Source organism: Triticum dicoccoides, chromosome 1A (genome assembly GCF_002162155.2).
Source record: "Triticum dicoccoides isolate Atlit2015 ecotype Zavitan chromosome 1A, WEW_v2.0, whole genome shotgun sequence".
Classification (NCBI taxonomy): domain Eukaryota; kingdom Viridiplantae; phylum Streptophyta; class Magnoliopsida; order Poales; family Poaceae; genus Triticum; species Triticum dicoccoides.
The window spans coordinates 495,041,218-495,113,306 of NC_041380.1; the positions used below are offsets into that span (position 1 = coordinate 495,041,218).

General features: G+C 45.3%; 1 protein-coding gene across 9 annotated transcripts; it reads left to right on the forward strand.

Annotated features, from left to right (window-relative positions):
• Positions 1-12,930: 12,930 nt before the first annotated feature.
• LOC119282196 (proteasome subunit beta type-8-like) lies at positions 12,931-55,237 on the forward strand. Of its 9 annotated transcripts, XR_005138656.1 has the most exons (8): positions 12,931-13,469; positions 16,985-17,083; positions 17,174-17,276; positions 39,717-39,839; positions 40,451-40,497; positions 54,243-54,375; positions 54,635-54,711; positions 54,801-55,237. XR_005138656.1 is itself a non-coding variant. In XM_037562530.1 (6 exons), the coding sequence occupies exons 1-6, from the start codon at positions 13,423-13,425 to the stop codon at positions 54,636-54,638; spliced, it is 423 nt and encodes a 140-aa protein (XP_037418427.1). In that variant the 5' UTR covers positions 12,931-13,422; the 3' UTR covers positions 54,639-55,237. The 9 variants fall into 9 exon arrangements, 4 of the variants coding, with proteins under 4 accessions (XP_037418427.1, XP_037418410.1, XP_037418421.1 ...); XR_005138659.1 differs by lacking the exon at positions 54,243-54,375; XR_005138654.1 differs by lacking the exon at positions 40,451-40,497.
• The last annotated feature ends 16,852 nt before the right edge of the window (positions 55,238-72,089 follow it).

Below are 72,089 nucleotides of genomic sequence, written 5' to 3' on the forward strand. Positions count from 1 at the left end.
AACATATTATTCAATAGGATTTCAGCTTCATATGGTGTTCTTTCCTTGAAAAGAGAACCAGCACAACTATCCAGGTAATCTATGGAAGCATCGGTTAGTCCATTATAAAAGATATCAAGTATTTCAGGTTTCTTAAGAGGATGATCAGGCAAAGCATTAAGTAACTTGAGAAGCCTCCCCCAAGCTTGTGGGAGACTCTCTTCTTTAATTTGCACGAAGTTGTATATTTCCCTCAAAGCAGCTTGTTTCTTATAAGTAGGGAAATATTTAGCAAAGAAGTAATAAATCATATCCTGGGGACTACGCACACAACCAGGATCAAGAGAATTAAACCATATCTTAGCATCACCCTTTAATGAGAACAGAAATATTTTGAGTATATAAAAGTAACGCGATCTCTCATCATTAGTAAACAGGGCAGCTGTATCATTTAACTTAGTAAGATGTGCCACAACAGTTTCAGATTCATAGCATAAAACGGATCAGATTCAACCAAAGTAATTATATCAGGATCAACAGAGAATTCATAATCCTTATCAGGAACACATATAGGTGAAGTAGCAGGGTCAGGTTTCATTTTATCTCTAAGTGATTCTTTGTTCCATTTAACTAATAACCTCTTAAGCTCATATCTATCTTTGCAAGCTAAAATAGCAGAGAAGATTCCATATCAAAAAGATAGCCCTCAGGAATAACATGCATATTTTCATCATCACTATCGTCATCGTATTCAGATTCAATAATTTCTTTTTCTCTAGCCCTAGCAATTTATTCATCAAGAAATTCACCAAGGGGCACAGTAGTATCAAGCATAGAAGCAGTTTCATCATAAGTATCATGCATAGCAGAAGTGGCATCATCAATAACATGCGACATATCAGAACGAATAGCAGAAGCAGGTGTAGGTGTCGCAAACTTACTCATAACAGAAGGTGAATCAAGTGCAGAGCTAGATGGCAGTTCCTTACCTCCCCTCGTAGCTGAGGGATAGATCTTGGTTTTTGGATCTCTCAAGTTCTTCATAGTGTCCAGCAGATATAAATCCCAAGTGACTCAAAGAATAGAGCTATGCTCCCCGGCAACGGCGCCAGAAATTTGTCTTGATAACCCACAAGTATAGGGGATCGCAACAGCTTTCGAGGGTAGAGTATTCAACCCAAATTTATTGATTCAACACAAGGGGAGCCAAAGAATATTCTCAAGTATTAGCAGCTGAGTTGTCAATTCAACCACACCTGGAAACTTAGTATCTGCAGCAAAGTGTTTAGTAGCAAAGTAATATGATAGTGGTGGTAGCGGCAACAAAAGTAAAGACAACAAAAGTAATGTTTTTGATATTTTGTACTGATTGTAACAGTAGCAGCGGGAAAGTAAATGAGCGTAAACCAGTATATGGAAAACTCGTAGGCACCGGATCAGTGATGGATAATTATGCCGGATGCGGTTCATCATGTAACAGTCATAACATAGGGTGACACAGAACTAGCTCCAATTCATCAATGTAATGTAGGCATGTATTCCGTATATAGTCATACGTGCTTATGGAAAAGAACTTGCATGACATCTTTTGTCCTACCCTCCCGTGGCAGCGGGGTCCTATTGGAAACTAAGGGATATTAAGGCCTCCTTTTAATAGAGAACCGGAACAAAGTGTTGGGGAACGTAGCATAAATTCAAAATTTTCCTACGTGTCACCAAGATCTATCTATGGAGTCATCTAGCAACGAGGGAGGAGTGGATCTACATACCCTTGTAGATCGCGCGCGGAAGCGTTCAAGAGAACGGGGTTGATGGAGTCGTACTCGTCGTGATCCAAATCACCGATGATCCTAGCGCCGAACGGACGGCACCTCCGCGTTCAACACACGTACGGAGCAGCGACGTCTCCTCCTTCTTGATCCAGCAAGGGGGAGGAGAGGTTGATGAAGATCCAACAGCACGACGGCATGGTGGAAGTAGCGGGATTCCAACAGGGCTTCGCCAAGCGCTGCGGGAGGAGGGAGATGTGTCATGGGAGGGAGAGGGAGGCGCCAGGGCTTAGGTATGGTTGCCCTCCCTTCCCCCCACTATATATAGGGCCAAGGGAGAGGGGGAGGGTGCAGCCTTGCCCCTTCCTCCAAGGAAGGGTGCGGCCAAGGGGGGGGGAGGAGTCCATCCTCCCCAAGGCACCTCGGAGGTGCCTTCCCCCTTTAGGACTCTCCCCTCCTCTTGTCCCTTTGGCGCATGGGCCTCTAGGGGCTGGTGCCCTTGGCCATGCAGGCCAAGGCGCACCCCCTACAGCCCATGTGGCCCCCCGGGTCAGGTGGCCCCACCCGGTGGACCCCCGGGACCCTTCCGGTGGTCCCGGTACAATACCGGTGACCCCGAAACTTGTCCCGATGGCCGAAATAGCACTTCCTATATATAATTCTTTACCTCCGGACCATTCCGGAACTCCTCATGACGTCCGGGATCTCACCCGGGACTCCGAACAACTTTCGGGTTACCGCATACTAATATCTCTATAACCCTAGCGTCACCGAACCTTAAGTGTGTAGACCCTACAGGTTCGGGAGACACGTAGACATGACCGAGACGACTCTCCGGCCAATAACCAACAGCGGGATCTAGATACCCATGTTGGCTCCCACATGTTCCACGATGATCTCATCGGATGAACCACGATGTCAAGGACTTAATCAATCCCGTATACAATTCCCTTTGTCTAGCGGTACGATACTTGCCCGAGATTCGATCGTCGGTATCCCGATACCTTGTTCAATCTCGTTACCGGCAAGTCTCTTTACTTGTTCCGTAACACATCATCCCGTGATAAACTCCTTGATCACATTGTGCACATTATGATGATGTCCTGCCGAGTGGGCCCAGAGATACCTCTCCGTTTACACGGAGTGACAAATCCCAGTCTCGATTCGTGCCAACCCAACAGACACTTTCGGAGATACCCGTAGTGTACCTTTATAGCCACCCAGTTACGTTGTGACGTTTGGCACACCCAAAGCACTCCTACGGTATCCGGGAGTTGCACAATCTCATGGTCTAAGGAAATGATACTTGACATTAGAAAAGCTTTAGCATACGAACTACACGATCTAGTGCTATGCTTAGGATTGGGTCTTGTCCATCACATCATTCTCCTAATGATGTGATCCCGTTATCAACAACATCCAATGTCCATGGTCAGGAAACCGTAACCATCTATTGATCAACGAGCTAGTCAACTAGAGGCTTACTAGGGACATGGTGTTGTCTATGTATCCACACATGTATCTGAGTTTCCTATCAATACAATTCTAGCATGGATAATAAACGATTATCATGAACAACGAAATATAATAATAACCAATTTATTATTGCCTCTAGGGCATATTTCCAACAGTCTCCCACTTGCACTAGAGTCAATAATCTAGTTCACATCGATATGTGATTAACACTCAAGGTCACATCCCCATGTGACTAACACCCAAAGAGTTTACTAGAGTCAATAATCTAGTTCACATTTACCATGTGATTAACACTCGATGAGTTCTGGGTTTGATCATGTTATGCTTGTGAGAGAGGTTATAGTCAACGGGTCTGAACCTTTTAGATCCGTATGTACTTCGCAAATTTCTATGTCATCTTGTAGATGCAACTACTATGCTACATTTGGAGCTATTCCAAATAACTGTTCTACTATACGAATCCAGTTTACTACTCAGAATAATCTGGATTAGTGTCAAAGTTTGCATCGGCGTAACCCTTTACGACGAACTCTTTTACCACCTCCATAATCGAGAAAATTCCTTAGTCCACAAGTTACTAAGGATAACTTTGACCGCTGTCCTGTGATCCATTCTTAGATCACTCTTGTACCCCTTGACTGACTCATGGCAAGGCACACATCAGGTGCGGTACTCAGCATGGCATACCGTATAGAGCCTATGACAAAAGCATAGGGGACGACATTCGTCCTTTCTCTTTCTTCTGCCGTGGTCGAGCTTTAAGTCTTAACTTCATACCTTACAACTCAGGCAAGAACTCCTTCTTTGACTGGTCCATCTTGAACACCTTCAAGATTATGTCAAGGTATGTGCTCATTTGAAAGTACCATTAAGCGTTTTGATCTATCCTTATAGATCTTGATGCTCAACGTTCAAGTAGCTTAATCCAGGCTTTCCATTAAAAACACTTTTCAAATAACTCTGCATGCTTTCTAGAAATTCTACATCATTCCCGATCAACAACATGTTAACAACACATACTCATTGGAAATTTTATAGTGCTCCCACTCACTTCTTTGGAAATACAAGTTTCTCATAAACTTTGTATAAACCCAAATTTTTTGATCATCATCAAAGCATACATTCCAACTCCAGATGCTTACTCCAGTCCCTAGAAGGATTGTTGGAGCTTTGCATACTTATTAGCATCTTTCAGGATTGACAAAACCTTCCGGTTTGTATCACATACAACCTTTCCTCAAAACAACGTCGAGGAAACAATGTTTTGACATCCTATCTGCAAGATTTCATAAATAATGCAGTAATCGCTAATATAATTCCAACAGACTCTTAGCATCGCTACGAGTGAGAAAGTCTCACCGTAGTCAACTCCTTGAACTTGTCGGGAAACTTCTTAACGACAAGTCGAGCTTTCTTAATGGTGACACTTACCATCATTGTCCGTCTTCCTTTTAAATCCATCTGTACTCAACAGCCTCATGACCATCAAGTAGTTCTTCCAAAGTCTACACTTTGTTCTCATACATGGATCCTCTCTTGGATTTTATGGCCTCGAGCCATTTATCGGAATCCGGGCCCACCATCGCTTCTCCATAGCTCGTAGGTTCATTGTTGTCTAGCAACATGACTTCCAAGACAGGATTACGTACCACTCTGAAGTAGTATGCATCCTTGTCATCCCATGAGGTTTGGTAGTGACTTGATCTGAAGTTTCATGATCACTATCATAAGCTTCCACTTCAATTGGTGTAGGTGCCACAGGAACAACTCCCTATGCTCTGCCACACACTAGTTGAAGAGACGGTTCAATAACCTCATCAAGTCTCCACCATCCTCCCACTCAATTCTTTCGAGAGAAACTTTTCCTCGAGAAAGGACCCGATTCTAGAAACAATCCCTTATTGCTTTCGAATCTGAGACAGGAGGTATACCCAACTGTTTTTGGTGTCCTATGAAGATGCATTTATCCGCTTTGGTTTCGAGCTTATCAGCCTGAAACTTTTTCACATAAGCGTCGCAGCCCCAAACTTTTAAGAAATGACAGCTTAGGTTTCTCTAAACCATAGTTCATACGGTGTCATCTCATCGGAATTACGTGGTGCCCTATTTAAAGTGAATGTGGTTGTCTCTAATGCCTAACCCATGAACTATCGTGGTAATTCGATAAGAGACATCATGGTATGCATCATATCCAATAGGGTGCAGTTATGATGTACGGACACACCATCACACTATGGTGTTCCAGGCTGTATTAGTTGTGAAACAATTTTCCACAATGTCTTAATTCTGTGCCAAACTCGTAATTCAGATATTCATCTCTATGATCATATCATAGATATTTTATCCTCTTGTCACGACGATCTTTCAACTTCACCCTGAAATTACTTGAACCTTTCAATAATTCAGACTCGTGATTCATCAAGTAAATATACTCAACATCTACTCAAATCATCTGTGAAGTAAGAACATAACGATATCCACTACACGCCTCAGCACTCATTGGACTGCATACATCAAAATGTATTACTTCCAACAAGTTGCTTTCTAGTTCCATTTTACTGAAAACGAGGCTTTCAGTCATCTTGCCCATGTGGTATGATTTGCATGTCTCAAGTGATTCAAAATCAAGTGAGTCCAAATGGTCCATTTGCATGGAGTTTCTTCATGCATATACACCAATAGACATGGTTCGCATGCCTCAAACTTTTCAAAAATGAGTGAGTCCAAAGATCCATCAACATGGAGCTTCTTCATGCGTTTTATACCGATATGACTTACGTGGTAGTGCCACAAGTAGGTGGTACTATCATTACTATCTTATATCTTTTGGCATGAACATGTGTATCACTATGATCGAGATTCAATGAACCATTCATTTTAGGTGCAAGACCATTGAAGGTATTATTCAAATAAACAGAGTAACTATTATTCTCTTTAAATGAATAACCGTATTGCGATAGACATAATCCAATCATGTCTATGCTCAACGCAAACACCAATCTCGATGGTAGAGGGAGCATGCGATGCTTGATCATATCAACCCTGGAAACACTTCCAACACATATCGTCAGCTCACCTTTAGCTAGTCTCTGTTTATTCCATAGCCTTTTGTTTCGAGTTACTAACACTTAGCAACCGAACCGGTATCTAATACCCTGGTGCTACTAGGAGTACTAGTAAAGTACACATCAACATAATGTATATCCAATATACTTCTATCGACCTTGCTAGCCTTCTCATCTACCAAGTATCTAGGGTAATTCTGCTCTAGTGGCTGTTCCCTTTATTACAGAAGCACTTAGTCTCGGGTTTGGGTTCAACCTTGGGTTTCTTCACTAGAGCAGCAGCTGATTTGTCGTTTCATGAAGTATCCCTTCTTGCCCTTGCCCTTCTTAAAACTAGTGGTTTCACCAACCATCAACAATTGATGCTCCTTCTTGATCTCTACCTTTTTGTGGTGTCAAACATCGCGAATATCTCAAGGATCATCATATACGTCCCTGATATATTATAGTTCATCACGAAGCTCAAGCAGCTTGGTGGTAATGACTTCGGAGAACCATCACTATTTCATCTGGAAGATCAACTCCCACTCGATTCAAGCGATTGTTGTACTCAGACAATCTGAGAACAAGTTCAACAATTGAGCTTTTCTCCCTTAGTTTGCAGGCTAAGAAAATCGTCGGAGGTCTTATACCTCTTGACGTGGGCACGAGCCTGAAATCCCAATTTCAGCCCTCGAAACATCTCATATGTTTCGTGACGTTTCAAAACGTCTTTGGTGCCTCAACTCTAAGCCGTTTAACTGAACTATCACGTAGTTATCAAAACGTGTATGTCAGATCTTCGCAACATCCATAGACAACGTTCGAGGTTCAGCACACTGAGCGGTGCATTAAGGACATAAGCCTTTTATGAAGCAATGAGGACAAACCTCAGTTTACGGACCTAGTCCACATAATTACTACTATCAACTTTCAACTAAATTTTCTCTAGGAACATATCTAAACAGTAAAACTGAAGCGCGAGCTACGACATAATTTGTGAAGACCTTTCGACTATGTTCAGGATAATTAAGTTCATCTTATGAACTCCCACTCAGATAGACATCCCTCTAGTCATCTAAGTGATTACATGATCCGAGTCAACTAGGCCGTGTCCGATCATCACGTGAGACGGACTAGTCAACGTCGGTGAACATCTTCATGTTGATCGTATCTTCTATACGACTCATGCTCGACCTTTCAGTCTTCTATGTTCCGAGGCCATGTATGTACACATGCTAGGCTCATCAAGTCAACCTAAGTGTTTCGCCTGTGTAAATCTGTCTTACACCCGTTGTATGTGAACGTTAGAATCTAACACCCGATCATCACGTGGTGCTTCGAAACAACGAACTGTCGCAACGGTGCACAGTTAGGGGGAACATTTTCTTGAAATTATTATGAGGGATCATCTTATTTACTACCATCGTTCTAAGTAAACAAGATGCATAAACATGATAAACATCACATGCAATCAAATAGTGACATGATATGGCCATCATCACTTTGCTCCTCTTGATCTCCATCTTCGGGGCTCCATGATCATCATCGTCACCGGCATGACACCATGATCTCCATCATCATGATCTCCATCATCGTGTCTTCATGAAGTTGTCTCGCCAACTATTACTTCTACTTCTACAGCTAACGGTTAGCAATAAAGTAAAGTAATTACATGACGTTTATGTTGACACGCAGGTCATAAATAAATTAAGACAACTCCTATGGCTCCTGCCGGTTGTCATACTCATCGACATGCAAGTCGTGATTCCTATTACAAGAACATGATCAATCTCATACATCACATATATCATTCGTCACATCCTTTTGGCCATATCACATCACATAGCATACCCTGCAAAAACAAGTTAGACGTCCTCTAATTGTTGTTTGCATGTTTTACGTGGCTGCTATGGGTTTCTAGCAAGAACGTTTCTTACCTACGCAAAGACCACAACGTGATATGCCAATTGCTATTTACCCTTCATAAGGACCCTTTTCATCGAATCCGATCCGACTAAAGTGGGAGAGACAGACACCCGCTAGCCACCTTATGCAACTAGTGCATGTTAGTCGGTGGAACCAGTCTCACGTAAGAGTACGTGTAAGGTCGGTCCGGGCCGCTTCATCCCACGATGCCGCCGAATCAAGATTGGACTAGTAACGGTAAGCATATTGAACAAAATCAACGCCCACAACTACTTTGTATTCTACTCGTGCATAGTAACTACGCATAGACCTAGCTCATGATGCCACTGTTGGGGAACGTAGCATAAATTCAAAATTTTCCTACGTGTCACCAAGATCTATCTATGGAGTCATCTAGCAATGAGGGAGGAGTGGATCTACATACCCTTGTAGATCGCGCGCGGAAGCGTTCAAGAGAATGGGGTTGATGGAGTCGTACTCGTCGTGATCCAAATCACCGATGATCCTAGCGCCGAACGGACGGCACCTCCGCGTTCAACACACGTACGGAGCAGCGACGTCTCCTCCTTCTTGATCCAGAAAGGGGGGAGGAGAGGTTGATGGAGATCCAACAGCACGACGGCATGGTGGAAGTAGCGGGATTCCAACAGGGCTTCGCCAAGCGCCGCGGGAGGAGGGAGATGTGTCATGGGAGGGAGAGGGAGGCGCCAGGGCTTAGGTATGGTTGCCCTCCCTTCCCCCCACTATATATAGGGCCAAGGGAGAGGGGGAGGGCGCAGCCTTGCCCCTTCCTCCAAGGAAGGGTGCGGCCAAGGGGGGGAGGAGTCCATCCTCCCCAAGGCACCTCGGAGGTGCCTTCCCCCTTTAGGACTCTCCCCTCCTCTTGTCCCTTTGGCGCATGGGCCTCTAGGGGCTGGTGCCCTTGGCCCATGTAGGCCAAGGCGCACCCCCTACAGCCCATGTGCCCCCCCGGGTCAGGTGGCCCCACCCGGTGGACCCCCGGGACCCTTCCGGTGGTCCCGGTACTACCGGTGACCCTAAAACTTGTCCCGATGGCCGAAATAGCACTTCCTATATATATTTCTTTACCTCCGGACCATTCCGGAACTCCTCATGACATCCGGGATCTCATCCGGGACTCCGAACAACTTTAGGGTTACCGCATACTAATATCTCTATAACCCTAGCGTCACCGAACCTTAAGTGTGTAGACCCTATGGGTTCGGGAGACACGTAGACATGACCGAGACGACTCTCCGGCCAATAACCAATAGCGGGATCTGGATACCCATGTTGGCTCCCACATGTTCCACGATGATCTCATCGGATGAACCACGATGTCAAGGACTTAATCAATCCCGTATACAATTCCCTTTGTCTAGCGGTACGATACTTGCCCGAGATTCGATCGTCGGTATCCCGATACCTTGTTCAATCTCGTTACCGGCAAGTCTCTTTACTCGTTCCGTAACACATCATCCCGTGATAAACTCCTTGATCACATTGTGCACATTATGATGATGTCCTACCGAGTGGGCCTAGATATACCTCTCCATTTACACGGAGTGACAAATCCCAGTCTCGATTCGTGCCAACCCAACAGACACTTTCGGAGATACCCGCAGTATACCTTTATAGCCACCCAGTTACGTTGTGACGTTTGGCACATCCAAAGCACTCCTACGGTATCCGGGAGTTGCACAATCTCATGGTCTAAGGAAATGATACTTGACATTAGAAAAGCTTTAGCATACGAACTACACGATCTAGTGCTATGCTTAGGATTGGGTCTTGTCCATCACATCATTCTCCTAATGATGTGATCCCGTTATCAACAACATCCAATGCCCATGGTCAGGAAACCGTAACCATCTATTGATCAACGAGCTAGTCAACTAGAGGCTTACTAGGGACATGGTGTTGTCTATGTATCCACACATGTATCTGAGTTTCCTATCAATACAATTCTAGCATGGATAATAAACGATTATCATGAACAAGGAAATATAATAATAACCAATTTATTATTGCCTCTAGGGCATATTTCCAACACAAAGCATTAGCATATAGTGAATACATGAACTCCTCAAACTATGGTCATCACCGGGAGTGGTCCCGATTATTGTCACTTCGGGGTTGCCGGATCATAACACATAGTAGGTGACTATAGACTTGCAAGATAGGATCAAGAACTCACATATATTCATGAAAACATAATAGGTTCAGATCTGAAATCATGGCACTCGGGCCCTAGTGACAAGCATTAAGCATAGCAAAGTCATAGCAACATCAATCTCAGAACATAATGGATACTAGGGATCAAACCCTAACAAAACTAACTCGATCACATGATAAATCTCATCCAACCCATCACCGTCCAGCAAGCCTACGATGGAATTACTCACGCACGGCGGTGAGCATCATGAAATTGGTGATGGAGGATGGTTGATGATGACGACGGCGATGAATCCCCCTCTCCGGAGCCCTGAACGGACTCCAGATCAGCCCTCCCGAGAGGTTTTAGGGCTTGGCGGCGGCTCCGTATCGTGAAACGCGATGATTTCTTCTCTCCGAAAGCAAATATATAGAGTTGGAGTTGGCGTCGGAGGGCATCCAGGGGGCCCACGAGGTAGGGGCGCGCCCTAGGGGGGGGGCTCCCCCCACCCTCGTGAGAAGGGTGTGGGCCCCCTGGTCTTCATCTTTGGCGAGGATTTTTTATTATTATTTTTAAGATGTTCCGTGGAGTTTCAGGTCATTCCGAGAATATTTGTTTTCTGCACATAAAACAACATCATGGCAATTCTGCTGAAAACAACGTCAGTCCGGGTTAGTTACATTCAAATCATACAAGTTAGAGTCCAAAACAAGGGCAAAAGTGTTTGGAAAAGTAGATACGACGGAGATGTATCACCCCCACTTCAAAAGTAGCAAGCACATCTCGATGGATGACTTCTAGGGCATAGATTAATACCATAATAATCCCAATACAAATATATGGTTGTAAGCATAAGTCCTCATACCCATGCCTATTTTTATTATAAGTGTTTTTAGTGTCAGCTTGATTTACGATCTGGTCAAAAGCTAGAATTTATTTCTCTTGCAAAAGCTTGTTAGAAACCCCTGCTTAAAGGGCTTCGTCCTCTCGTGGGTTCGATAACTCAGGGTAACCTCTGGTGAAAAAGCCGAGAATCCTTTATGCTCCTTTACCGGATCACTAAAGGGACTAATCAAATGGAAGGTCCACAGAAAGAAACAGGAGCCCGACACCATTGACTTCTTATCAGTTAGACTCACTCTCTTGCTCAGCGCCTGACCCCACAACCTCTGGTGTACCCTCTATTCTTAACTTGTGTGTGTGGGCCTATTATTGAGCTGGTGCCCCAGCAGACTTGATGTTGGTGTACTTGTACCTGTATTGTGTTTGAACTTGGTTGTTTGACATTGACTTTATCTATAAAGCAGGGCAAAAGCCTATTTTCCAAAAAGATACAAATCCCGCGTCATGGCTTGACGTTTTTTATTTCTCTCACAATTCAAACAATGAAGCCCAATCACCCAACACCATGAGAGTAGCTACCGCAATCCAATCTTACCCAAGATTGAATAAACCCGCTGAATTCCCTCCTCAGAATCCAAACCATAGCTCACAAAGGCTGGGAAGTCGTACGAGAGTACGAGACCACCCCTTTGTTAGCCCGAACAAGACCGCAAATGAGAGGAGAAGAGATAAACACAAACATCGACAGAGCGATGAGAGAAGAGACAAACCCTAGCAAGAGGGAAAAGGCGATACCATTGTCTGCTTATTTTGTCATCATTCAACTAAGCTTGCGTGATAACCGGGGAGCTCATAATTGACACCTTGACTGGACTGACCCATTGGCGTGCACGCCCGTTCGCCCTGCTGGTACTATAGCGCAACCCCTGGTCAGCCCGAACAAGACCCTATATGGGAGGAGAAACGATAAACTAAAACGTCGGCGGAGCAACGCGAGAAGCGACAAAACCTGGAGAGAGGGAAAATGCGATACCAACGACTACTTTTTTTGGTGTTGTTCGACTGAGCTTGCATTACAACCGGTAAGCTCCTATTTGACCCCTCGATTGGGCCGACCCATTGGCGTGCATGCCCGTTCGCCCTGCTGGTAGTGTAGCGCAACAACAATTCACAAAAAGCAGTGCACGCACAAGGAATCGAACTACTGACCTCTCACTGGTTAAGGACTGTTGCTAGCCAAAGTTTGAAATTTCAAAATTTTGCTCATGCTGTTCAAAAAATGTTCTGTTTTTCAAACATTATTTGTCTTTTGAAAAATTGTTCATGGTTTCCAGGAAATGTTCAAAAAAAATTGAACCATGCGAACAAATTTTGAAAATGATGAACAATTTTTTAAAAATGTGATCGTTTTTTAATTGTGTTTTTTATTATATTTTTTAAATTTAAAACAATCTTTACAATTCTAAACTAAATTTAAAAATATTGAACATTCATATTAAAAATTGAATATTTTTTGAAATTACTATTTGTAAAAAGTGATCAAATTTAAAAAATACGAACGAGCGTCATATAGGAAATTCCTTACAATTGGTCGTCCGCTGCGGTTGTCGCTTGGCTGGGCCTGCGATCCATTTGGGCCTTCTCCCGTGTCTAGCTGCTGTCGGCCCGGTTTTCCGCTAGGTCGCTTTTCTGTAAAAGAAACCGTCGAAGCCCACAACACAGGCGGCAGCTTTGATCCCCTCCTTCCTCACCAGTCCCCACCGCCGCCACGAACTCCTGCTCCGACACGAACTCTGCTCAAGCCCGCCCCCATGGTTCCCGTCATCGGCATGGACTCTTTGCCCGTTCCGCAAGCCGCAAAAGGACTCGAGTCCCTCGATCCAAATCCCAGATCAGACCGGGTCGCGGCGGCGCCACGACAGGTTGCCGGCCTGCTGTCCTCCTCACGGGACAAGCTGCGTTCGCGGTGCGCTCTCGCTGCCTGCCGGCTTCGACGGCGTGGGCCGTGGCGCCGCTCTTCCGCAGATCAGCAATCGAGTCGTGCTTCCAATCTGCCGTCTCCCCTCGACGTCCACGGCCCTGTACTCTGCCGTGTTCTCCCCTAGCGCAGGCTGAGGGGCGCTACGCCGCTATCTGCCGGCTCCTCATACAAGAGCGATGGACGGCAAACTGAGCCCTGTGGGAAACAATTGCATCAGCTCAGCGACGTCCAGCGTATCTCCTCTCCATGTTTCTTTGCACGCCTCATCTCCAAGCACGAAGCCACGACGAGATGTAAGTTTCATCATCATTGATCTGTTTTCTTGGTCATGACTTGATTCCCTCTTTTGACCTAAATATTCTGATTACTGCATGCCATTGCTCTAAATTTCTTGATTACTGCATGCCGTTGGAGTTGCTGTCTATTGGTGGTGAACCATAATACATGTGTGTTATGCCTTCCACATGTTTGACGTAATGCCCAACCGAATTGCGCACACAAAATTCGATGGGAACAGAAAGCAGCATAGCTTCCAGCTGTCAATCTTCGAGTTTCTATAAATTTTAAGCCCAATGTTCCTCTATGTCCCCGTTTCTTACCTCCTCGCTCACCGAAGCAGATCAAGAAGCAGCAGCGAAGTCCCCCTGATGTTCCATCTCTCCCATTTGTGTGTCTCCCATCTTTCCATGTTTGTCTCTCCATCTCTCTGACAAAATTAACAAGAACTAGTCCTCTCTATCTTTCTTTCTCTACATAAGGTCTAGTACACTATTGAAGGATACATGTCTTGACGGAGAGATAAAACTCACATTATGCATTGTAATTCAAATTATTAGTTATTTTTATTAGGTGGGTCATCAGCCTAAGGCAACAAGCCAAGAATCGTGAGGGAGAGAATTTGACATCATAAATGACTATCTCTAGTAATACCTTTTTCCTTATATGTTTTTTGTCAATTATATTTCAACCTGCACCTTTCAAATATTATTTCTCTGTGTCCTTACTCCTTATACTAAGTCTACAAAAACAAAATACAGAAATAGCAAATCTAAGTATGCTCTAGATATTCAACATGTGAGACAATAGGTGAAAAAGACCAACAAAGCATCATTCTGGAAAGAAGATATCAACATTGGATTTGAATCTTTCACATTTTATCACAAAGAAAGACAGCTAAAAGCTCACTTCCAATGGATGTGGCACAAACGAAAGGAACCAAGCAGGACTGAGTGCAAGTCTTGTATTCTTCATCTGCATATATTGATAATGTAGGGTCTTTGTATAGTTGATTACACTCTAACTATCTTGTATGGACAAAAAATAATCATGATTCAGATCTTTTTATTTAATAATTAGCGTGTGAATTTTCTTGGGGTTGGCAGTTAGTATAGGTATATATCCAGTAAGGATTAAAGTGCAAGTGATGCAAATTCACATGAAGTTTAATATACAATGCAAGCAAACAATTGTATAGACTCACAAAATAATGGAACTTTTTGTTCTTCAGGCAAGCTGGAATGTTCTTGCATCACCAGTGAATGTGCTGCTACCCATAATATTGATTTTAATTTTAAAATAAATAAGTAGACATCAAAATAAACTCATAAAATAATAGCACGACCAACGCCACAATTGAGTACGCTAGATGGTCTCTCCTAAAATAATTTTGTGATATTTAAATGAGCTAAATCATGAGTTTCACATATCTCTCTCTCTTGGTCAGAAATAGTTCTGTAATTTACAGTCATGATAAACTCAGAACATGATAAATCAAAAATAACATTTATCTTACAAATGTGAACCATCTTTTATATTGTAGTAGTCAAACTTACATCATTTTTACTGCATGCTTCGTAGTAGGACATCTATTTACGAAACGGAAGGTAGCATACTTGTGGCTGCACAAACAATTATATTGTTTACATTGAGCTATCTTTTTTACTGCATGTTTCGTAGTAGGACATCTGTTTATGAAACGGAAGGTAGCATACTTGTGGCTGCACAAACAATTGTATTGTTTACTAAAAGAATGGCGGGAAAAATGTTACTTGCTAGACTAAAAGATCGATGGAAAAAATATTTCTCGACTTTATAACTCTTATCAATTTTACTCGACAAAGAGGCAGATCATTAATTTTGCAACCAACATTTCATTTGCATGGTACTCGGCAATCTGCACCGACGTGAATCCTACATCCCATCAATTGAGTTATTCCACGACAATCTATCTGTGACCATAAAGTCCCGTGTTGCTATCTGAACTGTGCGGCTTCTCTCTACCACAAGTGAAATCCACCTCGAATTGCCTATTTTTGGATCGCATTGATGCGCATTGGTTGTAGACACAATCCAGTCTTCTACTAACAAAATATCGAAACAATATTAGTAACTCTATTAATGCACGTAAATACAGAAAAGCAAAATATCTATCAGGACTACAATGACGACATGCCTGCAAACTTAATTCTTGAATTTGCATTACTAAGTATAATATATAACTGAAGTTTAACCAAGAACATTACATCATTGCATTTCTTTACAGAATTAGCCCACTGTTGTGATACAATGCTTATTGTAGTAATTTTTACATTCAACTATGTTACAGAACTGAAGGTGTCTACACTAAATTTCTCCAAGATTTCTAAAGAAAGCAAAAATAAGAAAATATTTGCCCTAAGATTTCTCCAAGAGATGCATACCAGGAGCAAAATTAATATATTGATGTAGATGACTTTAATCTTAATGTAAGATGGATCAACTGCCATACAGAGGGTCCAGGTACATGCTCATAAACTTGCTGATGTTGCCGTGGCTAATCTAGCCTTATTTCTTGCTGCCGGTTTCTATGAACAAGAAACCAACAAAACTAAAGTTCACTTTAATATAAAGTTTTAGCTGCAGCCAAAAAGAATTGCCAAGCTCTTGTATGTTTAGTCGGTGGACTTTAAAGAAAAATCATGGATAAATGAAGAAGCTAGATCTGGCCATATAGTGCAAGAAACAAGTAGTGAGCAAGACAAAAGCTTAGTGATGAGAAAATAATACATTGGTATTGAAGACAAATACCAGGGAAGGCTTAACAAATCGACTCTCTTCAAGAACCTCTCTTGAACCCATGGCTCATGTACAACTAGAGTAGCTGCTACACCTTGAGTCCTGCCATGGTGCCTCTGTTCGATACACTGGGAAGCAGGTAGAGATGAAGGTCGTACGTGGCATAGAAGATGGCGAGCTACATCTTGCATCTACAAACGAGGGCGACCTAGGCTTGTGTTCGACACTGCAGTTCTTGGTTGGTGTGTCAGATAGCAACCCAGGCAGCGGTGTGAGGCGGCAACGGCTGGACGCGATAGTAACCCTAGCTGTGGCCGCGCTCGCTCTTAACGAGAGAGGAAGAAGAAATCAGATCGGGGTTAGCGAGTTGATGAGGCAGGGAAGAGAGCTGGCGGGTCCACTCGTTGACAAGTATTTGTTTGAGAGAGGAGGCGAGGAAGCGACACACGAACATGCGAATCGACGTACCACAGCCTACCATCACAACCGCACTCCCCTTTAATAGTAAAGAACTAAAGATAGTAGGAATAACAATAGTTTCTTCCTTCAGAGGTTCATGAGCAAGCGAAGGATTTCTATTGCTGGTTCTTTAAAGACCGTTGGCTAATATCCTTTATTTTCATACCATGGGATGGTACTTCCAATCGGTACAATGATTGTTGGATTTGATGGAACTGCGAGTGGCCCTTTGACATATTTTAGTGTCATTAAGCAGTACTTAGGTCTATGCCTAACAATTCCGCTCTTTTTCTAGGGTCTGGTCTTGGTACTATGTTGATAGCGAGGGTGCAAGGCTCAAGGGAAGCAGCCGGTTCTGTAGTTCTTTGTGTGCTTATGGTATCTTGGATGAGGGGTAAGTTTTTTTATACCTCTATATGTGGCTTTGCTCACAGTTTATATTATCTTGAAGTTGCATCCCTTATGTTTGTGCTTTACATTTCAGTTACAAATTCAACATGTCAGTTGAGGAAGCTGCTGAGTTAGCATGGCGGGCTTTTATCACGCAATATTCTGTGACAGAGCTAGTGGTGGCTGTGTTCCTGGTGGTATGCATTCCGTTTCTTAGTTTCTATCCTGATATTTGTATACAACATGCATGCAGATTTGTTAAACACCTTGCCATTTATATCTTTCTTTTGAAATCACATACATAACTGTTTATTTGAGTTACTTATTGGTGAAGTTCAGAGATTTTCCCCCCATCGTGTAATGCACACCCCTAGGTTGGGAATAGAGATTACCGTCGAGACGATGGTGATAAATTAGCCCACACCAAACGTACATTGTTGTAGAGTATAGAAGGTGCTGTAGAGTATAGACATGGGTCTAGACATCTAGACAAACCTACCTAGGATTTCTAAAACAATATAATTATAATGGTACATGTAAGGTACATGCGTAGATTTATTCTTTTTGTATACTGCTTTCATGTTAGTAGATTTTAAAAAATATGGTGATGTATAAAAAATTATGGTCAACGCTATGTTTTTCTTCGTGTTCGCCTTTTCTTTTTTCCTTCTTAATTTTTTGAACCTTTTTCAAATTTGTGAACAATTTTCAATTCACATTTTTGAATTTGCTAAAATGTTGAATCATCGAATATTTTCCAAATTCGTGAATATTTTTTGAAAATTTTGAACCTTTTCCAATGGTTGAATAGTTTTTGAATATGTGAACATTTTTCGAATACGTGAGCGATTTTGGAATTTGTGAATAGTTTTTAGAATCCATGAACAATTTTGAATTTGTCGTGAACATTTTTTGAATTCCTTAACATTTTTTGAATTCAGGAACATTTTTGGAATTCATACTTGTCTTGAATATTAGAACACGATAACATTTTTGGAATTTGTGAACATTGTTTTAGAATCCACGCACATTTTTTGAATTTGACGCGAACATTTAACAATTTTTGTATTCATGTACATTATTTGAATTCATCAACTTGTTTTGAATACGTGAACATTTTTTAATATGTGATCATTTTATGAATACGTGAACATTTTTGGAATTCACATTTTTTTTAATCCGGGAATTTTCTTTGAATACGTGAACATTACTGGAATTGGCAACATTTTTCAAATTCACAAACATATTTTTTGAATTTATGAGCATTTATTTAATTCGCAAACTCTTTTTTTCAAATTTGCCTTAGATGTTAGCAGATTCTAAGGATATGTTGTGATGTATAAAGAATTATGATCAATGCTATGTTTAGTGTTTGGGTCATTATTATTTGGAAGCAGGGTAAAAAAAGAAGATTATCATTTGAGCTTGATAGAGTATGATTATATCCCACTCGGTCGTGTTTGCATCAAACGCGTGTCCCCCTTTGGAGAAGAATACACCAACCATTTTGGTAGCGGGCCTATAACTCATCTCAACGATTTTGTTTAGGCCTCATTCCGCTAATACGGTAGGCATCATCTCCTTCCCCGTATAACTCTTAGTCTCACTCCCAAACACTTCACGATGCAATAGAGGGAATGCCAACATCCATGGTGGCATTGTCCCATTCGGCTGTTCATGCCACTTGAGAGGATGAAGGCTCTAGCAACATCATGCGAGCGACATCGTCACTAGTGATTTTGCCACCATCCTGGCCACGACGACAATGCCACAGAGCATATAGTGGAAGGTAGAGTAGGAAAGTGGAGCGATGACGTTGTGAGAATTCTTCTTCCGGGCGAGTGTCAGGCAGATAGACAAGACTCCCAATAAAATGTCGATAAAGCGCCAGATTAGACAATGGATGAACATCAGCAGCAGGATGTGAACATTGAGCTCCATTGGAGTCTCCGCTTTTTCATCGGTTCCGGGGGAAGACCAAAGATCTTGCGCGACCAGAAAAACTCAAAAGAGAAAGAGAGGTATGCACTGTGAAGGAAGCCCAACATTGCGCTCATCTTTAAGAGCAGCATGAGTAAGAAGATCCTGAATTATTATTTTGGACCAAGAAGGGACCTCAATCCCAAGAAAGTAGCAGAGAGGGCCAAGATAAGACATAAGAAACTGCATAGCATGCCTTCACAAAGGCAATATACTCACGGTCTGCTTCGGTGATGATCATGTCATCAACATGAAGAAGAGTCCTACCAAGAGCAGAAAGAAGGGCAAACAACGTCGGATCTTGAGCACTCGCTGAAAACCAGCAACATCCACCATAGAGGCAAAACGCTCAAACCAGGCACGGGAGGCTTGCTTAAAGCTATAGAGAGAGTGATGAAGACGACTAAGCATGTCGTAAGGAGTAGAATACCCAGGTGGTGGTTGTGTGTAAACCTCCTCACATAGCTCACTATTAAGAAAGACATTCTTAACATCAAGCCTAGACACGAACCAGTGGCGAACAGAGGCCACAAGCATACGGTTTTGCAGGAGCAAAAGTCTCATGGTAATCAGGACCATGCTCCTGCTGAAAGCCATGACCCATAAGACAAGTTTTTCTAATGCTCAAAAGAACCATTAGAGTGAGTCCTAACCTTGTAGACCCACCAAGTGATGGGACGAAGACGAGGAGGGACATAAACAATATCCCACGTGCTGATGCACTCAAGAGCAGCAATCTCGTGTGTCATAACAAGGTGCCATTTGGAATGAACATCACAACAAGAAGTCGGCTCAAGAACAGCAGCGCCAATGCTTGGAAGGCCAAGGCGGTCAACTGGACGAAGCGGACGAGGACGGAAGCCATAAGTAGGCTGAGACGGGGAAGTTGGCACATCATTAGATGCATCGACAACACACAGACGACCTATATAGAAGTTAGGAAAAAAATGAAAGAATAAAAGTTGGAATCATCGCGAGATAAACTCAGGTGATGGAGACAAGGAAGCCACCGGTGATGAAGGTGTAGAATCATGTGATAAGCGAGGTGAGGAAATCATAGGAGATGACACGTTGGTTCTACAACAATCAGAGAAGCATGAGCAGTACGACGACTGGATAAGGGCTCAACAGGAGTGGTAGGAGTGTCGGGAAAATTGTGGGAAGAGATGTACTCCACTTAAAAGGCCAAAGAAGATGGACACGTGTAGAAGGGAGGAGACTCTACAAAAGTCATATCCTAAGAAATAGGCATCCGACGACCAACATGATCCCAACAACGATATCCCTTATGCTCATCGTTGTATCCTAAGAAGACACACTCAACAGACTGAGAAGTCAGTTTGGTGCGTTCACGAGGGGTAAGAAGGACACAACAAACACAACCAAAAAATTGAAGTGTCGAATAAACGATCAAATAGATGCTTGAAACGAGCGTCACCCTACAAAGCAGTGGATTGCTGAAGGTTGATGAGATAGATGGAAGTGGAGTCATACTCGGCCCAAAAGTGTGGTGAAAGAGAGGCGGTGACTATCAATGGACGAGCCGTCTAAGAGGCGGTGACCATCAATGGACGAGCCGTCTCAAGAAGGTGACGGTACTTGCGCTTAGCCACGCCATTTTGAGCACAAGCACCAGGATAAGAGAACCAAAGCTTGCTCAACAAGGTTTCCACGCAACAGCTTGGAGATATACTCTCCACCAGAGTCACCATAGAACAAATGAATAGGCATAGAGAATTGAGTGTGAACCATGGCAGCAAAAGGCTTATAGATAAGACCTCACTACGAGAAGAAATAAAGTATATAACCAGGTGTTTTGGGAGAAGTCACTAGCGAAGGCAAAGGGAGATGATCCCTCGAGATCAGAGTGAACAAGGTCTAAAGGATGCTGAGACACTTGACCACGTATTAGAGACATCATCAGAGACAGATCCGAGAAGATCACATCGAACTAAGGATGAGAGATCACAAGTGACCCAAGGCGATGATGCCACTCTTGAAAATATCTGGTAGACAAGGCAACAGAGGCAGAGACTGGCGGCACTGGCAGTAGAGGGACTTGATCCGGCATCCCACTTGCGTGTGCACTCTTCGTACCCCGCCGATCTGGCTGGGTGTTCCTTTCCTGTTTGCAGGTTGTGTGCCACGTGCTTGATTAAGCACCCCAGGTTCTCCTACTGTGCGCCCTTGGCCTCGACTTTAGGTAGCGCCTGTCCTCGGCTCGTCTCGTGCATAATCCAGGTACGCGTCGACTGTCCGAGCTCCTGCTCACCATTGGTGGTGCTCGAGCGTGCGGTTATGGTGTCACACACAAAGGGAACACAGGATGTGGGATTGAGACAGTGCTTGTAGCAACCCGCAGCAAGGCAAAGGATGCCCATCCAGACTGGTAGGGAGCGGAGGTGGTCACAAAGGTGGACGTTGACTCAAGTCTCAACAGTGCACTCATCAGCAAGAGTAGCACGAGTAAGAAGATCCTGGACATACTTCTCTTCAAAAATAAAGAAGTCATTAGAGGTAGAAGAAACCTCAATCTCAAGGAAGTACCAAAGAGGACTAAGATCGGACATAAGAAATTCATTATGACGAGCCTTCACCAAGGCAATGTACTTAAGAGTCGTTGCCGGTGATGATCGACATGTAGAAGAAGTGTTCCACCATGAGTTGAATCGTGGACCGAAAGTGTAGGATAATGAGCACTCGTCAAAAACAAGCCGCAATCACCACCGAGACGAAGCGCTCAAACCAGGCACGAGGGGTTTGCTTAGGGCCATATAGACATCGGCGAAGACGACAAACCATGCCATTAGGAAGAGAACCTAGGTGGTGGCTACTTGTAGGCATTCTTGACATCAAGCTGAGAGACAGACTAGCGGCGAATAGAAGCCACATTGAGGAAGTGTGCAAAGAGTGGTCACATGGGCCATATATATAGGAGTAAATGTCTCTTTGTAGTCATGACCAAGTTCTCACCACTAAACGAGCTTTGTAACGCTCAAGAGTATCATCGGGCTTAACCTTGTAGACCCACTTACAAGTGATGAGACGAGCACGAGGAGGAAGGGAAATGAGATTCCACGTGCCGATGCGGGCAAGAGCATCAATCTTCGATGCCATCACATGCAGCCATTTGGGATGAACAACATCACGGCAAGAAGTCGCCTCGGGAAGAGCTACGCAGTAACCATAGCGGTCAATAGGCAGAAGCGGGCGAGCTCGAAAGCCATAACTAGGCTAAGCTAGAGGCGGTGCGTTGGCAACAAAGTGAGTCAGAACATTCCCACCAAGTGATGGGACGAACACGAGGAGGAAGAGAAACAATATCCCACGTGCCGATGCGCTCAAGAGCAACAATCTCCTCTGCCATCGCAAGGTGCCATTTGGCATGAATAACATCACGATAAGCAGTCGGCTCAAGAACACTAGCGCCAACGTTTGGAAGACTAAGGCAGTCAACAGGCGGAAGCGGACGAGGAAGCAAGCCACAAGTTCGCCGAGAGGGGAAGTGGCACATCAATAGACACATTCACAACACGCGAACGATTGTATATAAAAGTGAGGAAAAGATGTAAGAACTCGAGCAGAAATCATCGGGATAAACTTAGGTGATTGAGACTAGGAAGCCACAATGTGATAGAAGGTGTAGAATCATGTAATAAACGAGGTGAGGAAACATAGGAGATGATGGCATTGGATCTACAATAATCAGAGATAAGGGAGTGATAGGAGTGTTGGATTTAAAAAAAAGAGAGATTTCCTCCGTTGAAAAGGTCGAGGAAGATGGATGCGGCAGAAGGGAGGAGACTCTACAAAAGTCTTATCCTAGGAAATAGGCATCCGATGACCAACATGATCCCAACAACGATATCCCTTATGCTCATCGTTGTATCCTAAGAAGACACAGTCAACCGACTGAGAAGTCAGTTTGGTGCGTTCACGAGGGGTAAGGACATAGCAAACACAACCAAAAAATTCAAGCGCCGAATAAACGATCAAATAGACGCTCGAAAGGAGCGTCACCCTACAAAGCAGTGGATTGCTGAAGGTTGATGAGATAGATGGAAGTGGAGACATACTCGGCCCAAAAGTGCGGTGAAAGAGTGGCGATGACCATCAATCGACGAGCCGTCTCAAGAAGGCGACGATGCTTGCGCTTAGCCACGTCATGTTGAGCATGAGCACAAGGATAAGAGAAGCAAAATCTGCTTAGCAAGGGTTCCACGCAACAGCTTGGAGATATACTCCACCAGGGTCACCATAAAACACATGAATAGGCGTAGAGAATTGAGTGTGAACCATGGCAGCAAAAGGCTTATAGATAAAGACCTCACTACGAGAAGAAATAAAGTATATATTCAGGTGTGTTGGGAGAAGTCACTAGCGGAGGCAAAGGGAGATGATCCATCGAGATCAGAGTGAACAAGGTCTAAAGGATGCTGAGACACTGGACCACGTATTAGAGACATTATCGGAGACGGATCCAAGAAGATCACGTCGAACTAAGGACGAAAGATCACAAGTGACCCAAGGCGATGATGCCACTCTTGAAAATATCTGGTACACAAGGCAATAGAGGCAGAGACTGGCGGCACTGGAAGTAGAGGGACTTGATCCGGTATCCCACTTGCATGTGCACTCTTCGTACCCCGCCGATCTGGCTAGGTATTCCTTTCCTGTTTGCGGGTTGTGTGCCACGTGCTTGATTAAGCACCCCAAGTTCTCCTACTGTGCGCCCTTGGCCTCGACTTTAGGTAGCGCCTGTCCTCGGCTCGTCTCGTGCATAATCCAGGTACGCGTCGACTGTCCGAGCTCCTGCTCACCATTGGTGGTGCTCGAGCGTGCGGTTATGGCGTCACACATAAAGGGAACACGAGATGTGGGATTGAGACAGTGCTTGTAGCAACCCGCAACAAGGCAAAGGATGCCCATCCAGACTGGTAGGGAGCGGAGGTGGTCACAAAGGTGGACGTTGACTCGAGCCTCAACAGTGCACTCATCAGTAAGAGTAGCACGAGTAAGAAGATCCTGGACATACTTCTCTTCGAAAATAAAGAAGTCATTAGAGGTAGAAGAAACCTCAATCTCAAGGAAGTACCAAAGAGGACTTAGATCGGACATAACAAATTCACTATGACGAGCCTTCACCAAGGCAATGTACTTAAGAGTCGTTGCCAGTGATGATCGACATGCAGAAGAAGTGTTCGACCACGAGTTGAATGGTGGATCGAAAGTGTAGGATAATGAGCACTCGCCAAAAACTAGCCACAATCACCATTGAGATGAAGCGCTCAAACCAGGCACGAGGGGTTTGCTTAGGGCCATATAGACATCGACGAAGACGACAAACCATGCCATTAGGAAGAGAACCTAGGCGGTGGCTACTTGTAGGCATTCTTGACATCAAGCTGAGAGACAGACTAGCGGTGAATAGAAGCCACATTGAGGAAGTGTGGGAAGATTGGTCAAATGGGCCATATATATATGGGTGAATGTCTCTTCGTAGTCATGACCATGTTCTCACCACTAAACGAGCTTTGTAACGCTCAAGAGTATCATCAGTCTTAACCTTGTAGACCCACTTACAAGTGATGAGACGAGCACGAGGAGGAAGGGAAATGAGATTTCACGTGCCGATGAGGGCAAGAGCATCAATCTTAGATGCCATCACATGCAGCCATTTGTGATGAACAACCTCACGGCAAGAAGTCGTCTCGGGAAGAGCTGCGCTGTAACCATAGAGGTCAATAGGCAGAAGCGGGCGAGCTCGAAAGCCATAAGTAGGCTAAGCTAGAGGCGGTGCGTTGCCAACGAAAGAAGATACAATACTCGAGGGAGATGGCTTATCAAAAGAATCCACAACATGTGGACCACGAGTGTAGTAAAGTCGAGGAACATGAGCATAAGAAGAACATATAAAAAGTCAAAGTGAGTCATAACATTCCCACCAAGTGATGGGAACACGAGGAGGAAGAGAAATAATATCCCATGTGCCGATGCGCTCAAGAGCAACAATCTCCTCTGCCATCGCAAGGTGCCATTTGGTATGGATAACATCACGATAAGAAGTCTGCTCAAGAACACTAGCGCCAACGCTTGGAAGACCAAGGCGGTCAACAGGCGGAAGCGGACGAGGAAGCAAGCCATAAGTAGGCCGGGAGGGGAAGTGGCACATCAGTAGACCACATTCACCACACGCGGACGATTGTATATAAAAGCGAGAAAAAGATGTAAGAATACGAGTAGAAATCATCGGGATAAACTCAGGTGATCGAGACAAGGAAGTCACAACTGATGAAGGCGTAGAATCATGTGATAAGCGAGGTGAGGAAATCATAGGAGATGATGCCATTGGATCTACAATAATCAAAGAAGCATCAACAGTACGACGACTGGATAAGGGAGTGATAGGAGTGTTGGACTTCAAAAAAAGAAGAGAGATTTCCTCCATTAAAAAGGTCGAGGAAGATGGATGCGGGTAGAAGGGATGAGACTCATCAAAAGTCATATCCTGAAAAATAGCCATCTGACGCCCAACATGATCCAAATAATAATATCCCTTATGCTCGTCGTTGTATCCTAAGAACACACACTCAACGGACTGAGCAGTCAGTTTTGTGCGTTCACGTGGGCAAGGACATAGCAAACAGAACCAAACAATTGAAGCGCCGAATAATCAGGAAAGAATCTAATAGACGCTCGAAAGGAGCGTCACCCTGTAGAGCAGTGGATTGCTGAACGTTGATGAGATAGATGGAAGTGGAGACAGACTCGGCCCAAAGGTGCGGTGAAAGAGGCGACGACCATCAATGGACGAGCCGTCTCAAGAAGGTGACGATGCTTGCGCTTAGCCACGCCATTTTGAGAATGAGCACTAGGATAAGAGAACCAAAGTCTGCTCAGCAAGGATTCCATGCAACAGCTTGGAGATATACTCCACCAGAATCACCATAGAACACATGAATAGACGTAGAGAATTGAGTGGGAACCATGGCAGCAAAAGGCTTATAGATAAGACCTCACTACGAGAAGAAATAAAGTATGTATCCAGGTGTGTTGAGAGAAGTCACTAGCGGAGGCAAAGGGAGATGATCCATCGAGATCAGAGTGAACAAGTTCTAAAGGATGCTGAGACACTGTCTCGCTATGAGTATAAGGTAACTGGACCATGTATTAGAGACATCATCGGAGACGGATCCAAGATCACCTTGAACTAAGGATGAGAGATCACAAGTGACCCAAGGCGATGATGCCACTATTGAAAATATCTGGTAGACAAGGCAACAGAGGCAGAGACTGGCGGCACTAGCAGTAGAGGGACTTGATCGGGCATCCCACTTGCGTGTGCACTCTTCGTACCCCATCGATCTAGCTGGGTGTTCCTTTCTTGTTTGCGGGTTGTGTGCCACGTGCCTGATTAAGCACCCCAAGTTCTCCTACCATGCGCCCTTGGCCTCGACTTTAGGTAGCGCCTGTCCTCAGCTTGTCCCGTGCATAATCCAGGTACGTGTCGACTGTCCGAGCTCCTGCTCACCATCGGTGGTGCTCGATCGTGCGGTTATGGTGTCACACATAAAGGGAACATGGGATGTGGGATTGAGACAATGCTTTTAGCAACCTGCAGCAAGGCAAATGATGCACATCCATACTGGTAGGCAGCAAAGGTGGTCACAAAGGTGGACGTTGACTCCATAGGAGTCTCAACAGGGAGCTCATCAGTAAGAGCAGCATGAGTAAGAAGATCTTGGACATACCTTCTCTTAAAAAATTAAGAAATCATTAAAGGTAGAAGAAACCTCAATCTCAAGAAGTACCAAAGAGGACCCAGATCGAACATAAGAAATTCACTATGATGAGCCTTCACCAAGGCAATGTACGTAAGAGTCGTTGCTAGTGATGATCGACATGTAGAAGAAGTGTTCGAGCACGAGTTGAATGGTGGACCGAAAGTGTAGGATAATGAGCACTGGCCAAAAACTAGCCGCAATCACCATTGAGACGAAGCGCTCAAACCATGCACGCGGGGTTTGCTTAGGGCCATATAGACAGCGACGAAGACGACAAACCATACCATTAGGAAGAGAACCTAGGTGGTGACTACTTCTAGGCATTCTTGACATCAAGCTGAGAGACAGACTAGCGGCGAATAGAAGTCACATTGAGGAAGTGTGCAAAGAGTGGTCATGTGGGCCATATATATAGGAGTAAATGTCTCTTTGTAGTCAGGACCACGTTCTCACCACTAAACAAGCTTTGTAACGCTCAAGAGTATCATCAGTCTTAACCTTGTAGACCCACTTACAAGTGATGAGAGGAGCATGAGGAGGAAGGGAAATGAGATTTCACGTGCCGATGCAGGCAAGAGCATCAAAATTCGATGAAATCACATGCAGCCATTTGGGATGAACAACCTCTCGGCAAGAAGTCATCTCGGGAAGAGCTGCGCAGTAACCATAGCGGTCAATAGGCAGAAGTGGGCGAGCTCGAAAGCTATAAGTAGGCTAAGCTTGAGGCGGTGCGTTGCCAACGAAAGAAGATATATTAGTCGAGGGAGATGGCTTATCAGAAGAATCCACAACATGCAGACCACGAGTGTAGTAAAATCGAGGAACATGAGCAAAAGAAGGAACATATAAAAAGTCAAAGTGAGTCGTAACATTCCCACCAAGTGATGGGACGAACCCGAGGAAGAGAAACAATATCCCATGTGCCGATGTGCTCAAGAGCAACAATCTCCTCTGCCATCGCAAGGTTCCATTTGGTATGAATAACATCACGATAAGAAGTTGGCTCAAGAACACTAGCGCCAATGCTTGGAACACCAACGCGATCAACATGCGGAAGCGGATGAGGAAGCAAGCCATAAGTAGGCCAAGAGGGGAAGTGGCACATCAGTAGGCACATTCACAACACGCGGACAATGTATATAAAAGTGAGGAAAAGATTGAAGAATATGAGCAGAAATCATCGGGATATAAACTCAGGTGATGGAGACAAGGAAGCCACAATGTGATAGAAGGTGTAGAATCATGTGATAAGCGAGGTGAGGAAATCATAGGAGGTGATGGCATTGGATCTACAATAATCAGAGAAGGACAGGATAAGGGAGTGATACGAGTGTTGGATTTCAAAAAAGAGAGAGATTTCCTTCGTTCAAAAAGGTCGAGGAAGATGGATGCGGGTAGAAGGGAGGAGACTCTACAAAATTCATATCCTAAGAAATAGGCAACCGACGACCAACATGATCCCAACAACGATATCCCTTATTCTCATCGTTGTATCCTAAGAAGACACATTCAACAGACTGAGAAGTCAGTTTGGTGTGTTCACGAGGGGTAAGGACATAGCAAACACATCCAAAAAATTGAAGCGTCGAATAAACGATCAAATAGACGCTCGAAAGGAGCGTCACCCTGCAAAGCAGTGGATTGCTGAAGGTTGATGAGATAGATGGAAGTGGAGACATACTCGGCCCAAAAGTGCAGTGAAAGAGATGCGATGACCATCAATCGACGAGCCGTCTCAAGAAGGCGACGATGCTTGCGCTTAGCCACGTCATATTGAGCATGAGCACAAGGATAACAGAACCAAAATCTGCTCAGCAAGGAGTCCACACAACAGCTTGGAGATATACTCCACCAGAGTCACCATAAAACACATGAATAGGCGTAGACAATTGAGTGTGAACCATGGCAGCAAAAGGCTCATAGATAAGACCTCACTACGAGAAGAAATAAAGTATATATTCAGGTGTGTTGGGAGAAGTCACTAGCGGAGGCAAAGGGAGATGATCCATCGAGATCAGAGTGAACAAGGTCTAAAGGATGCTGAGACACTGGACCACGTATTAGAGACATTATCGGAGACGGATCCAAGAAGATCACACCGAACTAAGGATGAAAGATCGCAAGTGACCCAAGGCGATGATGCCACTCTTGAAAATATCTGGTAGACAAGGCAATAGAGGCAGAGACTGGCGGCACTGGTAGTAGAGGGACTTGATCCGGTATCCCACTTGCATGTGCACTCTTCGTACCTCGCCGATCTGGCTAGGTGTTCCTTTCCTGTTTGCGGGTTGTGTGCCACGTGCTTGATTAAGCACCCCAAGTTCTCCTACTGTGCGCCCTTGGCCTCGACTTTAGGTAGCGCCTGTCCTCGGCTCGTTTCGTGCATAATCCAGGTACGCGTCGACTGTCCGAGCTCCTGCTCACCATTGGTGGTGGTGCGGTTATGGCGTCACACATAAAGGGAACACGAGATGTGGGATTGAGACAGTGCTTGTAGCAACCCGCAACAAGGCAAAGGATGCCCATCCAGACTGGTAGGGAGCGGAGGTGGTCACAAAGGTGGACGTTGACTCGAGCCTCAACAGTGCACTCATCAGTAAGAGTAGCACGAGTAAGAAGATCCTGGACATACTTCTCTTCGAAAATAAAGAAGTCATTAGAGGTAGAAGAAACCTCAATCTCAAGGAAGTGCCAAAGAGGACTTAGATCGGACATAACAAATTCACTATGACGAACCTTCACCAAGGTAATGTACTTAAGAGTCGTTGCCAGTGATGATCGACATGTAGAAGAAGTGTTCGACCACGAGTTGAATGGTGGACCGAAAGTGTAGGATAATGAGCACTCGCCAAAAACTAGCCACAATCACCATTGAGACGAAGCGCTCAAACCAGGCACGAGGGGTTTGCTTAGGGCCATGTAGACATTGACGAAGACGACAAACCATGCCATTAGGAAGAGAACCTAGGCGGTGGCTACTTGTAGGCATTCTTGACATCAAGCTGAGAGACAGACTAGCGGTGAATAGAAGCCACATTGAGGAAGTGTGGGAAGATTGGTCAAATGGGCCATATATATAGGAGTCAATGTCTCTTCGTAGTCATGACCATGTTCTCACCACTAAACGAGCTTTGTAACGCTCAAGAGTATCATCAGTCTTAACCTTGTAGACCCACTTACAAGTGATGAGACGAGCACGAGGAGGAAGGGAAATGAGATTTCACGTGCCGATGAGGGCAAGAGCATCAATCTTAGATGCCATCACATGCAACCATTTGGGATGAACAACCTCACGGCAAGAAGTCGTCTCGGGAAGAGCTGCGCTGTAACCATAGAGGTCAATAGGCAGAAGCGGGCGAGCTCGAAAGCCATAAGTAGGCTAAGTTGGAGGCGGTGCGTTGCCAACGAAAGAAGATATAATAGTCGAGGGAGATGGCTTATCAGAAGAATCCACAACATGTGGACCACGAGTGTAGTAAAGTCGAGGAACATGAGCAAAAGAAGAACATATAAAAAGTCAAAGTGAGTCATAACATTCCCACCAAGTGATGGGACGAACACGAGGAGGAAGAGAAATAATATCCCACGTGCCGATGCGCTCAAGAGCAACAATCTCCTCTGCCATCGCAAGGTGCCATTTGGTATGGATAACATCACGATAAGAAGTCTGCTCAAGAACACTAGCGCCAACGCTTGGAAGACCAAGGCGGTCAACAGGCGGAAGCGGACGAGGAAGCAAGCCAGAAGTAGGCCGAGAGGGGAAGTGGGACATCAGTAGACCACATTCACCACACGCGGACGATTGTATATAAAAGCGAGGAAAAGATGTAAGAATACGAGCAGAAATCATCGGGATAAACTCAGGTGATCGAGACAAGGAAGCCACAATTGATGAAGGTGTAGAATCATGTGATAAGCGAGGTGAGGAAATCATAGGAGATGATGCCATTGGATCTACAATAATCAGAGAAGCATCAACAGTACGACGACTGGATAAGGGAGTGATAGGAGTGTTGGACTTCAAAAAAAGAAGAGAGATTTCCTCCATTAAAAAGGTCGAGGAAGATGGATGCGGGTAGAAGGGATGAGACTCATCAAAAGTCATATCCCGAAAAATAGCCATCTGACGCCCAACATGATCCCAATAATGATATCCCTTATGCTCATCGTTGTAACCTAAGAACACACACTCAACAGACTGAGCAGTTAGTTTGGTGTGTTCACGTGGGCAAGGACATAGCAAATAGAACCAAACAATTGAAGCGCCGAATAATCAGGAAAGAATCTAATAGACGCTCGAAAGGAGCGTCACCCTGTAGAGCAGTGGATTGCCGAAGGTTGATGAGATAGATGGAAGTGGAGACAGACTCGGGCCAAAAATGCGGTGAAAGAGAGGCGGCGACCATCAATGGACGAGCCGTCTCAAGAAGGTGACGATGCTTGCGCTCAGCCACGCCATTTTGAGCACGAGCACTAGGATAAGAGAACCAAAGTCTGCTCAGCAAGGATTCCACGCAACAGATACTCCACCAGAATCACCATAGAACACATGAATAGGCATAGAGAATTAAGTGGGAACCATGGCAGCAAAAGGATTATAGATAAGACCTCACTACGAGAAGAAATAAAGTATATATCCAGGTGTGTTGAGAGAAGTCACTAGCGGAGGCAAAGGGAGATGTTCCCTCGAGATCTGAGTAAACAAGGTCTAAAGGATGCTGAGACACTGTCTCGCTATGAGTATACAGGAACTGGACCACGTATTAGAGACATTATCGGAGACGGATCCAAGATCACCTTGAACTAAGGATGAGAGATCACAAGTGACCCAAGGCGATGATGCCACTCTTGAAACTATCTGGTAGACAAGGCAACAGAGGCAGAGACTGGCGGCACTGGCAGTAGAGGGACTTGATTTGGCATCCCACTTGCGTGTGCACTCTTCGTACCCCGCCGATCTGGCTGGGTGTTCCTTTCTTGTTTGCGGGTTGTGTGCCACATGCCTGATTAAGCACCCCAGGTTCTCCTACTATGCGCCCTTGGCCTCGACTTTAGGTAGCGCCTGTGCTCAGCTCGTCCCGCGCATAATCCAGGTACACGTCGACTGTCCGAACTACTGCTCACCATCAGTGGTGCTCGAGCGAGCGGTTATGGTGTCACACATAAAGGGAACATGTGATGTGGGATTGAGACAATGGTTGTAGCAACCCGCAGCAAGGAAATGATGCACATCCAGAATGGTAGGCAGCAAAGGTGGTCACAAAGGTGGACGTTGACTCCATAGGAGTCTCAACAGTGCGCTCATCAGTAAGAGTACCATGAGTAAGAAGATCCTGGACATACCATCTCTTAAAAAATAAATAAATCATTAGAGGTAGAAGAAACCTCAATCTCAAGGAAGTACCGAAGAGGACCAAGATCGGACATAAGAAATTCACTATGATGAGTCTTCACCAAGGCAATGTACGTAAGAGTCGTTGCTTGTGATGATCGACATGTAGAAGAAGTGTTCGATCACGACTTGAATGGTGGACCGAAAGTGTAGGATAATGAGCACTCGCCAAAAACTAGTCGCAATCACCATTGAGACGAAGCGTTCAAACCATGCACGCGGGGTTTGCTTAGGGCCATATAGACGGCGACGAAGACGACAAACCATGCCATTAGGAAGAGAACCTAGGTGGTGGCTACTTGTAGGCATTCTTGACATCAAGCTGAGAGACAGACAAGCGGCGAATAGAAGCCACATTGAGGAAGTGCACGAAGAGTGGTCACGTGGGCCATATATATAGGAGTAAATGTCTCTTTGTAGTCGTGACCATGTTCTCACCACTAAACAAGCTTTGTAACACTCAAGAGTATCATCAGTCTTAAGTAACCTTGTAGACCCACTTACAAGTGATGACAGGAGCACGAGGAGGAAGGGAGACGAGATTTCACGTGCCGATGCGGGCAAGAGCATCAAAATTCGATGCCATCACATGTAGCCATTTGGGATGAACAACCTCTTGGCAAGAAGTCATCTCGGGAAGAGCTGCGCAGTAACCATAGCGGTCAATAGGCAGAAGCGGGCGAGCTCGAAAGCCATAAGTAGGCTAAGCTTGAGGCGGTGCGTTGCCAATGGAAGAAGATATAATAGTCGAGGGAGATGGCTTATCAGAAGAATCCACAACACGCGGACCACGAGTGTAGTAAAATCGGGGAACATGAGCAAAAGAAGGAACATATAAAAAGTCAAAGTGAGTTGTAACATTCCCACCAAGTGATGGGACGAACACGAGGAAGAGAAACAATATCCCACGTGGCGATGCGCTCAAGAGCAACAATCTCCTCTGCCATCGCAAGGTGCCATTTGGTATGAATAACATCACGATAAGTTGGCTCAAGAACACTAGCGCCAATGCTGGGAAGAGGAAGCAAGCCATAAGTAGGCCAAGAGGGGAAGTGGCACATCGGTAGGCACATTCACAACACGCGGACAATGTATATAAAAGTGAGGAAAAGATTGAAGAATATGAGCAGAAATCATCGGGATATATACTCAGGTGATGGAGACAAGGAAGCCACAACCGATAAAGGTGTAGAATCCTGTGATAAGCGAGGTGAGGAAATCATAGGAGATGATGGCATTGGATTTGTAATTATCGGAGAAGCACGAGCAGTACAACGAATGGATAAGGGAGTGATAGGAGTGTTGGATTAAAAAAAAGAGATTTCCTCCCTTGGAAAGGTCGAGGAAGATGGACGCGGGTAGAAGGGATGAGACTCATCAAAAGTCATATCCCGAGAAATAGGCATCCGACACCCAACATGATCCCAATAATGATATCCCTTATGCTCATCGTTGTATCCTAAGAAGACACACTCAACAGACTGAGCAGTCAATTTGGTTCATTCACGTGGGCAAGGACATAGCAAACACAACCAAACAATTGAAGTGCCGAATTATTAGGAAAGAATCAAATAGACGCTCGAAAGGGGCGCCACCCTGCAGAGCAGTGGATTGCAGAAGGTTGATGAGATAGATGGAAGTGGAGACAGACTCGGCCCAAAAATGCGGTGAAAGAGAGGCGGCGACCATCAATGGACAATCCGTCTCAAGAAGGTGACGATGCTTGCGCTTAGCCACGCCATTTTGAGCACGAGCACCAGGATAAGAGAACCAAAGTCTGCTCAGCAAGGATTTCACGCAACAGATACTCCACCAGAATCACCATAGAACACATGAATAGGCATAGAGAATTAAGTGGGAACCATGGCAGCAAAAGGCTTATAGATAAGACCTCACTACGAGAAGAAATAAAGTATATATTCAAGTGTGTTGAGAGAAGTCACTAGCGGAGGCAAAGGGAGATGTTCCCGCGAGATCTGAGTGAACGAGTTCTAAAGGATGCTGAGACACTGTCTCGCTATGAGTATACAGGAACTGGACCACGTATTAGAGACATCATCGGAGACGGATCCAAGATCACCTTGAACTAAGGATGAGAGATCACAAGTGACCCAAGGCGATGATGCCACTCTTGAAAATATCTGGTAGACAAGGCAACAGAGGCAGAGACTGGCGGCACTGGCAGTAGAGGGACTTGATTTGGCATCCCACTTGCGTGTGCACTGTTCGTACCCCGTCGATCTGGCTGGGTGTTCCTTTCTTGTTTGCGGGTTGTGTGCCACATGCCTGATTAAGCACCCCAGGTTCTCCTACTATGCGCTCTTGGCCTCGACTTTAGGTAGCGCCTGTGCTCAGCTCGTCCCGTGCATAATCCAGGTACACGTCGATTGTCCGAACTACTGCTCACCATCAGTGGTGCTCGAGCGAGCGGTTATGGTGCCACACATAAAGGGAACATGTGATGTGGGATTGAGACAATGCTTGTAGCAACCCGCAGCAAGGAAATGATGCACATCCAGAATGGTAGGCAGCAAAGGTGGTCACAAAGGTGGACGTTGACTCCATAGGAGTCTCAACAGTGCGCTCATCAGTAAGAGTACCATGAGTAAGAAGATCCTGGACATACCTTCTCTTAAAAAATAAATAAATCATTAGAGGTAGAAGAAACCTCAATCTCAAGGAAGTACCGAATAGGACCAAGATCGGACATAAGAAATTCACTATGATGAGTCTTCACCAAGGCAATGTACGTAAGAGTCGTTGCTTGTGATGATCGACATGTACAAGAAGTGTTCGACCATGACTTGAATGGTGGACCGAAAGTGTAGGATAATGAGCACTCGCCAAAAACTAGTCGCAATCACCATTGAGACGAAGCGTTCAAACCATGCACGCGGGGTTTGCTTAGGGCCATATAGACGGCGACGAAGACGACAAACCATGCCATTAGGAAGAGAACCTAGGTGGTGGCTACTTGTAGGCATTCTTGACATCAAGCTGAGACAGACTAGCGGCGAATAGAAGCCACATTGAGGAAGTGCACGAAGAGTGGTCACGTGGGCCATATATATAGGAGTAAATGTCTCTTTGTAGTCGTGACCATGTTCTCACCACTAAACAAGCTTTGTAACGCTCAAGAGTATCATCAGTCTTAAGTAACCTTGTAGACCCACTTACAAGTGATGACAGGAGCACGAGGAGGAAGGGAGACGAGATTTCACGTGCCGATGCGGGCAAGAGCATCAAAATTCGATGCCATCACATGTAGCCATTTGGGATGAACAACCTCTCGGCAAGAAGTCATCTCGGGAAGAGCTGCGCAGTAACCATAGCGGTCAATAGGCAGAAGCGGGCGAGCTCGAAAGCCATAAGTAGGCTAAGCTTGAGGCGGTGCGTTGCCAATGGAAGAAGATATAATAGTCGAGGGAGATGGCTTATCAGAAGAATCCACAACACGCGGACCACGAGTGCAGTAAAATCGAGGAACATGAGCAAAAGAAGGAACATATAAAGTGAGTCGTAACATTCCCACCAAGTGATGGGACAAACACGAGGGAGAGAAACAATATCCCACGTGGCGATGCGCTGAAGAGCAACAATCTCCTTTGCCATCGCAAGGTGCCATTTGGTATGAATAACATCACGATAAGAAGTTGGCTCAAGAACACTAGCGCCAACGCTGGGAATAGGAAGCAAGCCATAAGTAGGCCAAGAGGGGAAGTGGCACATCAGTAGGCACATTCACAACACGCGGACAATGTATATAAAAGTGAGGAAAAGATTGAAGAATATGAGTAGAAATCATCGGGATATAAACTCAGGTGATGGAGACAAGGAAGCCACAACCGATAAAGGTGTAGAATCCTGTGATAAGCGAGGTGAGGAAATCATAGGAGATGATGGCATTGTATTTGCAATTATCGGAGAAGCACGAGCAGTACAACGAATGGATAAGGGAGTGATAGGAGTGTTGGATTAAAAAAAAAGAGATTTCCTCCCTTGGAAAGGTTGAGGAAGATGGACGCGGGTAGAAGGGATGAGACTCATCAAAAGTCATATCCCGAGAAATATGCATCCGACGCCCAACATGATCCCAATAATGATATCCCTTATGCTCATCGTTGTATCCTAAGAAGACACACTCAACGGACTGAGTAGTCAGTTTGGTGCATTCACGTGGGCAAGGACATAGCAAACACAACCAAACAATTGAAGCGCCGAATAATTAGGAAAGAATCAAATAGACGCTCGAAAGGGGCGCCACCCTGCAGAGCAGTGGATTGCTGAAGGTTGATGAGATAGATGGAAGTGGTGACAGACTCGGCCCAAAAGTGCGGTGAAAGAGAGGCGGTGACCATCAATGGAGGAGCTGTCTCAAGAAGGTGACGATGCTTGCGCTCAGCCACACCATTTTGAGCATGAGCACCAGGATAAGAGAACCAAAGTCTGTTCAGCAAGGATTCCACGCAACAGGTTGGAGCTATACTCCACCAAAGTCACCATAGAACACATGAATAGGCGTAGAGAATTGACTGTGAACCATGGCAGCAAAAGGCTTGTAGATAAGACCTTACTTCGAGAAGAAATAAAGTATATATCTAGGTGTGTTGAGAGAAGTCACTAGCGGAGGTAAAGGGAGATGATCCCTCGAGATCAGAGTGAACAAGGTCTAAAGGATGTTGAGACACTGTCTCCCCATGAGTATAAGGTAACTGGACCACGTATTAGAGACATCATCGGAGACGGTTCCAAGAAGATCACGTCAAACTAAGGATGAGAGATCACAAGTGACCCAAGGCGATGATGCCACTCTTGAAAATATCTGGTAGACATGGCAACAGAGGCAGAGACTGGAGGCACTAGCAGTAGAGGGACTTGATTCGGCATCCCACTTTTTTCTTCGTACCCCGCCGATCTGGCTTTGTGTTCTTTTCCTGTTTGCGGGTTGTGTGCCACGTGCTTGAATAAGCACCCCAGGTTCTCCTACTGTGCGCCCTTGGCATGTACTTTAGGTAGCGCCTGTCCTCGGCTCGTCCCGTGCATAATCCAGGTACGCGTCAACTGTCCGAGCTCCTGCTCACCATTGGTGGTGCTCGAGCATGCGGTTATGGTGTCACACATAAAGGGAACATGGGATGTGGGATTGAGACAGTGCTCGTAGCAACCCGCAACAAGGCAAAGGATGCCCATCCAGACTGGTAGGGAGCGGAGGTGGGTGGACGTTGACTCCATAGGAGTCTCAACCGTGCGCTCATCAGTAAGAGTAGCACGAGTGAGAAGATCCTGGACATACTTCTCTTAGAAAATAAAGAAGTCATTAGAGGTAGAAGAAACCTCAGTCGCAAGGAAGTACCGAAGGGACCAAGATCGGATAAGAAATTCAATATGATGAGGCTTCACCAAGGCAATGTACTTAGAGTTGTTTCGAGTGATGATCGATATGTAGAAGTGTTCGACCACGTGTTGAATGGTGGACCAAAAGTGTAGCACTCGACAAAAACTAGCCGCAATCACCACAAAGATGAAGCGCTCAAACCAGGCACGAGGGGTTTGCTTAGGGCCATATAGACAACGACGAAGACAATTGAAGTGCCGACTAATCAGGAAATTTTAACATATAAGGTTCCGAGGCGACCCGCCGTCCCAAGCGTCCCCCGATTTCACTTTGCTTCTTGCCGTTCGATCACGCCTGGTCAGGTCAAGGCGTGTGCACGATCGTTTGATTTTTACAGGCTGTTTTGACCCAGACTTTTTTCGTTGATGCACGATGACTGGTGGGCTCGGCGATACCTTTCATTGGCTGGGTTAATTTTGCTCGGGTGAGCCAGTCCTGCCGCGTCTCGTGTCTCGTCACGCAGAGTCCGCGTCGTGCAGAATTGGCGAGCCACAGAGGAATTGGCCGGCGCTGATGCACCCGTTTTCTGCTGCCGCACCTGTGATGTACAGATGACGGGTGGGCTGGTGATGCCCTTGGTCCCGCTCGCCGGTGCCACTGGCTGCATGTCCCACGGTGTAAGGGGTAGGGTAGTGTTTTCTTGGGTCAACAGTTCTTGGTGGGACGCTCTGGCGCGCTGCTCGCGCCTTGCGTTGGGGGAGCAGTTGCAGAGGGGTCGGCCGGTGCGTGTGCACCCGGCTTCTGCACCCACCTTTGGCCTACCGCGATGACGGCTGGGCTGTCGCTGGTCCTGGTCCCGCTCGTCGGCTGCCCTGGATGCATTCGTCGGGGTCGTCGCGTCGTTGGTTGTGGTCGCATGCAGGGCGGGCCCAGCGCTGCGTGTGGCCCAGTTTCCACAGAAAAAGAGGGCAAGGGAAAAAGCGAAGCGCCTCCTCGCGCACTCCACGGTCGCGCATCCTCCGGTGTCAATGGCGCCCACCTCCCGCATCTCGTGCAAACCTCCTCGGCGGGCTTGGAGGTGAGCTTCCTCGGCAGCCGCGGAGGCGTGCAGGCAAAGGGCGACGGTGGCGGCGCTCGATTTGTTCTGTAGGAGAGAGAGAAGATGAGAGGAACAAAGAGGGGGGAAGAGGAGAGCAGCCGCGGAGGCGTCGCGTCGGACGGGAGTGGGTCACCGGCCGGCGTCGGACTGCGCCGGCGAGGTTCGGGCTCGACCTTGTTGTTGGTGGCGGCTCGATCTGCTCCTGGATCGGGACCTACGAGGAGGTTGGGGCACGTCTTCTAAAACCTGCAGCGGACTGTACAGCCAGCCAGCGGGAGCGCCGGTCCAGATCATGGGCACAGCTCGGTCGAGCTACAGCGAGTGCATCTGATTCCAACACATCAAGGTGAGCTTCACACGTCGTTCCCTCTTTTATTCTTCTCAGGCAACGAGGGGTCAGTGGAAAGGCAATGTGCTTGATATGTGGAGTTGGTGTTGAGGCTGGCGGTAGTACACAGGGAAGGCGCCCATCGCTTGATAATCCATATCTTTTTTTCTTGAAAGTGTGAAGACATTTCTTAGATTGTTTCTTGTTTTTTTGGTGTGTTTTGTTCTACTGATAAGTGGCAAGAAAGAAAAAACCTGCTTGAATTATAGAAAGTGCTGTAAGAAAATTATGAGAATGAAATATGGACTGCATATATACGTATGATGCAGCTGTTTTGCATCCGGAGATTGGATTACAAATTCTTCATGTCTGTGTACACTGATTTCTCAAAAGTATTATGTGCTGCACATATTTTAATTTCTTTTGACTAATTTAGAGCAAGGTAGGTGTGAAGGCTGCCGATTCAAGGCTCAACTCGAGCAAAACTTGAGTTCTTGATTGTTTTGTTGATGTAGCATCTGAGGCTCACTGACTCCTCTACCCAGTTCTGCTCTGTAATTTCAGCATATATGTTGTCATGTGCTTGCTTCAGCTTTCGGTGTCCGGATGACTATATGAGCAAAACTTGATTTCTTGATTGTTTTGTTGATGTAGCATCTGAGACTGACTTACTTCTCTACGAGAAAACAAGCCTTTTGACCTTCTTATTATGCGTGCAGGTTGATGATTGTGAGGTTATCAGCGTTCTCCTGCAAACTGAATTAGTTCCTCTGTGCTTGCGTACCATGGAGATGGGCAGTGAGCTATCAACATTGCTGTCCTGGCTGTGCTTCTTCCTTCTGGTAATGCACTGCTCCTTAGCTTCTTTCTTTGTATTTCTTATGAGTCCTACGTTTTGCGTATGCTGCTGCCTCTGCAATTTATAGTATATGCTTTCTTTTGCTTGGTATAATTTGGTGGGTGTGTTTTCTGGCGCTAGGCCTACTTTTGTCTACGGTTGAGCTATCTGCATATACCATGGGCCGTGCGCTTGTGTACTGATGATGATTTTGGCATGGTTTATTGTCTTATTTTTCTGCTAGATTAGCTTACAATAAGATTGGTGCAGTGGAGATAAAAATACATTGGCTGGTTGTATATCTTAGTTTGGCTGAAAGCACAGCATGTCAAATTGATCGGTGGCCATCTCTCCCAGTTTCTGCATATTTATTATTGGAAAGAGAACCGGGCTACTCACCGATTAATAAAAGCTTTATAGCTCTGTTCTCCTTCCATTCATTTCTTCAGTATTATTCTCTTAGATTAAAGGTATTATTGTGATGCCGTCGTGTTGTTTTGTATGTAGTGGATGGCCTTTCAGACATGTTTTAATGCGTTGATAGATTGACAGGCTTTATGTCTGCATTGTTGTGCCTGTGTTCTTACGTTTTTGTCTGTTTATTTTGCACGTTAGACGAACTGCTCTGTTCCTAGACCTGCAGCTCGTTTCTGCTCCTCAAGGTTTGCTCTCCTTTTCTTCTGCATGTCCATTATTTGTGGCTGCAGATATATTTATCTTCCTGCGCGTAACTGATGTCTAGCATTGCTGAAAATACCTTCATCGGAACTGGTCTCTACGCCTTCATCAAAGCTGGTGTCCACGGCTTCAACAAAGCTAATGTTCACAGGATCATTCATGCGAGCTCCCCTCATGCTCAGCCGTGGTGGAAACCTAAAACAACATAGATTTTCAGTCAACACAGCTATTAAGTCACATTACTGTAACGGTGTGTAAATATGCCAGAGGTTTTGAATGGGGCTTTATACCACCAAATTAGGATGTGTATATATATCTCATTGTACACAACAAGACACCATTTTTTTCGACTAAAGGAGATTATGCTTATTATGATATGTACTTGCCCATAGCTAGGCTAACTAAAACATATACGCTGCGCTATCAAAGTAAAATATGTATACACATCTCATTCTAGACACCCATATTTTCTATTAAAGGGGATTCAACTATGGATATTTTTTCATCGCACACATGGATTTAGGGTGCCTCTGCGCCATTTGGCGCAACGGGTCCACTAGTAATCAAATAGACGCTTGAAAGGAGTGCCACCTTGCAGAGCAGTGGATTGCTGAAGATTGAAGATCGATGGAAGTGGAGACAGACTTGGCCCAATAGTGCGGTGGAAGAGAGGTAGTGACTATCAACGGACGAGTCGTTTCAAGAAGGTGCCGATAAGACCTCACTATGGGAGAAATCAGGGCCGGGTTGGCAAAATTAGTCCTTCATCATGACAATAGAAAATTAAAACAGGTGTAGTGTATATATCATAATGTCTTACATAACAAGGAATATATTCAAGAATCATACCTATTCAAAACTTGGTTGCATAGTCTTTACTTGAATAACAACATTCTTTTAGTGTTCTTTGAAATGAAATCTTCAATTATATCCTCGCAATCAATGTTCTCCAATACTTCACTCTTAAGTGCAATTGTGGCCAAATCAGCAAGCCTTTGTTGTGTCATTGTAGTACACATATAGGACTTCAATAGCTTCAATTTTGAAAAGCTTCTTTCTGCTGATGCAATAGTCACAGGAATGGTCAATAGAACTATGTATGGAATACTTGCATTGGGAAAACAATCATGTCACTTTAAAAACTTTAGAATTTCAACTGGCCCCATATCATCCTTTGGAAAGGAATCTTTAAGTAACCTCAACTCCACTACAGTTCATTGGCATCAATGCCAGATTTGCCATCTTTTTTAAGGGCTGCCTCAAGATTATGACATGATTTCAAGCTCTCATTATCCAATGACTGCAATGATTTCGAAGTAAATGAGAAACGAAAATCTTTCTGCTAACCTCATATTGTTCAAATCTGCTTGTAAGTGACATAATTGCTTGATCAACAATAGTTGGAAAATAACCGTTTCTAAACGATTCCTCAGCAGACTGTGTGGCACCTTTGTGTCATCTAGGTTCTCATCAAAAATGTCTCTTTCTTTTAATCTCTCGTCTTTCATGAAATGTTGTACTAATAACCATATCAACTGCAATTTTTTGGCTATCTCCAATGCTTCTAAAAAGCCACTTTCTCTATACCCTTCGAAAAAATAATCAACCCTTTCACTTTCTCAATAGCAACATCTATAAGCATATCCTTTGCTTGCAAGTGTTTACTTACTAAATTAACAACATCTAATACCTCAGACCAAATTACTATTGCCACTTAAATTCATATTCCCCAGGTTCATTATATGCCAAACCTTTTGCCCCGCTGCTTGTTTATATCATTATCAGTTTCGGATACCTAAAATGAAAAGAAAGGAAATATATATTATAGTTGGAGATAGCCAAAGGAATTACATAATAATAAATGTAAAAATATTTGGTACCTAAAGTAGAGCCTCCCAAATGGCTGCACATTTAAATCTGATAGCTTTAACACTGTTGACACAACTCTTCCAACGTGTAGCTGATACTAACTTGAGCGTCACTCTTATCTATGTTATCTTTCAGAATTGCATTTCTTCGTAAAAATTGGGAAAGTTACATAAATGTGTTGGATGATACCACAAAGTGTTAAATTAAGGCTATGGCAACCACAAGCAGAATAGATAGCTCTAGGATTTACATTCAAAACTCTCCGTTGTACCCCATGATGTTTTCCTTTCATATCTGACCCATCATCATACCCTTGTCCTCTCACATTATCTATATCAAGATCAAGAAGCTTAAGTTCATTCTCTAGCACTTCTAAAAGTCCTTGCCGAGTCGTACCATTTACATCTAAAAATCCTAGAAATGATTCTTCTACACAAACATGACTTGAAGATGAATCCACATACCTAATAATTGAACATATCTGTTCTTGGTGGCTTGCATCAGGGTACAATCAAGTGCGACCGAGAAATATTTTGCACTCTTTATTTTCTTAAAAATCTCAAACTTAATAGCCGAAGCAAACAAGTGTATGAACTCATTCTAAATCTTATGATCAAGATGATTAGCATGAGTTTCTTCATTTGTAATACGACAAACATGTTCTTGAATAACTGTGTTAAATTCAGCCAACATCTCTACCAGACCCAAGAAATTCCCATTGCTTCCCATTGCCGTCTTCATACAGTTTGCTGGTACTACCACGGAAGGCTAGATTTCTCCAATGCTCTTCATTCTCAAGTTGTCATTGAGCATCTTTATCAATAGTTTGATGCTTTTGCAATCTAGTAGTACGGAGCTCATACCAAGTGGTCATATTCAAAACATGATCTACACTTGTCTCATGCTCTTTAAGTGTATTGCCAAGATGTATCGAATCATCACACCCCTCGTTTGCCAACAGACCTTTTTCTATGCCCTTTTTGTAAATAATTTACAACCAAAGCAAAATAGTCTATTGAGGTCCTTAGAATAGACAAGCCAATCTCTATCGCAATGCTCCGCATTTGACATAATTCTAGTATAGAATAGTGTAGAAAACCTGCTAGAATATCTGTCCTTAAGACCTTTCTGAAATTGTGAGTCTCTTTTAGGGCCCTTTTGTGCTAAAATGTCAATATGCTTAGGATCAAGAGAACCCCAATTTCTTGGATCAAATATATTAACATGCAAAGCAGCACCGACATCCGCAACAGGTGAAGTATTTGAGTTAACATCAATACTAGTTGTCCCGATGTCATCACCATTATTATCCATATCAATGTTTGTGTTACCAATAAGATCATCATCAACCTCATCATTATTTTCTCTCTCTGCTTGTTCATCTCTATGATCATTGTCAACATCAGGGTCAACATTATTATCAACCGTGAGGCCTTGATCCTGTGATTGATTATTAGAGGACACATGTGGTTCTTTTGCAACAAACTTATCCATGGCTCCTTTCTGTAATCGACCTAACTTCTTTGTTTTTTTTTCAAATGCTTTTGGTAACCGGATTCATGTTGTCTATCCTGAGAAGACATGACTTGGATCTTGAAACATGTATAGAAAAGATGTAAAATAGATGGAATGCAATCTGCGGAACTCATGGATCGATGGCCGACAGCTGATAGAAGCATCACATGCTGAATTGGATGGGGATGGACCGATGGAGGATCGCCGAGCTTCAAGCGTCGTATTGGAGAAAAAGGAGAGAAGACGAACAGACAAGAGATGAGGGCAGGAGGCGGCGTTGGAGACGACTCGTCCGCTCGACCTGGTGTCCTCGATGGCTCAATGCCTTGATTGCTCAACGCCTGGGCTCCATGGGAGACTCTATGCAGCCTGGACAGCTAGATGCGCTAGCGCTAGCGGGGCGGCTTACGGGCCCATGCTGGATATCGAGTAGCGGGCCTGCTGGCTGCTGCTTGCTATGGACTGCCTTGTGCTAGGAATTTCATGGCCCTGAAAATTAGCCATGTTCCGTCGCACGGACTCCATGCCTGGAAGAAATAAAGTATATCCATGTGTGTTAGGAGAAATCATCTATAAAGATGGACCCCAGACATCAGACGGAACAAGGTCGAAAGGACGCTTGCTCGTGCTCCTGCTCGCCGATGGTGGTGCCTGAGTCTGCGGTGATGCGGCTGCCCAACAAGGGAAGACAAGATGTGGGATCGAGGCAGCACACATAGTAACCCACAACCAGGCAACGGATGTACTTCTCAACTGCCGCAAGTAAACACAGAGGTAGTTGCATGGCGATGGCTTGATAAACTGGGATGGAGAGAAGTACTAATTTGACAAGCATGAGCCAGCCTCCCATGTTTAGTAGATTCTCAATCCAAGTGGGGATGCAGTTGAGAACTTTGTCTAGAAGAGGCTACATGTGGACCATGCGAATCTTGCACAAGGGGAGACTAAGGTAGGTGCACGGGAGCGCTGGGAAAGCACACGCGAAGCTTAGCTTAATCACTTAAATCTCGGCGATGCTGCAATATATTGGTGCAAAGGAACACTTGTCGAAGTTGGTGCATACGCTCGACGTGCCACCAAGACCAGGTTGCCGCACGTCGAAGACAGGATGAGGACCATGTCGGCATTGTCATTGACATGAGGTGCTTGACGCCACGCCAGCACGATGGCTCTAACATGACAATGCTCTTCGCATGGATCAGCAAGGCGTTGAGCACTTGCAGCACAAAGAAGAAACAACAAAGACAAAAGGGGGTCACCTTGCCACAGGCCATGACGGTGAAGAATATGCCTCTCGGGCACCCTGTTGAGGGTGTCTATGGTAGAATCATCCACACCAACTCGTTGAACCTGCTGCCAGTGCCGGCGTGCCGTGAGACCATAGGAGGAAGGGCCATGAGACTGAATCGAATGCCTTCGCAGTGTCAACCTTGAGCACGAGGGTTGCGATGTGTCTAATGTGGAAGTCCTTAGTGGTGAGCATGAAGGAGCTCTAATTTTCCTTGATTAGTTCTGGGAGCCGAGGCATGATGTGGAGAGCAAGCAACTTGGAGAAAAGCCTACCAAAGGTATGCGGCAAACATATCAGGTGGAAGTGCGCGACCTTGTTTGAGTTTTTCTTCTCTGGCACCAAGACGATGAGGGCATCATTAGGCTCGACGAGGCAACCCGGTATAAGCAAATAGAGTTGGTGGACGACTACGGCAAGCTCATCTTTGATGATCTCCAAAGCGAGTTGGTAAAAAAACTCTACGAGGGATGGCGCAACCCATGATGGACGAGTAGTCTACCAGCGTCTACTCCTTATCCTTATGGGTCAAGGCCACACTACTGTCACGGGCGATGGCAACCATGTGATTTTTTGAAGTGGCAGTAATGAACTACTCCTTATCCCAGGGATAGTCCACGTAGCATTTGAATAGGCCTGAAGCTGTAATGAACTAGAGTAGGGAAAGAACATACGATGAGAGATCGTGCCACGAAGATATCAGAGAACACGAAGGAGAAGGAGGTGACTATAGTGAACCAATGTGGGTGCAAAGACAAACTGACTCAATATGGACGGGATAGGAGATATCTGGACAAGTAACATCTAGATAAACAAGACCCCCAACAAGATGACGATAACACGTCGGATTAGACAAGGGTCACCATCGCTAGCACGAAGGTGAACATTGAGCTCCATGGGAGTCTCAACAGTGCACTCATCAGTAAGAGCAGCATGAGCAAGAAGATTCTGGATATATTTTTCTTGGAAAACAAAAAAGCCATTAGAGGTAGAAGAGACCTCTATCCCAAGAAAGTAGGCCAAAATCAGACATAAGAAGCTGCTCACTAAGACGTCCCTTCACAAAGGCAATATACCGAGGGTCGTCGCCATTGATGATCATGTCGTTAGCATACTCAGGGTCGGCGGAGACGCTCAGGGTTGTAGGGACGGTCATTAGGCTAGCGGCGGAGGGAGCATCGAGGCCCGAGCTCTAGGCGGCGCATGCATCACGGGTGGAGGAGAGGTCAGCGTGGGGCGCAAGGAGCAGCAGGTGCGGAACTGTGGGGCTTTATCTCCCCTTGTCTACCACATGCTGCTAAAGAAGACGAAGGGAAGTCAGGGCGCCTCAAACGGTGGCTGCTCCCCTCTGGCTTGGACCAGAACCCCGGGAGCCGCGTAAGTGCAGAGAAGCAAGCAGAGCAAATGGCGCAGCCGCCTCCTCCCCTCGCTTGCTTCCTCCTCTTGGAGCTCGTTCCAGTTCTCTCTCTCTCTCTATATATATATATATATATTACCCTGGGTGAAGAATAACTTATTCTTCATCCCGATCGAACGACCTACCGAGCCGGACTCCCTTCGTATCTGCTCGGTTGACCCACCAAAAGAAAAAAACAATTCCCACCACGGCTGGCAGACAATGATTTTTTTTATGTTAGCGAGGAAAAGAAAATTTGGTCGTGGGTCTTGCGAGCTAGCCTCCCTGCAGTTTCTGGGAAACGCGGGCTCCACTTCCAACAGCATCGAGGTCGGAGGCGAGGGTCGATCGGTTTCGGCCGCGAGCGAGCGGTTTTGCATTGGGTCTCCTCGACGTCGCTTGGCTCCAGCCGCAGTGGAGTCGGGGCCTCGGCTTCGCGACGACACATTACAACATCCTTACTGTTGTGCTTCTGCTCTTGGTTGATTCGGGGGTGGGCATCAGCGTGTGAAATCGACTGCAGAGGATTCGGGCCTGGGGCATCGCATCTTCCTGCTGGTGGAAAGCCTGCGTCCCCTCGAGGCTGGTGCGGATTCTGGCAAGGACAGAGTTTCTCAGCACTTTTTCATTGCGTGTGTATTCTTTAGAATCGCGTATATTCTTCAGTAATGCTCCCAAATCTCCGCTCACTCCAAAAGTCCAGATACAGTGCATCACGTAATTTTCTTGTTTAGTTGCCATTAGCCAACTTCACAGAATTCAAGATGGATTTATTTGAACGGCAATGTCTCGAGCTTTTGGGGAGCAACAGTAATTATGAGCAACAGTAATTACAAGCTTAGCTAGCGCCATACCAACACTTTGCCATTGTGGGGATTTGCATCCCACCTCTACCCCAATGTCACAAGTAAAATTATGTGATTATCCATCTGATGACATGAGTAATTTAACTTCTGTTCTGTGTTTCATGTTGTCTGGAGCAATGCTTGGCTCCTAGCAGTTTCCAGATGGATTTATTTCCATTGCAATGAGAACGACTGTCAATATTTGCTGAATTTTTGGTAGACTCAACCCACAAACCAAGAGGACTTAACCCTCTTCTCCTTGATCTCCTTGATATGCAATCAGCAACAACAACAACAACAACAAAGCCTTTAGTCCCAAACAAGTTGGGGTAGGCTAGAGGTGAAACCCATAAGATCTCGCAACCAACTCATGGCTCTGGCACATGGATAGCAAGCTTCCACGCACCCCTGTCCATAGCTAGCTCTTTGTCGATACTCCAATCCTTCAGGTCTCTCTTAACGGACTCCTCCCATGTCAAAATCGGTCGACCCCGCCCTCTCTTGACATTCTCCGCACGCTTTAGCCGTCCGCTATGCACTGGAGCTTCTGGAGGCCTGCGCTGAATATGCCCAAACCATCTCAAACGATGTTGGACAAGCTTCTCCTCAATTGGTGCTACCCCAACTCTATCTCGTATATCATCATTCCGGACTCGATCCTTCCTCGTGTGGCCACACATCCATCTCAACATACGCATCTCCGCCACACCTAACTGTTGAACATGTCGCCTTTTAGTCGGCCAACACTCCGCGCCATACAACATTGCGGGTCGAACCGCCATCCTGTAGAACTTGCCTTTTAGCTTTTGTGGCACTCTCTTGTCACAGAGAATGCCAGAAGCTTGGCGCCACTTCATCCATCCGGCTTTGATTCGATGGTTCACATCTTCATCAATACCCCCATCCTCCTGCAACATTGACCCCAAATACCGATAGGTGTCCTTCCGAGGTACCACCTGTCCATCAAGGCTAACCTCCTCCTCCTCACAGCTAGTAGTACTGAAACCGCACATCATGTACTCGGTTTTAGTTCTACTAAGCCTAAACCCTTTCGATTCCAAGGTTTGTCTCCATAACTCTAACTTCCTATTTACCCCCGTCCGACTATCGTCAACTAGCACCACATCATCCGCAAAGAGCATACACCATGGGATATCTCCTTGTATACCCCTTGTGACCTCATCCATCACCAATGCAAAAAGATAAGGGCTCAAAGCTGACCCCTGATGCGGTCCTATCTTAATCGGGAAGTCATCGGTGTCGACATCACTTGTTCGAACACTTGTCACAACATTATTGTACATGTCCTTGATGAGGGTAATGTACTTTGCTGGGACTTTGTGTTTCTCCAAGGCCCACCACATGACATTCCGCAGTATCTTATCATAGGCCTTCTTCAAGTCAATGAACACCATATGCAAGTCCTTCTTATGCTCCCTATATCTCTCCATAAGTTGTCGTACCAAGAAAATGGCTTCCATGGTCGACCTCCCAGGCATGAAACCAAACTGATTTTTGGTCACGCTTGTCATTCTTCTTAAGCGGTGCTCAATGACTCTCTCCCGTAGCTTCATTGTATGGAGTTTTTCTTCTCTGGCACCAAGACGATGAGGGCATCATTAGGCTCGACGAGGCAACCCGGTATAAGCAAATAGAGTTGGTGGACGACTACGGGAAGCTCATCTTTGATGATCTCCAAAGCGAGTTGGTAAAAAAACTCTACGAGGGATGGCGCAACCCATGATGGACGAGTAGTCTACCAGCGTCTACTCCTTATCCTTATGGGTCAAGGCCACACTACTGTCACGGGCGATGGCAACCATGTGATTTTTTGAAGTGGCAGTAATGAACTACTCCTTATCCCAGGGATAGTCCACGTAGCATTTGAATAGGCCTGAAGCTGTAATGAACTAGAGTAGGGAAAGAACATACGGTGAGAGATCGTGCCACGAAGATATCAGAGAACACGAAGGAGAAGGAGGTGACTATAGTGAACCAATGTGGGTGCAAAGACAAACTGACTCAATATGGACGGGATAGGAGATATCTGGACAAGTAACATCTAGATAAACAAGACCCCCAACAAGATGACGATAACACGTCGGATTAGACAAGGGTCATCATCGCTAGCACGAAGGTGAACATTGAGCTCCATGGGAGTCTCAACAGTGCACTCATCAGTAAGAGCAGCATGAGCAAGAAGATTCTGGATATATTTTTCTTGGAAAACAAAAAAGCCATTAGAGGTAGAAGAGACCTCTATCCCAAGAAAGTAGGCCAAAATCAGACATAAGAAGCTGCTCACTAAGACGTCCCTTCACAAAGGCAATATACCGAGGGTCGTCGCCATTGATGATCATGTCGTTAGCATACTCAGGGTCGGCGGAGACGCTCAGGGTTGTAGGGACGGTCATTAGGCTAGCGGCGGAGGGAGCATCGAGGCCCGAGCTCTAGGCGGCGCATGCATCACGGGTGGAGGAGAGGTCAGCGTGGGGCGCAAGGAGCAGCAGGTGCGGAACTGTGGGGCTTTATCTCTCCTTGTCTACCACATGCTGCTAAAGAAGACGAAGGGAAGTCAGGGCGCCTCAAACGGTGGCTGCTCCCCTCTGGCTTGGACCAGAACCCCGGGAGCCGCGTAAGTGCAGAGAAGCAAGCAGAGCAAATGGCGCAGCCGCCTCCTCCCCTCGCTTGCTTCCTCCTCTTGGAGCTCGTTCCAGTTCTCTCTCTCTCTCTCTCTATATATATATATATATATATATATATTACCCTGGGTGAAGAATAACTTATTCTTCATCCCGATCGAACGACCTACCGAGCCGGACTCCCTTCGTATCTGCTCGGTTGACCCACCAAAAGAAAAAAACAATTCCCACCACGGCTAGCAGACAATGATTTTTTTTATGTTAGCGAGGAAAAGAAAATTTGGTCGTGGGTCTTGCGAGCTAGCCTCCCTGCAGTTTCTGGGAAATGCGGGCTCCACTTCCAGCAGCATCGAGGTCGGAGGCGAGGGTCGATCGGTTTCGGCTGCGAGCGAGCGGTTTTGCATTGGGTGTCCTCGACGTCGCTTGGCTCCAGCCGCAGTGGAATCGGGGCCTCGGCTTCGCGACGACACATTACAGCATCCTTACTGTTGTGCTTCTGCTCTTGGTTGATTCGGGGGTGGGCATCAGCGTGTGAAATCGACTGCAGAGGATTCGGGCCTAGGGCATCGCATCTTCCTGCTGGTGGAAAGCCTGCGTCCCCTCGAGGCTGGTGCGGATTCTGGCAAGGACAGAGTTTCTCAGCACTTTTTCATTGCGTGTGTATTCTTTAGAATCGCGTATATTCTTCAGTAATGCTCCCAAATCTCCGCTCACTCCAGAAGTCCAGATACAGTGCATCACGTAATTTTCTTGTTTAGTTGCCATTAGCCAACTTCACAGAATTCAAGTTGGATTTATTTGAACGGCAATGTCTCGAGCTTTTGGGGAGCAACAGTAATTATGAGCAACAGTAATTACAAGCTTAGCTAGCGCCATACCAACACTTTGCCATTGTGGGGATTTGCATCCCACCTCTACCCCAATGTCACAAGTAAAATTATGTGATTATCCATTTGATGAAATGAGTAATTTAACTTCTGTTCTGTGTTTCATGTTGTCTGGAGCAATGCTTGGCTCCTAGCAGTTTCCAGATGGATTTATTTCCATTGCAATGAGAACGACTGTCAATATTTGCTAAATTTTTGGTAGACTCAACCCACAAACCAAGAGGACTTAACCCTCTTCTCCTTGATCTCCTTGATATGCAATCAGCAACAACAACAACAACAACAACAACAAAGCCTTTAGTCCCAAACAAGTTGGGGTAGGCTAGAGGTGAAACCCATAAGATCTCGCAACCAACTCATGGCTCTGGCACATGGATAGCAAGCTTCCACGCACCCCTGTCCATAGCTAGCTCTTTGTCGATACTCCAATCCTTCAGGTCTCTCTTAACGGACTCCTCCCATGTCAAAATCGGTCGACCCCACCCTCTCTTGACATTCTCCGCACGCTTTAGCCGTCCGCTATGCACTGGAGCTTCTGGAGGCCTGCGCTGAATATGCCCAAACCATCTCAAACGATGTTGGACAAGCTTCTCCTCAATTGGTGCTACCCCAACTCTATCTCGTATATCATCATTCCGGACTCGATCCTTCCTCGTGTGGCCACACATCCATCTCAACATACGCATCTCCGCCACACCTAACTGTTGAACATGTCGCCTTTTAGTCGGCCAACACTCCGCGCCATACAACATTGCGGGTCGAACCGCCGTCCTGTAGAACTTGCCTTTTAGCTTTTGTGGCACTCTCTTGTCACAGAGAATGCCAGAAGCTTGGCGCCACTTCATCCATCCGGCTTTGATTCGATGGTTCACATCTTCATCAATACCCCCATCCTCCTGCAACATTGACCCCAAATACCGATAGGTGTCCTTCCGAGGTACCACCTGGCCATCAAGGCTAACCTCCTCCTCCTCACAGCTAGTAGTACTGAAACCGCACATCATGTACTCGGTTTTAGTTCTACTAAGCCTAAACCCTTTCGATTCCAAGGTTTGTCTCCATAACTCTAACTTCCTATTTACCCCCGTCCGACTATCGTCAACTAGCACCACATCATCCGCAAAGAGCATACACCATGGGATATCTCCTTGTATACCCCTTGTGACCTCATCCATCACCAATGCAAAAAGATAAGGGCTCAAAGCTGACCCCTGATGCGGTCCTATCTTAATCGGGAAGTCATCGGTGTCGACATCACTTGTTCGAACACTTGTCACAACATTATTGTACATGTCCTTGATGAGGGTAATGTACTTTGCTGGGACTTTGTGTTTCTCCAAGGCCCACCACATGACATTCCGCAGTATCTTATCATAGGCCTTCTTCAAGTCAATGAACACCATATGCAAGTCCTTCTTATGCTCCCTATATCTCTCCATAAGTTGTCGTACCAAGAAAATGGCTTCCATGGTCGACCTCCCAGGCATGAAACCAAACTGATTTTTGGTCACGCTTGTCATTCTTCTTAAGCGGTGCTCAATGACTCTCTCCCATAGCTTCATTGTATGGCTCATCAGCTTAATTCCACGGTAATTAGTACAACTCTGAACATCCCCCTTGTTCTTGAAGATTGGTACTAATATACTCCGTCTCCATTCTTCTGGCATCTTGTTTGCCCGAAAAATGAGGTTGAAAAGTTTGGTTAGCCATACTATCGCTATGTCCCCGAGACCTTTCCACACCTCAATGGGCATACAATCAGGGCCCATCGCCTTGCCTCCTTTCATCCTTTTTAAAGCCTCCTTCACCTCAGACTCCTGGATGCGCCGCACAAACGCATGCTGGTCTCATCAAAGGAGTCATTCAGTTCAATGGTAGAACTCTCATTCTCCCCATTGAACAGCTTGTCGAAGTACTCCCGCCATCTATGCTTAATCTCTTCGTCCTTCACCAAGAGTTGGCCTGCTCCGTCCTTAATGCATTTGACTTGGCCAATATCCCTCGTCTTCCTCTCCCGGATCTTAGCCATCTTATAGATGTCCCTTTCACCTTCCTTCGTGCCTAACCGTTGGTAGAGGTCCTCATATGCCCGACCCCTTGCTTCACCAACAGCTCGCTTTGCGGCCTTCTTCGCCATCTTGTACTTCTCTATGTTGTCTGCACTCCTATCCAGGTATAGGCGTCTGAAGCAATCTTTCTTCTCTTTAAGCGCCTTCTGGACATCATCATTCCACCACCAGGTATCCTTATCTTCGCTTCTCCTTCCCCTGGACACTCCAAACTCCTCCGAAGCCACCTTACGAATGCAAGTCGCCATCTCGTTGATATGCAATCAGCAAGTTGAAAAGATTTAAATCAAGGTTCCATGATAATTCTTTTGAATCTCCCTGTATGGTAGGCTTTTCAGATATTCCATTTCAAAATAAAGGTGCATTCCTTTTACTTCCGGTAATATAAACTATGTATTTTTAATTGTCTAACCTTGTGTGCATAGGGTTTCTTTCACACGAGAGGTAAAGATGTTTCTTGTACAATATTTAGGTTCTGCAGAAAAATATTGTTTTAATTGGTTGTTGTTTGCCTGTCAGTCACACAAGCCTTTATTTATATTAGACCTTAGATGCTACTCGCTCTGTAAAGAAATATAAGAGTGTTTAGATCACTAAAATAGTGATCTAAACACTTATATTTCTTTACGGAGGGAGTACTAAGTACTAACTGTTATCCCTTTGTAATAGAAGAGCATAATTTCCACTCCCTAGTTGTTGATCATATTTCTCTGTGCCACATTCTAGTTCCAAAAATGCATGTTGATGGTCCACCTTGTTGATTGCCTGCTGATATTGTGAGATATTTGATTATGCTTGATAATATTAGTAGCGAAGAGTGCCTCATTGAAAATCTTAGTTGGAGAGTGAAATTTGCGTTAGTAGTATGTGCTGAATTTTACGGCAGTCATAAGATGAAATTGGTCCTGTGAAACTGAGGACTGAAAGAGCTGATTCTGGTGCTCAACAGTATGATATTTTAGCCCCTGCATAAATTGTGGGAAATCCCACGTGCATGGAAAATGAAGGACTCAAAGGTTAACATAATCCATTTTATAATCATCACACGTGCATCTCCATTATTTATGAGATTATTCAGGGATACCGCCTCCATTAATTAATTATGTATTAGAGAGGGAATTTATCTTTTGCGATAAACTGAGGAGGGGAGCAGTTATGTTTGTCCTTGCAATTGTGACATGTGTATTTCTACATCGACGTACAGCGTAACTATTTCAGGGCTTGGCAGACCAGTTTTTATCCGGAAGAAAGGCCTTTAGCGTGCGTTTGGATCTGAAGAAACAAAGCAAGATATGGCTGTCATTCCTCCTAACTTGGCTAGTTACTAGTATCTCCTTGATCCTTTGATAAGGTAGTCTTGGCGAGTGTTTGGGCAATAGAGAACATAACTTGGCAATTTCTGTACATGTTTACTGTATTCATTTATTCAGGATTAGAAGCTTAAATTCTGAATTTTATAGTTCAGGAGTAGCTACCTCCTGATGTACCGGTGTAATTTAATAGTTTCATCGAATGTGAACCAGAAGTATATGTTGTTAACATAGTTGGGTATACATATCATTTCATCTTTCTTTTCTAAGGTGTTTGATGAGTTCAATGCAATGAAACAGATGAGCTGAACATATTCAAGGTTTCTAGCGGGAATCACTTCTTCGTGGCCATTCTGGTGATAATGGTTGTACTCCAGGTAAAAAAACAAATACTATAATTCTTCTATTCCACATATGTAGTAGTTTCGGTTATTGTTAAATGTTGTTTCCTTTGTATATATGCAAGCTCTTATCCTCGAGTTTCCTTGGCAAGTTAACTAAAACAATCATGTTAAGCTGGCACCTATGGTTGGTGCTGATGGGAGTTGCTCGTTTAGGTGCTGATGGTCCAAGAATTGTAAAGATGAGGCAGGGGAACCTTATTTGTGTGGTGGATGCAATTATGTTATGAGGTCAATTTGTAACTTATTATACTACAGTTATGGACCAAGCCATGAATCAGAACCAAAATTCAGGATTGGTGAGAAGAAACGTGAACTTGTAATGTTTTTAGTACCCTAATCTTGACTTGTTGCTGATGGACGACAATGTTCAAGCTCGGCACATACTGTTGAACAGCTAAAATTATTGGATCTCAAGACACCTGCAAATTATGCAGTTGGAAGAAAGTTCAGAGATGTGTCGAGTCTTGGCATTCCCAAGTAATCATTGGTGTTACACTGCTTTGCACTCCCTTCATAACAAAATATAAGACGTTCCAAAAAAGGGGAACGTCTTACATTTTGGTACAAAGGTTGTAGTTTTATTTTCCTGTAGCTGGTTACTGAGTGGCATGCAGTAGATTGAGTTGAAGGATGTGAGTGAGGATTTGACATGTAATCAACGATGCAAGTCGTGAGAGTAGTCGATGTAAGGTGACAATCATCATGTGCGGAGGTCAACTCACGAGAGGAGTCGTTAAAGAGCGACCATCACGGTCAGCAGAAGACGAGCACCAAGAACTGCAGAAAGGTGTATGCGAGACGGGGCCTATGTAAGGGACACCGCCAAGGAGATGTGTACCGGACGAAAACATTGTACTTTTTTTTTTTTACTTGATACTTGAAGATAAGAAGCAGTCAGCGGAGCCAGCACCAAGCGGTCAAAGCAGCGAGCGAGGCATGATCGAGCGACCTTCGCGCCAGGATCCAGCAGGTAGCGCCGAACTGCAGGTGGGGTGGAGCACAACAGGGGCAGAAGCGGACTCCTTGCGTTGCAATGACATGCATGTGGGCTGCCGTGTTAGTTTGGGCCGCTTTTAAGGTGAAACGGACAGCGCACGGGCAGGACGCGCACGCTTGTCCTTTCCTGGCTCGCGCGGCACAAGGCCGACGTCGACGAGAAGGAGGCCATCGTCAACAAACCACATGCCCTCCTCATGCATGGGATGTGCCGTCCGGCGAGCTTCTCGGCAGCGCCCGTCGGCCCGACGAGCACAGGCTCGTCGGTTGCCCGGCCTCCGCAGTGCCCCTCGCCGACTTCATTGTCGTCTGGTTTTCCTCCGCCAAGGTACGAAGGCCAGACCCGTTTCTCGGGGTCGTCAGACTGCAGCGCGATCGCGTCGTCCACCCCGCGTCCCTCGGCCGTCATCGACCTCAACGTCACGCCGAGGTTCAGCAGCGGCGGCCATCCGTCCGTCGAGATGCAAAGAAAGCAAGCACGTCCGTAGTCTACGTGCACCATGCTGTCTCCCCGTGCCCTGTTCGACGAATGCCAACACCAATGCCAACGGTTGAGGACCCCTTCTACATCCAGTTCATGGAGAATGTCATCTACAAGGGCCGTGGCGAGGCCTTCTAGATGGGTGAGCATGGCGATGCCTTCGATCCCGACGAGACCTAGAGTCAGGATGGTCGCGGCCAGTAAGTTGCCGATGAAGACATTGAGGCCCGCGGCCATGGTGACTCGTGGCATGATGATGATAACATCTATTGCGAAGGTGATGAAGAAGAAGAGGAAGGCATCGATATTGTGGGTGAGCCATTATTCATTGACGAGCTCGCTCAAAGTGCACAAGCACAGAAGAGGAAGAAGAGCATTCGTACAGGATCATACTCACAAGATGAGGACAAGTTGATTTGCCAAAGTTGGATGGAGGTTGGGAAAGATCCGAGGGTCAGTGCACAACAAAAGGGACTTATTTTTTTGGACAAGAGTTCACAAAATATTCCATGAAGGAAAGTTGTTTCCGCCCTACCAATTTACGAGTGACCGTGGCATCGCCTCGATTCAAAAGAGGTGGTTGTTCATCCAACAAGAATGCAACAAGTATTGTGCCGCACTTGAGAGCGTTGAAGCACGTCCCGTGAGTGGTCTCGGCATTGGGGACATGGTATGGTCTCTTATCTTCTGTTGCTACGGCTGTGGTTGTTCTCTATATGTTTGCATGTCCAATTGTTGTTGATCGTGTAGGCATTTCAATCTTTGAAAGCATTCAAGGCCCGACTCAATGACAAGCCATTCACTCTCACGCGTTGTTGGACGATCATCAACAATTGCCCTAAGTTCAAAGATCAATACCACGAAGTTCAAAGGAAGAGAGGCAAGAAGACGGGCGTGTTGGCCGGAGGTGGAGATGGTGAGGCGTTGAAGAGGCCAAGGGGCAAGACCAACTCGAAGATGGACGACAAGCGTGATGCGTCATCCTTTGCCTTGCATGAGACTTTGCATGGCATGACGTCTCAAAAGGATGCGGGGGACGAGAAAAAGCGACAAAGCAAGAAGGAGCAAATGAAGATGTACCTGGAGCTTCTAGCAAAGAAGCTTGAGATGGAGGAGGCGGCAAAGAAGAGGAAGATCGACATGGAGGAGGCGTCCCGGCAGAGGCAACTCGACATCGAGGCCGCCAATGCCGCGGCCAAGCAGAGGCAGCTCGACATCAAGGCCGCCAATGCCGCAACCAAAGCAAAGGAGGTGGCGCTAGCGATCATGAGCGTCGACTTGAGCAAGATGAGCGAGAAGACAAGGAGCTGGCTCGAGGCCCGACAGAACGAGATGTTCAACGCCGACGGCCTGAACTAGGTGATATGTTCGGACATGGCCGTTCTTTTTGGAGGTTGGCATGGGTGTCGACCACTGGATGTGTGCTGGTGACAAACTTATTCATTTTGGAGGCTGGCTGTGTTGCCGGCGACAAAACTATTCATTTTGGAGGCTAGCTATGTTGCCAGTCGCTGACTGTGTTGCTGGCGAGGTCGTGTAGGCTGGTTGTGTTGCCGGCTAGGTTGTGTAGGCTGGCTGAATTACGGGTTGTGGTTATTCGAATATTTGTTTTTGAAAAATGAGGCAGACAGGTGCGGCCAAAGGATGCGTCTGTGCGTTGGGCGCACGGTCACCGTATCCCAGAAAAGGCCCGAACACGACCCCATTGCCCACCCCAAACGGACAGAATCCGGGCCAAACGGACATCCGTTTAGGGTCGTGCGCTAGAGTTGGCCTAACGGGAGCCAATCCAGTGGCAACTATCAGACCAATGGATTACGGAATATCCGGGACCGGACGACCGGGAGGTCCTACGGAGGTGCTGTGATGAGCAAGGAGCGAAAACGGTGACATGAGGGGCCCAAGTAGACCGTTTGGAACGTTTCCCTGCACGGGAAGCCATCCTAGGCGCCCCACGCGGGATGGGAGAAGGGGCTCTGCTCAGAAGTACAAGAGGCAAGCCGTGCCTACAAACAAAGTGTGGAGCGAAAATGATAAGGTTTGACTTTGGGCGGCCTACTAATGACATCTTGTCCTTCGGTGGTTATCAACAGTGTCGCGGGATGGCCCACACGAGCACACCACAGGGCTGCACTGTAGCACGCTGCGGTCGATAAAGGGTTCCCTCATTGGACGGAGGTGATGGGGGGGATTCTATCCTCCATCGCCTCTCCCTCTCTCCCCCTTTGTATAAATAGAGGAAGATCGGGACCGCGCCGGAGGTCGATCTTTTGACCTTGTAACAGACATATTGTAGCTCTTTACCATTGTAATACAAAACAAAGTAGGAGTAGGATATTACACTAAGAAGGTGTCCCGAACCTGGGTAGTTCCTATATTTATCTGCAGTTCATCTACCACATTTCATCCATGACTTAGGATTGCTGGACGTGTTTAGTCCTTGGCCGAACTCTCGAAGGGTTGTTGCTCACAACTCATATGTAGGTTCTTAGAAACTGACATTTGTCGCGCCAGGTAGGGAATTGATACGTCTAGCTCCCACACCGGCATCGTAGCCGCTGGCTGTTCTTCTCAGATCCTCAAGCGCAGTTTGAGTCATGGCGCCGAGACGCTCCGGGGCATCCATGGCCCCGATGATCAGCCAGGAAGCACGTTCTTTGGCGCGGCATCGATATCAGGAGGCCGTTGACTCCGCTCAGCAGGCGTCGCCCCCTCAGCCTCCTCCTCCTCCACTCAATAGGAATCAAATTTATCGAGGGGCAGGGATGACATTTCTTATCATGGATTCGATTCCCATCTTGGAAGAAGTCAAAATGTTGATGATGATCACGACACATTTTGTCAAGAGATTTCAAGAGGATGCAATCAAACAACACCGACATCAAAGCAAAAGGAATGGTGAAGCAAAAGGTTATCAAAACCACATATAAGATGCAATCTCAGAATCAGAGTTGCTTTTCAAGACAACAAAATGATGTTGAAAAGTTGACGTTAGCCTTGATCATGGTCTGAAGAATTCGTGCACCAAAGAAGGACGAGGTAGCACGATCGAAGGTAGCATGATAAGGATGTAGCCGGTAGTGTAGGAATGAAAAGATTGATTTTAAATTTCCCAGCAACAAATTACTAGGGGTATTGAATTGCAGTGCAGATTCAATTCACTATTCATTGTTCTCGGTTGACGACAACCCAGAACCCGTGGAGTGACTATGACAGGGAAATGTATTACTTCATCAAAAATTCATAAGATGTAGTGCAAGGGTGTGATATCCTCGAGATACCAGGGGGTAATACTCGAAGATAGAACACAATAGAAGCTAAACTGGGTCGTTGACTTGCGATAGAAGATACTTTACCCTTGTCGAAATATATATGAGGCACGGGAATGGAGTTATCAATATGAGGTCGGCATGATCAAAACCATAATTGCATGGAATAAGGTTAAGGATACCGAAAGAATATTTTGCAAGGAGCTTCTGTGACGCTCTACATCATTTCCATGGGCATGAACACAAAGTTCAAGGTCGACTCCCATTTCTTCAACGCATAACCTTTCATTTACTTCTTGCTTTCGGTAAAATTATAGTGTTGAAATTTTATCTGGCGTAACACCAGTTGAGTATGGCCCATAGAAGTTTCTGGGTTCACACAGATTAGGGAACTCATTGGTTCAACCCATTAGGGCATCTTAGGAACATATACCACCAACTTCAAGAGTAAATAACACAAGCTCGATAGTAAAGCATGGTTGAAAAAAACAGAGGATACAATTTACCAAAGGCATTATGTATCAGGGGAAGAACTCACGAGATTTTTGGATGTTAAGGACACTGTTGAATAATATCCCAAAAATGGGTCTTGTAGTCCACAACGGAGCTGATGTGAGTATCGATACTCAATCATAGGAAGAAAGAATGCAAAGGCATCAAATTATAGAAACATCTAAATAATTTGATGCTTAAATAAAAAGAAATTATGATTTCTAGATCGGCGTATCAGAATTAGATGATCTGATCAAATATGAGTAAGTTGAATAGACTTAGAGGCACAATCGGTCAAGGTTTGATCGGTTGAAGACCATCTCATATCCGGAATGACGTATGAGCCGGAAGGATAATTTCTTAGGGTCAACTAATGATTCCGTGCATTCACACACATTGAGTTATTAGGCTGCTACCTCTTGAGCACTGCGTTGGTTTTCCCCGAAGAGGAAGGGATGATGCAGCAAAGTAGCGTAAGTATTTCCCTCAGTTTTTGAGGACCAAGGTATCAATCTAGTAGGAGGCTACGCGCGAGTCCCTCGCACCTGCACAAAATAAATAAATCCTCGCAACCAACACGATAAGGGGTTGTCAATCCCTACTCGGCCACTTACGAGAGTGAGATCTGATAGATATGATAAGATAATATTTTTGGTATTTTTATGATAAAGATGCAAAGCAAAATAAAAGCAAAGTAAAAAGCAAAGGAAATTACTAAGTATTGGAAGATTAATATGATGAAGATAGACCCGGGGGCCATAGGTTTCACTAGTGGCTTCTCTCAAGAGCATAGGTATTTTACGGTGGGTGAACGAATTACTGTTGAGCAATTGACAGAATTGAGCATAGTTATGAGAATATCTAGGTATGATCATGTATATAGGCATCACGTCCGAGACAAGTAGACCGACTCCTGCCTGCATCTACTACTATTACTCCAGTCATCGACCGCTATCCAGCATGCATCTAGAGTATTAAGTTAATGTAAACAGAGTAACGCCTTAAGCAAGATGACATGGTGCAGAGGGATAAACTCATGCAATATGATGAAAACCCCATCTTATTATCCTCGATGGCAACAATACAATACGTGCCTTGCTGCCCCTACTGTCACTGGGAAAGGACACCGCAAGATTGAACCCAAAGCTAAGCACTTCTCCCATTGCAAGAAAGATCAATCTAGTAGGGCAAACCAAACTGATAATTCGAAGAGACTTGCAAAGATAACCAATCGTACATAAAAGAATTCAGAGAAGATTCAAATATTATTCATAGATAGAGTTGATCATAAACCCACAATTCATCGGTCTCAACAAACACACCACAAAAAGAAGATTACATCGAATAGATCTCCACAAGAGAGGGGGAGAACATTGTATTGAGATCCAAAAAGAGAGAAGAAGCCATCTAGCTAATAACTATGGACCCGTAGGTCTGAAGTAAACTACTCACACTTCATCGGAGGGGCATGGTGATGATGTAGAAGCCCTCCGTGATCGATGCCCCCTCCGGCGGAGCTCCGGAACAGGCCCCAAGATGGGATCTCGTGGATACAGAAAGTTGCGGCGGTGGAATTAGGGTTTTGGCTCCGTATCTGATCGTTTGGGGGTACGTAGGTATATATAGGAGGAAGGAGTACGTCGACGGAGCAACAGGGGGCCCACGAGGGTGGAGGGCGCGCCTGGGGGTAGGCGCGCCCCTACCTCGTGGCCTCCTCTTTTGTTTCTTGACGTAGGGTCCAATTCTCCTGGGTGTTGTTCGTTGAGAAAATCACGTTCCCGAAGGTTTCATTCCGTTTGGACTTCGTTTGATATTCATTTTCTTTGAAACCCTAAAATAGGCAAAAAAACAGCAATTCTGGGCTGGGCCTCCGATTAATAGGTTAGTCCCAAAAATAATATAGAAGTGGATAATAAAGCCCAATAATGTCCAAAACAGTAGATAATATAGCATGGAGCAATCAAAAATTATAGATACATTGGAGACGTATCAAGCATCCCCAAGCTTAATTCCTGCTCGTTCTCGAGTAGGTAAATGATAAAAACGGAATTTTTGATGCCGAGTGCTACTTGGCATAATTTTAATGTAATTCTTCTTAATTGTGGTATGAATATTCAGATCCGAAAGATTCAAGATAAAAGTTTAATATTGACATAAAAATAATAATACTTCAAGCATACTAACAAAGCAATCATGTCTTCTCAAAATAACATGGCCAAAGAAAGTTATCCCTACAAAATCATATAGTTTGGATATGCTCTATCTTCATCACACAAAGTATTTAAATCATGCACAACCCCGATGACAAGCCAAGCAATTGTTTCATACTTTTGACATTCTCAAACTTTTTCAATCTTCACGCAATACATGAGCGTGGGCCATGGATATAGCAGTATCACTACTAGGGAAAAGCCTAGCAGCAGTGCGGGTTTTGGGCCTCTCAGTAGCGCGGGGACCGGCGCTACTAATAAGACGCTATAGCTAACGTATAGCAGTAGCGCCTGTTGTCCCACGCTACTGCGATACATGAATAGCTGTAGCGCTCTTTAGAAAAGGGCGCTGCTGATATTATCTGCAGCGCTGTTTACTGGGAAGCGCTACGGGTAAGGCGGCGCTACTGCTAAATTTCCCCCCTCGCTACTACTAGTTTTATTAGTTTTTCCCTGCATATTTGTTTTGTATTTGAATAGGCTTTATACAATAATCTTTAGCATATCATACACATACAAATGTAATCATAGCATATACATACAATTAGTCTCATCAAATCATGTCATCATCATAATCATCATCCAACACAAAGTAGTCTCTCGTCATCATCTCGAAAATAGCGATACAAGTCTCGATTACTTGCAAATACATCGTCATCCATCTAAACAATGATATACGCGAGAAGAGCTATCACTTTGAGTACATGAGTTCGTATCCCTCTCTCGCATTAGCGTGAACCTAAACTAACTACTGCCTGTCGCTCGGAAACCGGAAACCGGAAACCGGTACACCTGGGCCTGACACTCCGGCCACTTGTCGTATATATACTCCTGGCGTAGCACTTCTTCGCCATCTATGATCTATGCACCTGCATCGTCACATGAGTCGATGATATGCAACATATATAGTTGAGCAACAGAAAGAGACAGACTTGGCAAAAATAGAAACAACATATCATAAGCATAAATAACAAAGTTCATCGTACCCCAAAATGCCCTAACTAGAGTGATTTTCACTAGTCGAGGAGGAGGATGGTTTAATTACATCACAAATAAAGTTTCACCGTGCATAACTCAAAGTTTTGTCATACAGAAAGTATGGACTAAACGGACACATTGTCATATATCGACAATCACTCCAACATGTCGTTCCATCCATCCAAGTCAGGGAGATAGTCCTCGAGCTTAGTGAAAGGCTTCATGTCGAGACGCTGAGAGGCTATCCATGTTTGGACGCCTTCCCGCGACATTTTTCCTTCTCCGTAGAACATCCCTGTTTTTCCGACGACCTCCTTCATGATGATTTGGGCAAGTTCGCGCTGGATGTTATAGAACTCAACTCGAAGTCGATGATCCTCAATATCTCCTATGTCCTTTGCCCATTGCAGAATATGGGCATCACCGGATCTAGGTGACATGTGAAGGTTCTGGTGATCTCGTCTGTACTCCAGCATGTGGTGTAGGACATAGAATCCATCATTAAGAGAATCGTTCGGTTGCTGGATGCAGCAGAAGTCGGTCTTATGGCCGAAGGCGACCCTGCCGCGCCTTCTCTTCTTGTCCCTGACCTCTCCACCCCTTGCTTGGTAGTAAAACATAGCACTGTCGAGAACATCCTTGATGTGGGTGTAATCCTTTTTGTGAATGTTCTTCGATGAGTCCAAGTAAAGAGCGTGGGAGAGTCGGGGGTAGAGGATGATGAGGACGGCGCGCCCGCCGCTGCGCAAAATAAGTACACCTCAAATTAATTAGCCTCCACCGTGCAAATGAATGATTGAAACCGAAGGAAGGATAGCAGCGCGAATGACTTACACGGGATGATAAGGCACAAGAATCGCATCCTTGTCCTTATTGGCGAGCATGGAACTGACAATGTAATCCCTCGCGTATTCACGGTGCTTTGCGCAGACTCCCAAGAAGCCCTCGTGCATGTAGTACGGGTCAGCGACACAGATATGAGATATCTGCTCAACCCCGATGATGTAGTTCATGTGCAAGGCATAAAGGCGGACAAACGTAAAATCCAGCTTCTTCACGTGAAACATGTCGAATATGTAATCGAATCGGAGGAGGAACTTATCCGCGGGGAAGCTGTCGACGTACGACATTTGCCGCGGAACGTTAACCACGTAGAGTGGGTATCCTGGATCTTTCGAGGCGATGAGGCCTTTCTCTACCCGCAGCACATCGTCATGAAGTCTGCTTAGATCGCCGAATCTGACCCATAGCGTTGTTGCAGGTAGGATTGGTTGACCGGGGATATGCCATTTATCCGCATCGGGGATATCTATACGGTCCTGAAGCCGAGGATGCTGAGGCGGCTAGATCATAGAATCAACTTTTTTGCCTTTCCTCGCTCTCTTCCTAGACTTCTTTACTACCAGAAGGTCGTCCATAATACGTTGAGATGGCAATTCAGGCATCGACTCATGATGCTCAAACCCTGAGGAGGCGCCAGTATAGACATACTATTCAGCGCCATCGTCGTCCTCATCCTCATCCATGCCGACGTCATCAGCGACTAATGGAGCCTCCTCCTTACCCCGTCCGCTATCACCCAACCCGACACCCGGCGCTAATTGGGTAGGTGGGGTGTTGATGTTCATACCTTGCTGAGGCTGCGTGCTTGTGGGTGTGCTCCCGGCCGCCTCCAGATGAAGCAGACTCTTTGGCCACAACAAGACCCACCCATTGCAACAATCACCAAGCCGCCGCGGTGTCTCGTTGTCATCCCCCACTAGTATTGGAGGAGGCAAATTCTCGTGGCCCGGTTTGACACTGGCCACGGAAACCTTGAAGATGTTCGGGGGGATCGGCCGGCTGTGGAACAATGGTTCCTTCGGCTCCATTATCGTCGCATTCCCCACGTCCACCTTCTGGTCGCCGATGGTGTACAATATGGTGCACGGGGTTTCGTCGGCCTGCAAAGAAAAGTCTGCGATGTGAGACATCCGAAAGGTAACGAAAACGGGAGATTATACATTTAAATTGAAGGGGGCCGGTGTGACAGATACCGTGAGGGCGTCGAGCTCAGCCAAATACGGAGCACCACCGAGCACGTCTGGTGCGGGAGCAGGTGCGGGAGCCGGTGCGGGAGCAGGTGCGGGAGCCGGTGCGAAAGCAGGTGCTGGTGCAACGCTAGTTGAGCTGCTCCCCAAGAAGTCAGCAAGGGAAAGTCCTCTGCATTTTTTTCTGGATTTTGCCTTGTCAAAGTGAAAACGCCCGTCACCAAGGAAGTAGACAAATCTGCAACCACCTGTTTTGCGGCAGCTACCGCTGTTGCGACTGTCTGAGATGATTTCTTCTCAACCGCAATCTCAACCTTCTTGTCGATGTTTTTTTCAGTTAACCTTCGTCTTTCCGTTCTCTCCTTCGTGGTCTCACGGTAGTACTTCTTTCACGTGGCGCCGTTTCCGACACCGTGCACGCGTCCATACGACGGTCGAGTATCCACCGGTTGTTGTTTCAATATGTTCAACGCCCGGTTGAATGGAGTGTCCCACTTGGGCCTCGCCAATGCCTCAGACGGCGAGTCGCTTTCGGCCGCAATCCGGTGCTGCTCTCTCTGCAAAAGGCACAAGGATCTTTTGCAAATATGACTAACGTGTGCAGTCGAATTGATTAGAAACTAAAATTACCAGCAGTCTCATGAACTCTGTAATGACCGGTTTTGTCTCGTAAACCTTCTTCACTGGGTCCCAACGGTGTCGGGCCCTGAGGACGTCACACTCCTGCGGGACGGTGAAATCCGCCAAGGGGTCCGGGATGCCCAGACTCGCAGCTTCCACGTCCTCCTTGGCCCATTTGGACCTCTTTCCGCCGTAACCACGACTTCTGAGGTGGTGGCTCCCAATGTTCCTCTCTTGAAGCCCTTTCATGTACTTCGACTTTTTTTTGGCAGCATCGGCCTCGCAAGCCTCCTTGAATATTTAAAACTGCTCTTCCGTGATTGTCGGATTATCCTTTACAATTTCAGAGTAGGTTTCCTTCTTGTCGATGATCTTTGCTTTCACTCGACTTTTCCAGGCGGCCAACGCGTCGCTAAACTTGGTCATGGCGTGTTTGTTTATCTTCTTCATTGCCGGGTCCTCATCTGGATCTTCATAATCCTTCTCATTCCGGCCCGGGAACAAGAATATCTGGTGAAACTTCTTTAGGAGGGAGCTCCTCATATTTTCTATCTTCTGTAGTTTCTCATCGTTGATGGTGGCGGTTGTCCGTACGATGCAGCCTATTTGATTGCCGTAGCATCGACGCGCTTCCTCGGGCGCCTTTGGCTCAAAATTGCCGTCTTCCACCTCCGTGATCACCAGTATAGTAGTCCTGAGTTTGTTAGGAAGCTGTTGCCTCTTTGCTTTCGGTTCTACACCGGCTCCGCTCCCCGAGGCAGCGCCGGTCTCAGTCTCAGCGCCGGTCTCGATGCCGGTCTGAGTCTCAGCACCGGTCTCGGTCTCAGCACCGGTCTGCGTGTCGGTCTCAGTCCCCGATGCCATCGGTGGGCCCAGCAACAACATCGGTTGATCGTCGGCAAGGCTAAAAAATTTGTCTGCCGCCCAGTAGACGTCGTCGCAATCACCAGAACCCTGTCCTTCATCGTTGCTAGCCATGTTTCCTATGATTAAATCTAGTCAATTAATTCTAGACCTAATAAAATGAATAATGACATAAAAATGGCCTATTGTTTGCAGGAATGTTGACTCCTTCCTGGTGCGGCAAATCCCGGGCACTCGATATGTCCTAGTTTGTAGCACAAGTCATGCCGAAATTCACGGAAAATTTCGGCTTGACCTTTGCTAAAAAGTGGACAAATCGAGAACCTGAAATTTGCCTGAACATAAATGAATCAACATTCCGGCAAAACATAGGTCACTCAGCATCATTCCCTGGAAACAACAAAGCCACTTGGGCACAATCGAACAACTTCAATGAAAAGATATAACATGAGCAAACACTATTGAGGAATTTGCATATAACATGGCCACTTCAATGAAAAGATATAATCAACAATAATGGAATATGCAAATGAACATCAATGACATATATTATATAAAAATAGTCTTGTTTTTTGTTTACATAGCAACAATTAGTTTGACCAAGTTTTTGAAAAGAAAAACAATTCTGTTTTTTGTTTATAGCTAAATGCCATAGCTACTGTTTTTTATTTATAGCTAAATACTTTTGTTTTTTGTCTAAAGCTAAAAGTCTAGGAACTCCATTTTCTCTAACCCTTCTAACCTCACCAAAATTTCCACAGCAAGACCTTAGTACCTACACCCAATTTCTTCAAAAATATTCAGGTCCATAGTCCAAATAATTCAAATTTCATTTGAATGAAATTTGGAACAAATTCAGGTCTGTAGTCCAAATATATTTTCATAGCTAAGTGTTTTTTATTTATAGCCTCTGTTAATTTAAATCTAAATGGTACTGTTATTTATATACCCTCTATTAGTTTAAAGCTAAATGGAATTACTGTTTAGGCATTTTCATAAAAATTGCCCTAGCTAATTTCCTAAAAAAATTGCTAATCATTTTCCTAAATGCTATAAAATGCCTAATGCCCTAAAAAAATCTAGGGTTCTTGTAGCGACCAGACCTCAAACGGTCCAATCTTTGTGCTTAGGTGTCACCCCTGGATCAGTAATGCTGACACCACACAGTACTTGAAGGATTTATAACAGAGTAGCAATCATACACTTATTACATCGAGTGTCTCAAAAGAGAACTTATTACAATAGATATGGCTTAAGGCCATCTAATAACGATAACAGCGGAAGGCTTGGAAGATAAGTGAGTCCATCAACTCCAACGGCATCACTGAGTATAGAACCACGACCTAAAACACCTTAATCGTCGTCTGAAAAGTCTGCAACATTAACGTTGCAGTCCAAAACGGGTCAGCACATGGAATATGCTGGCAAAATAACACATAGAGAGTAATGGAACGAAATAGGCTAATCTATATGCATATTTGGCTGGTGGAAAGCTCTATGGTTACAGTTTTGCGTAAAGCCAATTTTTCCCTACTGCAAAGGAATAAATTTTATTTAACTATCATGATAGTTGTTAAACATTGAGAATGGTTGACAACATTCTCAATCCCAATTAAGCATCATCATTAACAAAACCCAACAAAATTAATTTTAGAGTAACATGTTGAGATTCACATGATAATCCTGGTACTAGATACTCAAGATGTCCATAACCGGGGACACGGCTAATCATGATTAGTTTATATATTCTGCAGAGGTTTGCGCACTTTTCCCCATAAGACTCGATCGCCTCCGTTTGGTTTCTCGCACTACATGGTGTTTGAGAAGACGGATGACCGAGACATAGTCTTTCAGAAGCGCTAGCACCTTACGATCGGGTAGACCGTTACACCTACTTTCCCCTACATCTGCTAGTCTACCACTGTAAGAGTTCGCACAACTTAATCAACTATGCTAGAGCCCATAATAGCTTGTGGCTGCACACGGAAGTTTCCAGCATGAATAATCTCATGATCCCTTTGAGCCTCGGTGACGGTCCATAAAGAAAAACAGGCAATCGCTGGAATACCCAGGTGCCTCAATCCACCCGGATGTGTATTTAAGTTGCCACCTTAAGTAAACCATAAATTAACAATCTCACATCTGTCATGGATACACTCACCAATCCACGTCTACTAGCATAGCATGGCATAATAAGCAAACGTAGAAGTAACTCCCAAAGGTTTGATAATAATAGGTAATAGGTACTACCTCAACTACTTCCCAAACCCACAATTTAATTAGATCCTAATCATGCAATGTGTGAGGACTGATCTAATGCAATAAAACTGGGTAGAGGGAAAAACACGATCAAAGTGTTACTTGCCTTGCTGATGATCCGGGAAACCTAGCGATTCGAAGTAGCAAGCGGCGCACTCCGGGTATTCTATCGCAAACAAACAAGCATACAATAAGTACTCAACTAATGCATAGGTAAAACTCAAATAAGAGATCTAACCAGAAATTTCATCTTAAGAACTCCGGTTGGCAAAAAGAATCAAAACGAACGAAGCAACGAAAGACAAACGGCAAAAGAAAAAGGCTTCGTTTACTATTCTGGATCTAGGGCAATTTTTACAGTGGCAAAAACTTGTTTAAGTTGGCTAAACGGAAAGAGGGTTTCGAGACGAAACTCCAGGCGGTTGAAGCGCCTGATTCCGATAAACGAGCAAAAAATTAGACAAAAACGAAAATCGGATCAGAAATCACGATCTGAAAAATCGCGGATTTAATCCGAGAAAAAGAAAAATGATGAACGTTCGTTAAAACGAACGAACGGATGAACGCTCGCTAATTAAGTAAACCGGAAAAACCAATCTATTTAAAAAAATCGAAACTAAAAAAAGAACAAAACCGTTGGAAAACCGAACGTTTTTTCGAGAAAAACCGGCGGCGGCGAGACAACCTCCGGCGGCGGCGGATCCGGCGGGCGGCGATGTCGACGGCAGCGGCGGCACAGGCGGCGGCGCGGGCGGTGCGGCGGCAGCGGCCTAGGGTTAGGGTTGGGGCGGGGCGCGGCTTGGGCTTGGCCTGGGGCCTCGGGCGCTATAAAAAGGCCCGGCCAGGCGGAGTCCTGGCCGGTTACGGCCCAAGGTCGGTTCGGACTCTTTTTTTTAAATAGTTACGCTTGGAAAAGAACAAAAGGAATACTAAACGGACTCCAAAAATCCCGAAACAAAATTTCCCCGGCTTCTAAAATCAAGCCGCACAGGATGAACATTTATTTGGGGCCTAAATGTGTCCCCCTCACATCAAGCCTGTACGCTAGCTACCAACATATACTATGGAGTCCATGGGTACCTCCGCGGATGGAAGACCGTAGATTTTTCACTTTCGCTGAAGAGTTGAACTCTGACTGAAAGGACTTGACACATTGCCAAGGCGATTTTATTAGCCAGCTGTGGGATAGAGATCTGCGGTAAACGAGCGATAGCCTCTAAAGAGTGCCGAAATAGGATTGGTTCCTTTTTCTAAAGATCCGAGACTGGTGAACGTATTGCATAATTTAAAGAAGCCCATTTCATTAGAGGGAGGGAGCCCTTCCTACCTTTCTTTATTTAAGTGCTAGTGTCAAATGAGACAGTTGCCCGCCTTGGAGGGGTTGTAGCGAAAGCTCCGAAGTCCACTTCTTTACCAACTTGAATTCATAAGGAGACCGAACTCTATTCATGCTCAAGTGAACCACGGGTGATGATATTCCGCTGTTCTGAAATCAAATAGGAAACGGATGGCGCTTGAGTTTTTGATCTCGGCATGAGAAACTATTCCTCCTCCTTTTGCTTACAATCACCTCACTTCCCTTATAAGAAGATAATAGTGCTTGTATCCTGGGTCATGAGGTTCCCCTCTTCAGTCTGATAAGAAGAAGTCAAGGTCTCGGTTCCTATTAAGTAAAGATAAGGAACCCGCCCAGAGGATTTCTTCGGTTTCGGTAGGGAAGCCACTGGTTCGTATCACGCTATGGTTGAGGGACCTTCTCGGTTCAAAGCTAACAAATAGGTCTCATGTTGGCACTCAATCGCTAAGAGCAGCCAACAACTTAACTTGCAGGCTTTCAAACCTGCTCATACGGTAATGGCGAGGGGTTTTGCGGATCCCTTTCTCTATGAGTTTCGGTTGATAATGACTTAAGGTGAGCAACGAACCTCCAATCACTTTTTCAGGAATACACAGAGAGAACCATCCGGCTGCACTCAACTGCAAACTAAAGGAACTCCTAACAAGCAGGGGAATTTCTCCTTTGTTACTGGTCGGGACGACCTAAATCCTGTGGTCAGTTCGGACAGGGGCATTACAAACGAGCTATGCTCTATGATTTCGCTTTGTTTACACGGGTGAGTGACCTACAGCTTCCAATCTATGGTTTCACTCGCGAGGTAGAACTTTCTCTAAAGCTTCTTCGCTCCGTAATACACTTGCGCCTTCCTTTATAACCATGCACTCCCACTACTTCTTTAGGACATGGCTGACTTGCTTATCACAAGTCGTCTCCCGAAAAGGCAAATATCGAGACTGAGATGCTGCTTGGAGTCTTCATTCTCTAGGGCAGAGCTCACTACCACTCATTATCGGAGGGAGACGTAATAATACTGAGCTATTCTTCGATTTCCTTGCTTGCGAGATCAAAAACTGGGTATCGAACAAAGAAATCTGCTCACGGTACCTCTTACCTCAAAACTTCTATTGGATCTGGGAGAAGAAGAATTCCAATTTGAATGTGCTCATATCCAACTACCCGAAGGGACGATATCAGGAAAAGCAAAAGGTGCATGGGCGGTTTCAAGTTGTTTTGGTTGCGCAGCTTTCGATCACTGTGTCAGCCGAGCTCTAACGCTTCTATAAAGTGAGAAATCATGGTACCTTCACGTCTACCTTTCCCAAGGGCTAGTTCAATTCCAGAGAAATGCAAGCAATCGTACTGGACTCCCGCCGCCTGCTAGGCTCACTATACCAAGTTAAGTTCCTCCAAAGTATTTTCATCATCGGTATCAGCAGAGTCACAAGATAAGGGATAAAGATAGTAGCCCATAGCTCCTTTATCAATTTCCTTCTGAAACTTAGCAGGGTCTAACAATGTTGGAGAAGTAGTATTGCTGCTGTCAGAAAGAATAATGGTTTCTTGCCCATTGTGACAAATACTCATTGTTCTGGCCTTCCAATCTAAATTGATTGGACTGTGACAATATAGCCAATCATAACCCAGTATAACATCATTGCTTTCCAATTTCAGTAGCTTGAAGGTGTCTTGAAATGTGTGCCCTTTAATAAGTAGTATCTGCAGTGTAAGCTCCAGTAGTTAATTGACCTCCTCCAGCCACTTTGACAGTAAACAAATGTTTCTGACTCTCATATCAGTGAAGCCCACACCACC

Coding starts and splice junctions, on each gene's coding strand:
- LOC119282196 (XM_037562513.1), top strand. CDS start 13,423: ATGTTTCTTTGCACGCCTCATCTCCAAGCACGAAGCCACGACGAGAT. Junction 17,084..17,173: donor TATGGTATCTTGGATGAGGG/GTAAGTTTTTTT, acceptor TTTACATTTCAG/TTACAAATTCAACATGTCAG. Junction 39,840..54,242: donor GGCTGTGCTTCTTCCTTCTG/GTAATGCACTGC, acceptor TAACTATTTCAG/GGCTTGGCAGACCAGTTTTT.